Below are 72,089 nucleotides of genomic sequence, written 5' to 3'. Positions count from 1 at the left end.
GAGCAAAAGTAAAAGTTAACAGGTATTAGTGAAACAGGAATGCAAATGAAGGAACTTATGCCACACAGGTGAGAAACTCACTGCCAGTTCATAGGCTTATTAGTGAGAACCACCTGAAAAGGTCTAATTATTAGGATCCAGACATGCAGAGGAAAAGAAATGTCACTCATTTACAGCTAGCAGAAAATTTCTGACTTATTTTTCTACTCATTTGTCAGTTGATAAAATATTAATGCTTGGCTCCAGAAGAGCTGCTTTTCATTCTCCCGGAGTGGAGGATTTCAGTCCTTTGTAGTTTCATGCCTTTCTGTTTCCCTGGCTATGTTGAATAGGTGACCTGCTGGTGGTGTTTGTGAGATGAAGAGTTCCTTCTGCACATCTAGATTCTCAGCTGGGCAGCAGCCCCCAGCTATATGCTTATTTAGTCTCTTCAGCTGCCCTCAGCTGCCAGGGAACTTTAGGAAACCTCTCAACAGGGCTGAGCCCTGGCCATGTCTGCTCAGTCACCTGGTGTCACACTTGCTGTCTGGAGGGTATAGAGAGTTGGAGGGTATAGACAAGACAGACATGGGCTCCTCTGAGAGATGTGCTGTGAAAGGGCATGAGACACAGGACACATGCTGCAACAACAGAAATTATGAATATGAAAAAAACATTTATGCAGGAGGTCAGTCAAGCCCTGCAATAGGCTGCCCACATGGGCTATAGAATCCCCATCCTTTGAGAAGTTCAAAACTTGACGGAGCTGGTATACACTGACCCTACTTTAAATATGCTGTTGAATGAGATGGCTCCCAGAGGCGGCCCCCCAACCTAAAGAAACTCTAATACTCCAGAAACACAAATACAAGAATTGCCTTGGGGAAGACAATGGGAAAAAATATGTCTGATCTTAAAAATTGCTATATGGGATGCTGGGAAATCGTCTTCATGATCTCCTTCATAATTTTTTGAGTAGCAGCATTTTAGAATGATTAGACAGGCTGAGAGTGTTGACTACAGCCTGAAAAAAAAGTTATTTGGCCTTCTGCATTGTATTTACCTGATAAGAACAGTACATCTCCTCTTTACCATATAGAGAGGACTTACTTCCAGCCAAGGGAACACTTCATCTTCATTACCCTCTGCTGGATTTGCTTCACCCTGTCCACATCTTTCTTGTGCTGAGGACCTCATACCTAGATGCAATATTCTAGGTGGGGTCTCACAAGGATAGAGGAGAGCAGGAGAATATTCTCCCTCAAGGTGGTTGTCTCGATTTCTTGACACAGGATAAAACAAGGGCTGGGAATCTATGTAGATTCAAGAGAGACTGTATATAATTTACAAGTACAAATTCATAGATTATGACAACCTATGATCAATGTGGGGACTTAAGTTCTGTATATGCATTATCCTCTGAGTGTATGACTCTGGGCAGTGAATAGGAAGGGCTGTCAGTATGGCAACCTGGAGACCTTTTCTAGCACTACTCTCTAAAAGCAAAAATATAACAAAGAAGCCTATAAATTAATTGTATGTTTTGCAGGTATTGGTAAGTTCTTACAGGCAAACATTTTCAATCTGTTTTGTAAGGTGACAAATGATAAATAACAAATAAAAAGAAAAAAAAGAAAATGGAAAAATAAAGGGTTGTAGCTTATTCTTCCATTAATGGCAGAACCTGACCAAAACTTAGTCATTATCAGTTTTTGTATTCTAAAATTATTTTGGTCTGAATACACACAACACTGTAGGGGGTAACAAAGAAGCATCATAAGGATACAATTGTCTTAGTTTCAGGGTTCCATAGTGTAACAAGACACTGCAGCAAGACAGGAGCAAGCAATAAAGTGTGATTGAAAATTTATGTTTTATCCAGATTTTTCATTTAGGGAAAGAAGCATATGCCTTTCTATTCAGCAGCTGTACAATGGAAGAGTTTTTATTTTGCCTTTATCTGTGTGTAAATGTTTTAGAATTATTTTACTGTAATTTTTTCCTGTTTCTCTTTATCCTACTTCATGTATCAATATTGCAAAACTAGTAAGCACATGGCATCCTAGAGCTTCACTTTAAATATTTGAATGGACCCATTGATTTGACCATGTGTTTGAATGGTCTGATGTGCACTCTCCTGATGTCAATGAATGCTCAAGAGATGCTAATCCATTAACCTAAAGAAGAAGGAAGGCTGTCAGTGGGTAATTATTGGAGAGGTTATCTAAAAGTACCTTAGGAATGCCAAACCTCTGGAAAATCTCCTTTTGATGCCACAGCTCCTGTAATTCTAGCATCTCTGCTGTATCAAATTAGCTTTTCGCAAAATACACTGAAGCAACAGAAGCACTCAGGCAACTTGGATGGTTAACTTCTCATTAAAAAGTTGTAATTCAGATGTGCACTCTTACATGCACTGAGAAATCTGAGTTTTCTTTCTATGTGGTATCTTAATGACTGCAGCAAAAGCAATGCTCTATATTTAGTGGAGAAGCTTGCTGTTTTTCATCAAGGCAGGTACTGTCATGAAAATGTCCTACTGAGTTGTAGGTTACCCAGATCATAAAGCAAATTCAACACCCTGGATAGTGGAGATTTTTCAAGGCTCAGCTTATGTTATTAGACATAAATGCTTTAAAGAATTTTATTCAGAGAAATTAAAAACTTTGTTTATATAGATTATCTAGATTTCCTCTGTGTTTGTATTTATATGGAGGCTGTACAATTACATTTCAATATCGTTTTGTATACAAAGCTCTTATTCCAGAAACATTGTATGGCTTTAAGAGTCCCTTGCTTAACTCCTGGCAAACTTTCAGCATTGCTCCTGATTTGCTGTTGCAGTAAATGCAGATGCATCAATGCTTAAGGGTTCCCTCTGTTGAGAAAGGAGGAACAATGAAGACACACACAGAATCCCTCCCACACTTCCATGTACATCTGAGCTCTGCCTGGCCTCACCAAGTTCTACAAATCTTTCATTTTCTTTACACACCTTGTATCTTTTATTTATTCCTGCACTCTGTAAGCATTTTTCTGCCAACAGTTTAAATAACCAAAGTCAACAAATGCAACAGATCTCATATGCTCTTGGCAAGGCTTATGAAACTCTGCTAAGAACATAGCAATGCAGAATGTGGCCCAGCTCACTTCCTTCCACTTCCTGCTTTGGGCTCTGCTTGTCAAAGCTAACCATCCCTTAAGTACATCTAGTGATTTTCTTTGTCCAAAGGAAGAAGGAAAATTCCAGATGTAGGACATTTAAATATAACACAAAACTAAAAACTAAGTTTTGCTTAAACAAAGATATGAAGGACCTTGCAGGTTAAAAATTCTATTTAAACTCTAAATTTTGACCAACTGAATGTTTTCAATGCACTGATATAGCTTATATTATGCTATCTTAACAAAAGACTCCCATATTATTTGGAACATAAAAGAAAAAAGAATAAGACAAAACAAATTTGAGTATCACTATTCTTCCCTATCCCTATAGAACTGTAAGATGGATATAATTTTTAATGACTGGCTTTCATGTTTATTGGTTGCTGGGATACAGGGCAAAGAGGTTACACATAGATGCCATGATTAGGACAGGATTAACCTTGTCAGAGGGAGAATTTAAAGGAATCTAACTGCCCATGACGGATTGCAATTGAAAATTATTATTTCAGATTAAAGTTGTCTGTGCCTCTTCCCTCCACAAGTAACAAAGGGGACAGAAGATGGATTCAAACAAGTTTGCCCTGCACCACGCAGCAGCTGAAGTCTTGCTCGTACGCAAACATGATCAATTCAGCCCTCTCCAAGCATGACTGTGTATTGCCATGTGTATGCAATAATTTAGCTGAAGGCCCTCAAGAGCTTACTAAAGAACTTCTATAATTTCAGACTTGTGTGCCAGTTATGTCTATGCCACATTGAAAAGGGTAACAGTAAAGGCACATAACTTTCTCAGCATCCAGTACTGTGTGTGTAACACACACACACATAGGACTGGGAACCACACACATACGCACATGCAGCTGCAGTGCCCTGGCCTCTGCTTGACTTAAAAATATCAGCAAGAATCTTTTCTTGGAATAAAACTCTCAGTGTGGCAGACACATGTCAATTAAATTTTAGGTCTGGGCTAGGTAGGTTATTCTTAATGCAATAGGAAATTCCTACACATACAGTGGCCCTTTTCCAAAATAAAGTTATTTAGGCACATCTGTAAAGAGGCTGTTATTTCTGATAAATGCTCTAAAATGCTGCTATGGATGATTTTAATCACAGTAACGGGTGAAAAGTGATAACCTCTCCATTCTCTTAGAAATGATGTTTCTATTGTGTGTCTGTATATGGACAGAAAATGACACTGTCAAATGCCAATTGTGAAAACTAAATAACAAAATTAAGGATACAGGGAGATATTTGCAAAAGACCACAAGTTTGCATGAATGGATGGCAGGAATGAAAAATTTCAGGAAGTATCTAAGACCTTGGTCTTACACCAGTCTTCTGGTGACATATTATTAAAAAATCCAGGATATCTGAAAGTAGGATTACAAGCATTTGTGCCTGCAAAGACTTCTAGTAAAGGTGCAATTTGCTGGGAGAGAAAGAAGACCTTGCTAGCAGAGCTTGGTACAAGTTGTTTTAGCTGCTGACAAGCTCACTCTCCCTGCTGTAAATTGCATCCACATCTCACTGGTGCCTTACACTGGTCAAGAAGCTTAAACTATAAAAGAAATGCCAGCTCCACATTTCAAACTCTGTAGACAAGAACTGAAATGGAGATTGGTTTTTTTTCCCATTTAAATCATTCCCCAGAAGCCCCTGTCATTTTGTCACAAATGTGATCCTCTGTTGGCTGGGTTTGGGTTTTGTTCCCCTGGTTAAAGGAATGAATGTGCTTTAGCCAGGTTCTGTGCCAACTTCATCCTCCTCCAAATTCATGCAGGACCTGTCCAGCTGCAGGGAGGCAAAGGGGATGGGATGGAGCAGGAAGACAACTGGAGCTGTACAATACAGATAATTTCAGAATTCACTACCACACTCCCACCATGTGTTAAATGTTTTAAGAGTAACTAATTTTATCTCTAAACTTTATGAACCTTCAGGGCAGGAAATATGCAGTGGACACAAACACAAAACATTTTTTTGTTTGTTTATTTGTTGTGCTGTTTGTCCAGGCCTCTGAAAACTCCAAATTCTTCAGAAAAAAAATGGGTGCACAATGTGCACTCCGGCTGTGTAAGCTACACTCAGCATCAACTGATGTTGATATGCTGCAATCGGAATAAGACAGATTTCTAATAAAAAAGGATTTCTAGTACAGCAATTTCTAGTACAGCACAAGTATATCAATGGTGCTGTTGCTATTGTACATGCTAAGCCAGACAAAGGATTCTTGCCATGAAAAACATCATCTCCACTGAAAAAAGATCTGCCATAGTCTGTCCTGCTGCAGTGAAAAGAGGAACTCTTTTACAATATAATGTCTCTAAAGAATGAAAATACTACATTTCTCCTCTCCTTAAATCCTTTGTGTTCCTCCTTTTGAAATAATTTTACAGTCCTTCAGACAAACATGTACCAAATGAGGTGCATTTAGGATTTTGCTACAGTTGATACTTTTATTTCCCCAAGCGGGTAGCTCCATTTGAGATGCTTCAATTTAACAAATGAAAGAGGGCTGTTAGGAAGTGTAGTCTCTTTCAAGACTCTCCAGACAAATGCACTAGAAAAGTGCCTGCTCAGTAGCGCTCTGTGTTCTCTTAAGCTCCCTTGTCCAATACTGCTGGAATTGGCCCTGTTAAGAAACAGGATTCAAAAGATTATTTCAAGACCACTCTGTACAACTACTCTGAAGTGCTGGATTCTAGTTCCCTCAGTTCACTTATGAAATTGACTATCTTATGAGGCTAGCCTGTGAAGTAAGTGGGTAATTAAAGCAAAATATCAGGAGGCACCCTTTATTTTAAATTTAAGGTGGCACAACTTCACCTCTCTTTGAAGTCATCTCCACCGAAGAGGTCTCTGCACTGAGGTGTCACGTCCCATTCCCCTTCTCAGGGCGGGACAGCAGCGAGCATCCTGCGTGCAGGAGCAGGAAGGCTCCAGTAAAACCTTGGGTTCGTTCGCCTTTTTTTTTTTTTGCCTAACGAAGCCCACTTTCCTTCAAGACTCGGTGCTGATTTGAAATAATCTCCTGAACTTTCATGCTGAACACAGCATTACTGCGCTCCCGTTGCGCGGGGAGATACCGCGCTCCACGCCGGGCTGGCCGCGAGCGACAGCCGCCGCAGAAGCGCCGTGCCCGCCTGGCCATGCTGCAGCGCTCCCCCGGCACGGTCACCGGACCCTGCTCAGGCACTCCAGGCTCCCCCGGGGCCGCCGGCGGGACAGCGCGCCCGGGTCTCACCGCGGAGTTCCTCAGCCACGGCGGCACCGGGGCCAGCTCGCAGATCAGCGGCAGCCGCGGCAGGTGCCGGCGGCGCGGGCGATGGAGGCGGCGGCGGGCAGCGCCTCCCCGGGACCGCCGCCCGCCCGCTGGGGAACCGCGGCCCGCGCCCCCCGCGCCGCTCACCTGCCCGCCCGCTGCTCCCGCTCGCTCGCTCGCTGCCGCTGCCGGTGCCGATGTGCTGCCGCCGCTGCTGCCGCCGCCCCGCGGCAGCGCCCGCCGCCGCCGCGCCCCTCAGCGCGCCCCGCGCAGCACCATGCCGGGGCCGGGCCCGCGGCCGCGGCCGGGGCCGGGGCGGGCGGAGCGCGGCGCTGCCGCAGTGCCGCGCCGTGCCCGTGCCGTGCCGTGCCCGTGCCGTGCCGTGCGCTCCCGCCGCTGCCGGCTCCGGCGGGGAAAGTAGGTCAGGGCGGCACTGAGCATGCTCGGAGCCGGGCCGGGGGGCGGCCCCGGGGCCCGCGGGGGGCGCGGGGGGCGGCCGAACCCTCGGCCGCGGGGTTGACACGGGGACGGAGACGTGCGGTGGCCGCGGGCGAGGCGGGGAGGCCTGAAGCGAGCGGCGGCGGCGGGGCCGCTGTGGGGAAGGCTGGTAGTTCGGGGGGTGCGAGACCCCTCTGCCCGAGCGGAGCCGGCAGTCCGGAGCAGCTCCCGCCGGTCATCGCATCCCTTCTCAGAGACGCTTGCGGGAGCAAGTGCTGCAGGAAAGGGATAACACCCCAGCACGCCTAGAGAATCTTGAGAACCAAAATGCTGCGCTTCAGAGAAATGGCACACGTGCTTTCCCCCAAGGGCTTTATTCCTAATGGGATTGCAGCACCCAGCTCCAGTTTAAGCTCAATCTGAGGCGATCCTAGCTTGTGGGAAGCTGACACTGACTATAGATGTCTAATGATCTGTCAGCAGAGGGTAAAGTTGTGTTTTAGCTTAAGCAAAAGTACTTGAATTTGGTTGGTGCTATCTGTGCAGGCTGTGCAGCTGCTAAACAAGGGATTAGGATGTAGGTGGCCAGCTGCAGGCAGGAATCTGGCAGGGATCTGGTGTGAGCCGATGCTGTCCTCTGCCACTCTCCCGTGCTTCCTCACTGACCTTGTGGCATCAGAAGGAGGAGCGTGCAGAGCGACCTTCAGCTGAGCGGCAAGACCAGTGGGTTAAACCACGGAGGTCTGTATTTCCAGATGTTTGTAGTATTTTTTAGCCAGGCTTGGACCTTGATCTTACTATCCTCTTCTGATTGCTTCCAGGGAGCAGTAGCTGAAGCTCTTCTGCTCATGGAGGAGTAATCAGATGAGAGAGCATTTGCTGAAACTGGACTGAATTTCGTTGCAGGGGAAGGTGTATGTGAAGTACACTGTGGTATATATCAAAGCAGGTCTCTAGTCTGCCCAGGGGAAACTGAAGAGGAATAGCAACAAAGAATTCAGAAAGAGGGAGGCAGACCCACTCCAGGGAGCTGGGCTAGTTATGTCAAGGGCCTGGGCTCCTGGTCCCACCGCTTTGCATGTAGGAAGTGTGTGGGTTGAACATGGATGCATCCAGTGCTTGGGAGTGTTGCAGGCGCTGAGGTGAGATCAGGCTGTTGACAGCCAGGGCTTCTTGTGTTCAGTGTCTCCAGAATGGAGAAAATTGAAGACAATGGGGAAGATGTGTTTGGTGTTGTCAAACTCGGCAGCTGAGGGAGTCAATCAAGGAGTGTGCTTCTTACTAACTCTTCCAGCAAAGCATTTACTTGGTGCTGGAGCTGCTTATAGGTGCTTGTTGGCCACTGACTTGCCATTTGTTCTAGCTTGATCACACTATTATGAATTTGGTTTTCCTTCTTCTTATCTTGAAGTACTGGGTTTGAACACAATTGAGTGGAATTTATTTATCAGTTAATGATGGAGCAAGTTAGATAGTTGTGTGCCCAGTCTTAAAAACTCCTTTAACTCAGGTAACACTCTGCCACTGTCTGGATGCCTGTCACATACATATAGATGTATCACATCTATATGTGATACAAGGCTGAATTTTTGTATTTGGAAAAGTCACACATCTTTCCTTCTGAAAGGATCTATCCTTTCAGGCTCCTCAGGTTTCGGGAGAACATAAGCCTGTGTTGCTGGAGCCAGCCACCACATTACTTGCTCCATGCCCTTTCCTGGGAGATCACTATCACCTGCCAGGTGAGCATGTGGATTTAGTGAGGCATTTTTCCATCCCACCTTCCAATAGTGTTTGCACCAGCTGCATGCAGAGGACTGGCCCACAGGAACTATAAAAGGTCTTCTGGATGTGTACCCCAGCTCTGGTTAAGCTATAAAAAGCTCCCTAATTTACCTGGGATTAAATAATGATATAATATTTGAATATTAATACATGAAAATGCATGAATGATAAAATTGGCAATGTTGTTTTGGTTTTCTTTTATAATACCTGCTGTAGGTAAAGCCTGACTTTTCATAATTAGTGCTACAGTGACCAGATTCTATTCCTATAAAATTATAACATCATTTGATTAAAGGCACCCTTTAATCAACTCTTAGAGCAAACAGAACATTAGTATTGCTAATAGTTTTATCTGAACAGTGTGATCAGGGAAGCCTTGCAATCATGCAGGTAAAAATCTAAATTGTACATTTTGTGTAGTTATAGTTCCTCCATCCCCTAGGTGGAGTGGCATACTGGAATGGCTGAGACAAGCTTGTGTGCCACACAATGAAAGGTAACAGCAGAGAAACTAAAGAAAAAGGAAGTTTTTGAATAGTATTCAGCAAACCAGCTGTATTAATATGCCAGTCAACATAAATACATGAAGGGATATTCCATTTAGAAATTAGCTTGTTGTCTCATAAAGTAAAAAGGAAATTTTGATTATGAGAAATATCTTGTTTCAGTCCGGTGATGTTACTCTTTTGTTTCTTTTAAAAAAATTCTAACCCCAAATAAAATTAGATCTTGCATGAATACTGATGAGAAAAGAATAACTTTATTTATTGGGATACATACCTTCAGCATGCTACTTTACCTCATTTAAATTGTTTTCTGAAATACTAACAGCGTTTTAGTTATATCTGTTACCCAAGATTGGTACTTTAGTCACTATAATCTGTAATCACATTATTCCCATCTGAAAGACTGAAATTCCAAGCTAGACCAGCACTGCTTTCTTTGTTGAGTACCATCCAATTTTTTGGGAAAGATGTGGACAACTGAAAGGCTTACAAGTGATCTTGGGATGGAGATGGAGAAATCATATGGTCCTGGGAACTCCTGGCCTGCACCAAACATGCCAGAATGGTGTGGGAGGGGGTGTCACAGGAGGGGATAGGTATTCCTGCCTTGAACAAGACAGCTTGGGTGTTAGTTCAAAGCACTTGATTTATTAATTTATTTTAACCAGCATACATTTTGCAGCAAGGACACCCTTCTTTTGGTACCTAGCTTTGTGTTAGTCCTGTCAGAAATATCTTAGTCTGATGTGTCCCAGAGCACTGTGGCTTGTGTTCTGTTCTTGTTTCTCCTCCTTACCTTTTGAAACAACTCAAAATAAATTTAAAAATATTAGGCATGAAGCTCATGAACTTTTGGCGGTTTTTATTTGTACCTCATAGTAACATGTAGTGCTATTTCTCTTCTGCATTTCTGGATTTGTTATTTTTGTCGGGTGGTTCCTGTTTTTATCCTCTACAAGTGGACAGGAATGACCAATTACATTTTATTCCTCCTTATGCTTTATTTTTTAGGACATGGAGTTACAAAAGTAACTTGTTTTATACCTTTACTCTGACTCCCTTCTTTGCTCCTCCCAGAGGAGGAAAAATTCTCAACTTGTTTGAAGATGATATTTTCTGCAGTGATCCACTTTTGTCACTCATTTCTGGGGGAAGTTCTTTCCTGAAATGTGTCATAGACAGTCTGTAAATGAAACAAACCCACTGATTATATGGTCACTATAATGTTATCTTATGTAAATGCATACATGATTCCTTTTTGAGGTTCTCCTTTTGAGGCTTTGCAGTATATTCACTTGATGGAAAGGTCTCTCCCTGTTGTACAGCATGTGTGTAGACAGTTTCTTACAGAAGAAACTGTCAGCATGTAGTTTCTGCATGCGCTTGTAGCTGTGTTCAAAGTGTTGTTGCTCAGGCTTTTCAGTGATGTGTGCTGCAGAAAGTCTAGCTGTGCTGATGTGCTAGGGCAGATATGTCTGCATAAATTATTGGCAGCTGAGGAAAGGGTGAAATCCACACCTCTTGTGATCTGAAGGGAAAATTCCACAGTGGTGTTACAGAAAACTGGATTCAGAGGGTTTGGCACTACTGCTAAAAAGCTACCAAATTTTTAGGATGTGAAGAAATAAAAGTTCTCTGGTGAGAACCTCTCTATCCCCATCCCTCCCCCCTGCACAAAACTTTCCGTGTATAAGCTGAGGTTAACTGAGAACACTTCATACAGATAAAAGAGTTTTGGTTCCTTTCTGCGTCCACTTCCCTGCCTCATGATTTCCTGTACGTTTCCTTCTAGCTACTGAAAACTGGAGACAGAGTATTGCTTCAGAGAACACTGGTGAGATGAAGCTCAAGGCTGGAAATGAAGCCACTGAGCCAGACATAGAAGAATTTCAGTTCCCTGTCAAACCTGAGAGAGCTTTTGTCTTTAGACAGATCTATTGGTTGACAAATGGATTAGTGCGGATGCTGGATGAGCCAAAGGCCTAAGAATTGTTACGTTAATAATGTTAGATGCATCAGACTCTTTAATTCTTTTCTCTTCTTACCAAATAATCTTATTTAATTCAACTTTGTGTTGTATAAAACAAAGATCATTTCTCTAATCGCCTTTGCTGACCTTGCCTGGCCCATGGCTTTCCAGCTGAATAAACAGAGATAGGGCAATAAAAAACAAATCTTCACTAATTAGCTTTTGAAACATCAGTGTTTACCATTCACTGCATGAACTGACTATCAGGCATTACACCACCATGAAAACAATCTATAGCTGCATGCCATGAGTGTAAAATAATGCAATGCACAGGGTACAGTGCTGAATTGCAACTGAATGAAAAGATACTGGGCATGGTCCATGACCTTCAGCAAGATTCTATGTTTATGTCAGTGAGAAAGATGAGCCAAATTATTCATGAGGCTGAAAGGGGGAGAAAGGACATGTGATCTTGTAACAGTTAGAGTTATGTTATTCTTGAGGGGAAAGATCAAGATGATTATGTTAATATTACCATTTATGTTACATTCTCACCAGAGTTTCAGGAATGTGTCAAGCTCTGTGTGTTTTATCCAACTGCAAAAATACAATAGGATTATAGAGCATCAGTCAATACTCTTTTTATTTCTTTTTTGTTTGTATTTCTCATGAAGCAAATGCTTTCAGAAACAAGATGAATCAATAGGTGTGAATCATCAATAAGGTGGCTATAAGATGAAGCTTTTAAAGAATATAATATAATATAATATAATATAATATAATATAATATAATATAATCAGGCATTAATATGTGAAAGCAAAAAAAAAGGAAACAAAGAAAACAAAGGACTTTATAAAATAAAAACAAAACTCAAAACTGTTTTTAGTGATGTAGCTATGTTCTTTATAAATGCTATACACTTACCAGAGGCAGTTGAGTATTTTATTACAGGAAATAATAGGAAATGTGTCATTGAAGATACTGTTTATTAGGATTCTCATTAGGAATGAGAATTCTGCTTTTCAGCATGGTCTGCAGTTGAGTAGCACTGCACAGAGGCACTAGTGCAATAAATGCAGAATATGTCCTGACAGAGATGGTATGCCAGACTGGGCCTTTTTACTTTCAGAAACCATGTGTCATCAGCCCCTCCATTTTCTTATTACATATTCACAAAAGTAACTTCTTTTTATGAAGAGATAGAGTATTTCAACTAATCTTATAACTCCACAGTAGAATAGTGAAATTAAATACCTGAGTAATTTCAGTGAGTCAAGTCAAAACTGGCATACACCAAATGAGAAATAAAAGTATTGGGTGTCTGATGTCTGAATATTTTCTACCAAAGAAAATATATCAAAGGTAGGGTGGTATTTTTTCACTGCAGCCATTTCATTTTGCCTGCAGTGTACAGAGGTTTGACATTAGCAGTTGCCAAAAATCTTCTCAGACCAATGTTGTCACAAACAGAGTGACCACATTTATATCTATCTCAATCTCATGTAAATTATCTGTCCTTCAAGGAGGATAAAACCATACAACCTTGGGACACTTACAAGGGAAATCATTCACTATAGTCATTGTGTTCGAAATTCAGTGGGGCACTTCTTACAGCCCTGGCTGGAAAAGTAGGTTCAGATTCAGATAGATTCAGTATTTTAAGAAGCTGAAACTTCAACTATTTGCAGCCAGTCATCCTGGGCTGAGCTTTTTGGTTCCTGAAAAGTAAAAAATAATTTCTGAGATCTTTGGGGTGCATGAGGCTTTTCTCCTGGCTGTTTCTGAGGGGAATCCCAACCTGTGAAGCTGTTTTCTACCCTTCTGAGGTCATGATTTCTCAAACTGACAAAAGTAGTACTGAATTCCCTTAATGGGGTGCTCATTTTTGCACAGTCCCTAAGAAAAGTCAAACACTATACTGTCCATCTGAATTGTTTTTTGTCCTGAAAACCACTTTTGCTGATCATTTTCAGTAATATTTTCAAGGGCTTTTGGCTTTTCTCATGACTGTATTCTATGGCTGGTAACTTCAGTGGATTCTCACTTTAAATACTGTGGTTTGTGTCATGTCAGTCCTGCGGTATAAGAGGTTATCTCAATGAAGCTCATTTTTAACAAAGTTCATTTTTAATACTGTGTTGAGCTTTAAGCTCTCACTGCCTTAAAATATAACTTCTGCATTTCCAGCATCACATTCTATCAGTTAATCCAATGTTAACTGATATTAGATCAGATATTAGATCATTCTGCTAGTTAAATTTACTTACCCACCACTTGAAGCTTTATCCAGGAGCACTTTTAAATTCAGACTTTCAGCATTGTCACAACATAACCCTGCCATCTACTGGAAAGTATTTAGTAATGCTTTTTGTCGTTAAAACTGGGGAGGTTATGTCTACAAATTTTACATACAGAAAAGGCCACCTCTACTTTGAAACACAGGCTGATTCCCTGTTGTGCAGTGGAAACGTGCCTGAAATGCATGGATTTACATGGAAAGGGATCAAATATGTAGTAAACAAGTGCTTTTCACTCTCAGACAATCAACATTTTTGCCATCAAAAGTTATCAGATCACTGATCCTTCCCTCCCACTGCTTTTTGGGTGGTGTCCCAGAACTAAGGAAGTTGTCTGGGTAGTCCCCTGGCCTCACTGTTCTCTGCATGATCAGAAAGCTTGGGAGTGGGCAGTCAGGGGGTGCACAGCTTCTTTGATGGCTCAGGGATTTTGTGTGTCTGAGTCTGATTTCTAGTTGAGCGGGCAGCTGTACCCTCAGGATCACCAGGTTTTCACCTGGAGGGAGAAAAGAAGCAAGCATTTGGAGAGACCAAGTGTAGTAGACCAGCTGTGCTAGAGGATATATGCATGTGCCAGTGTTGCCACTGCTTGCAGGTTATGCTGTAGAATAGGCTCTGGAGCTGCTTGATCCTCTTTTGTCTTCTTCTCTGTAAGTTATTGGTAAACTGATGGCACCTGGAAATACTGGGGTTAGTAAAAGACAAAGGGTCTTCCTGGTTTGCAGAACTCCTGCTTTTCTTGCCTTGTGCATTTGTGTAGCTGAGAGGTGCTAAGAAGTTCATGTGGTTCTGGGAGCCTCTTGTCTCAAAGGCATCAGAGTTGAGATCTCTAACAATCTCTAATTATTACTCCATGTCATGCTCTTTCTGTACCCTTTCTTCCTATAGCCTTCCTATACCCTCTTTGTGGACGAGTTTTGCTTTAGTTTTTCAACAAGACATTATCTCCTCTGAAAGACAGGGAAAGAAAACCCAATGCAAAACAGGAAAGCAAAATTTGCTTCATGAAAGAGTTGAAGGAATTCAGTAAGTCATCTTGCATTGGTTTGCAAAGTCTGGAAGCTTTGTCCCTGTATTGATTCACAGCCAAAGCTGTCCATACAGGGGTCAGTACCCCTTAACACAGTACAGACAACTTCACCTGCTCAGGTACAGCCATATGTGTTGCATAACACATGTTAATACATGTTCAGTCCCATAAATCCAACAGCAACTTCAGCTGTGCTGAGCAGACACAGTGCATGGTCGCACTCATTCCCAGATATCTGGGGTTGTGTCAGTGGGTGTGAATCCCTGCAGAAGAAGATAGGTTAGGTGAGCCAGCAATACAGCTATGCCTAGTGACAGCTAGTGTAGCGACTGTGACAGCTCCCCCTTAGCAAGCAGAAGTTTCTCCAGAATGACTTTTCAATGGAGACAGCTTTGCAAATGAAGTATATTAAGTATCTGCATCAGTTTTCATTTTAAGAATGGATTAAAAAGCAAGATACAAGAGGTGAGTAATTTTAAAGATTATCGCATAATAGCAATAGTAGAGATGCAATCAAAGTCTCATTAATGCTTTCTTTCGTCCATGTACTAGTTTTCAAAAGAAATTATATTCATTGGTAGAAGACCTTTCTATTATGGAGGAAATTACGTAACTTTCTCTTTGATAGGAGAAAATACCAAAATTGTTATCTACTCCCCGTTAAAATTGCCATTTTACAGCTCACATCCCCACAGAAAGACCTTGAATAAGGTTCATATTACTTCCAGATATCAAGAGAAAAAAGTAATTGGTAACAGCACATTGTCTGGATGTTAATAATATTTCAGTTTTACCTTGTTGAAAAAATAATTTATTCCCACCATATATTAGAAGGGAGGAGATTTGGCACATTCATAGGCTTACTGTGATTATATGTAATACTTGCATTTAAGCTCAAAACCATTTTAGGTTATTTCTTTTTATGGAGAATTGTCCTACACTATAATAGATGGCAAGGTTTTAGAGCCCAGATACAGGGTTTCGCTTACCTAGACTGAAATAGGATGAGCTGCAGAAGGTACTGCACACAAATGGGACTGGTGGGGTCAGACCCTGGTCTTAGCAGAAGAATCCTTGCACTTGGCAAAAGTGAGGGAGAGAGCACAGGAAATGCTGGAGTTTTTCACAATCAGAAGACAAGAAAGAAGGATATTTTGGGCGACTGCCGATGAAATAAGTTCTAATTTTCTGCTCCAGCACTGAACTAGAACTGCTTGTCCTTAGGCTAGGAGATGGGTGGGACAGAGTGGGACAAGTTGCTCTGATGTTCCTCTACCCTCCTGTGAACACCATGCCGCTTTCTCACGGCTAACCTAATGGTGTGGGTTGGGTTATTTTTCCCCTCCAGCTACAATATATCTCTGCATATTAAATTGAAGTGTTTCTTGAACAAAAGAAGGGCAGCTTCAGTCATGGCTGAATCCTAAAGGGAACCGAAAATATTCTGGTTTAGCTTCTCCTGTCACATTATCATAGACTATGTGGCAGTAATAGGAAAAGACTCTTCCACCTACCCTGCATTTTATATCCTGAAAGAGCAGCTCCTGTCTACTCTATTCAGAACACATTAGGTTTTCACATACATACCTCCTTTTTTCTTCTGGTAGGTTTTAAGAGCTCATTAAAACTGCTTCTTCCTTTTCACAGGACTCGGATATTTAAGCATTATAAAACTTCCCTTTTGTCTATAACACAGGTTGATTTTACCGCCTATTTTCATTGTTCCCAAGACTGCATTAATGAGACACTCCAGGAGAAATCTTAACAGATAGATTGCTTAGAAGGGAGCAAATGGTATCATCTACTAGAATAAATAAACTTGTGAGAAATTCCAAGACTCATAGACTGCCAAAATATTAATTTTTGCAGAGTTAAATAGGATTATTCTTGTTTGCAGAAGGCTGTCTATCGTCTTTTCAGAATAGACAGACTTACTAAACATTTTTGAAAAACACGAAGAGCAAAGCAGAGTAAATGTCTGCCAAGTCTTCCAACAGTGACTCTTCCTGCTCCGAAGTGGGAATGGCTGTGAATACATTGAGCAAGGTCAGGAAAGGGTGACCACAGTAAATCCAGCTGGAAGAACAAACAGGGTGTGTTTGGTGTTTCTTATGTGTTCTGTAGAATTTTATTCTGTCTCTTACTTTCATTGGTGCCAAATACCCATCACCTTTAGCAGTTGCGCTGAGTAGCAATGAGTTGTCCCTCCACTCTGAACAGGGGGATGGTGTCAGTTCCTGCTTACTAGAGAGACACCTTGAAGGGGACAAATGCCATGGCAGGGGCAGTTCAACCTGAGATGCTCTTTCCCCAGTTCCTCATGCACTTAGAAGCCAGGAGTCATCTTAGGTAAACCCAGCTGGTGTGAGGCTTGTCCAGCTACCTCACGGGTCCAGTCAGGCAAATCTATTCAAGATATTCACATCGGGTATTTGGTGGGAAATGTAACTCTGCATTTAGGTTATTCAAGATAATTGAAACAGTAACAGGGACATGTGGCTTTCTCTTCACTGCACTTGATATGTGAGTAATTGGTTTTTCTTTGCATATATATATATATAGTTCATGTACTGATGACAAGTAGTTGTTCAAAATATTTGCAGCTCTGGAGAAATAAAGTGCTTCCACTGTGGGTGTTTATCGTCTGATGAAAAATATATCATTTTGTTTGAGGAGTTTATTTCTGGAGTCCAGAGAACAGCTTAATCACTTTAGAAGGCTAATTTATGAAACTGCTGAAAATATTATAGTCTATAGAGTAACTTAACATGTGTACAACATGGCTTATAAAAGAAAACAGTATTTAAGAATAAAAAGTGAGACAATTATTTGATAGACTATCTATTATTAAAAAAATATAGAGAGGAAATGAAGATGTATTAGAAACCAACAGTGTTCTTATTTTATTAGGAAAATATAAATTGGTGGTAAAATGAATTAGCTGTAAAAATCTATTGATGTTAAAGTCCACTGAGACTTTTAAAATATAGAAATGAAATGGTTATCACTCAAATGCTATTCATTCTCATAAAGGAAAATCAGTTTATCTGAATGGGTTTCCTATTATTTGTTTGATTTGTAAATAGTTTATGAAGACATTTTCAGAACAACATTTTCTTTTGAAGCATCTTCTAGTCTGTGAAAGAGATTTAGCTTTGACAATTCTTTATGGAATGTCAGGCTAATGTATCAGACTTGCTTAGGTCCTCTGTGGAGTTATGTAGAGATGCTGCTGGATGGTTTCAGGATGCTTTCAGATTTTACATGGAGAATATAAAATTCATCATTTTGAGTCTACTCTCAAAATTGCAGGATCTCATAATTATATATAAAAGATATGAAGCCATTGGTGTTATGCAGCCATGTTCTTCAGTGTGACAAACCTTATGGCTGACAAGGAAGTGACACTGCTGAGCAGCCAGTGTATCTTGGGCCTTTTGTTGATGAGCATAAACAAACTTATTTAAAACAGAAAAAAAATCATTGTACACTTTGGTCTCACAAAGAGCCAATAATAGTCTTAAGTTACATGTCCAAGGGGCTGGATGCTCTCAACTCATGGGTTCTCAGAGGGTATGATGTATCCCTCACCAAATTTCTTAAAGTCTTTGCTCTGAGATACAGCTTACACATCTGCAACAGGGGGGTTTGTATATTCATACAGGTTACAGGGTTATTTCAGGAGATCTTTGCTGGTTGTTCTGTTGTTTGCATGTACTGTGCAAAGTATTACTATCACGAGCCATTGTGCAATTCTTGATAGTTACTGAAGGTAAGACTGTTACTTCCCCCCCCCCCCCCCCCCGCCATGTAAAATTAGACACATAATTTCCATGCATCAGTAAAGGCAGGTTCAAAAAATGCCATTTCACAAGAGAATTTTGTTTTGATCACTTCATACAATTTCTCCCACAGTTTCTCATAGTGTCCTAAAATCCTGCTGTTGAAAATAAAGGAAAAAAACAGATGAAACAAGTGTCCTAAAAGAGTAGCTGGAGTTAACTTAATCTGATTACCAGCAACTAACACACTGACTACTGGAATACTGTGCTGGTAAGGAATTCAAGCTGGAATACTGTGCTGGTAAAGAACTTCAGTAAGCAGAGTCATTATGCATTTTAAAAGCATCAGGCAAACATTCCATCTTGCTCCCCTCCATGGTGTTCTGCTTGACTTTGGGCCTTCATTCTTTCAAGTCACAATTGACTTGACTCACTTGTTTAAGATGGCATATAGACTGATGTCTTAAGTTCAGAATGATTACTTTAATGCAGTAACTTGTCAGTGTCAGAAATAATTCTGCTCTGAAATGAAACAAATGGGAATGGGGGAGAAATGGGCAGCACTTGTACTTGCCTGGGACAGTCTCCCATGTCTGTAATCAGGAAACACAACAGTGTCTCTGAATGATGTCCAGTGAAATATACAAATCATATTTGAGTGAGAGGTAGTTTGCTCAGCTCTGGAGAAAAGCATATGGAAATGCTGAAGCACATCAGGAAAACTTCACTGATTAGTCATGTTGCATTTGCCCCCTTCTCTTGGGCAGATGCATGATTTTGCTCTGCACACTCTGAGCAAAGGAGCTTGGCACTTCAGACACCCAGTGCTTATTCTGTCCCACTCTTCTCAGCTGCACTGTATGCTTTGCACCAGAACAGCTCAGAGAACTTTGTAATTATAATCTGTATAGGTCAAAGTCTCCAGACATTGAAAATTATTAATTTACCAGTATGATAAAAATGAATTTGACTGCTTACAGATAATGAAAATAATGGTATGTTAGTCAGGGGTTAAAGATGTGTGGGTTTTTGTATGGGCCCATTAAGGAGAGAGAAATATAACCATGTGCTGTTATCTAGCTTTTTGGTACTCGAGCTGGTGTTGGTCAGTACAGACAAATCCCTTGTCTGCCTGAGATGACTGACTGTGGGAATGTCCATGGTCCATTGCTACCACAGCTGGGACTGCTGAGATCACCAGTGCCTTGCCTTGGCCACTACTGACCACTTTGGTTCTCACACCCTAACATTCCATGGACTTTCTGACAACAGGCTGAAGGCTGGTAAGCATTTTCAGAGTATTTCTTTGACAGTGGAAAGGAGGATATGTGTTCATGTGTTCCGTAACAGCTACCTGAGCAGTCTTGAAAACAATTCCTGGTCAGTAATGGAAAAAAAGTTAGGTGTAGCTTTGGTTATTGCATGGATGTCTCCTGCCAATACTCTAGTGAAGAAGGATATACTGCAGACCTAGAAAACTCCTCTAAAGTCCTTTCTGTTAATTGAAAAATGGTCCACAGTGACTGTAGGACTGGAAATGTGTTTTGTTCTGGAAAAATAAGTAAGCTGCTGTTATAAGAAAAATGAAAGATGGAAAAAAACCTAAGGCTATCATCAGAATACTTCCTAGCCTCTAGAACATATGCACTTTTCCTCCACTCTAAAGGGATTATCTTAGTTTTCTTTGGTTTTTTTTTTTTTTTTTGCCATAATGGTTGTAAATTATACAATGTGCACATTTATTCATAAAGAAAAAGTAATAAGTAAATAAATTTTTGGGGATTACAAAACCAACAAAATTACACCACTTAAAATTCTCCATGGTCTGGGTAAATACATTTCTCATACTTAGGTACAGGACAGGTTTCACTGGGGCTGAAAGAAACTGGTGGAAATACTGTTCTGGAGACAGCATTTTTGAATGTAAGAGTGTTGTTACTCAGATTTTACTGGTTCATGGTGTCCTGTTAATCATGCTTCTTCTAGAGTTTCACATATTTTAGTGTAGAAACTGTAAAACTGCTAAAAGTTCACACCCTAGTCTTGCTAATCTTGAAGGTGAAAGAGATTAATACAAAGATTCGCTCATCCTGGCATTTTATACATTCTGGGGAGACAAGCATTTCACTTTGCGGACATCTTCCATGTCCATCACATTTATTGGAATTTTATTATATTACATTCCCAAGGGAAATGACACGCGAATAATGGATCAGATCCAAACCATCATAGTAACCATGTGATTTCCCCTTCACAGCCCTTGAAATTTTATTGTCTTCTGAAAGAAAACGTCACTTGACTCATAGCATATTCAGAACACCAGAAATTCACAATATAGGTAAAACTACATGAAGAATAATTTTTTTCCCCAAGTGGACAGTTTTAACTCACCCTTGTCTCTGTGGCTTCTTTCATGATCAGGTGGGGTGTTTTGAATGTTTCCTTATTTGTAATCCTTGAAACCATTCCAATGGAAGGGCAGTTTTTCTCTGTCAAGCCTGGCAAAATAAAAGAAATAAAATCAATATTTTATTGATCCTGCAGGTCTCCAACACTGTCATACTGAAAGTAGCTTCAAGATGGGCAAGATATCATCTGCAATACCATGGGTGTATTACTACACAATTTTTTTACCCTATTGTTTTATAAGATGACCAAGCAATTCTCTTTTTCTGGACGCTGGGCTAGGTTTCCTTTTGTCAGTCCATGATGCTACAAATCAGTGATGTACACAGTTCAGTATAACTTAATCAATGTTTGTTTTAAAGTAAATGTTTAAAAATAACTGAAAAAGTATATTTATCCTCTATTACTACCAGATGTATACTGTCAGAAAATGCAGAGAAATGCAGCAGCAATGCTATTTCATTTGAAGTGGTATTAGTCATGCTGATTGGACCCTTTTCTCTGCAGTATGTGTGTGTGTGCTCGGGAGTGTGTGTAGACCGTCTGGACAAATACTCAGAGTCCAGCAGCTTGGTACTTGGCTCTTTCCATCACTGCATGACATGATCTGTGCCTGCTGCTAAGTCATTATATTTGCAGCAAATCATGGTACCACTTTGCTTTGTATTTCACTGTGGAAGCTGTAACCCTCTTGAATCCCCCATCCTTCCAGACATCCAGACAGCCTATTTGCAGCTGGCACTTTTCAGCAAGGGCCTGCTAACTTCATTTGCTATTGTCTGCTTTTACAGAGGTGGTGGACTGTAGGCTCATTGACAGATCAATTTTTTCATTATCAGCATATGCAGCTGTTTGAATACTTACTATTCCCTCATTCTTGTCCATTTTCTGCTTATTGTCAAAGAGGATAAAGTATTTAGTGGAAAGCCCAGCTTCCCAAGTTAATTTTGACTGGTAATTATTGTTTAAATAAAACAGATAGCATCACAAAAAACCTTCCTGGGAACATGCATGTCTTGTATAATCACCTCTGAATAAAATTATGCTGTGAACATAAATCTGAACTGCAGAGTTGTTTGATGCAGTTAGAAATCTTTCTAAATTGCTTTAATATTTATTGCAGTTCCTAACGAGGAAAGTACAGCATTTTTAGCAACAAATACCTTGCATAACTTTTTTACTCCACAGTTAGTGACCACCTCTACTGTTTATCAGGTGAAAAAATATTTCCCTGAAGGAAATAAATGCAGTTTAGTCTTTACTACTTATATGCAAGCTCATAGTCTGCAAGCCAGCTGGCTGTTTCCTTAGCTGTGCACTTGAGATACTGCTTATCACACAGAGCAACTCTGAGTGAAGCAGCTGTTGGCCTGGAGGCAGCAGGATAGGCACAAAACTTCTTCACTGCATGACCTGCTAGGGTTCTGAGTTACTGATGATTTTCTCTGTCAAAAGCCTTAATCTGGATTTGAAAAGAAAATAAAGGTCTAATTAGCTCATGTTTTATGCTTTATCTGAAAGCCATGACTTACCTACAGAGAGGTGAATGTAGCAGAGCACAGTCACTTTCCATCACCTGAGTGACCCCGCAGTTTGGTCCTTCAGTTGCTGCTCTCTCTGTGTGGCTCCTGCTGTTTGCAGTGTTTTACTTCCTCACTAAGCTAAGAGACAGCAGGACAATCCTTGGCAGAGTCGAGGGTGATTTGCCTTCAGATTCCCGTGACGTTCCTGCTGCAGATGAGTTGCCAGCCTTGTGAGCATTGCAGACTGATTTTACGTGCCTGCGTTTACCTGCCTGGCTCCTGCCTGCAGACTTGTCTGAGAGCTTCTGGTAAAACTGCAGGTATCACAATCTGTGACCACCTGGGTGACTGAGGCTCTCTGCTCTTTGCCTCTGACCAGCCCGTGTTTTCCTGTCAGGAGTTTACTGAAGATGCATGGCAGTGTCCCTTTCAGGATGGGCTCCCAGCTGAAATCTCCCTAACTGTCATGTTCAGAAAGGTGTGAAAATTTTCCTGGAGTTCATCTGTGTGTAGTCCTTCAGTAGTGTTCTTCTGGAGTGACCTTGTGCTCCAGGTGAAGAGGGGCTTCTCTGTCAGGCTGATTTCTGGTAGCCTGGTGAGGTGTTACTGTGAGTGTGACCCGTAAGTTTAAGTCCAGAGATTATCATGCTAATTTAAACCTTTTCAGTTTGGCACCATGTGTGTCTAAGTGTTCATATGCAAACTCTCATTTCCAAAGACAGGCGGAGGCTGCCTCACCTCTTTCCCTCATTTGATTATGTGGCTCACTGCTGCAGCTAACAGATTACATTTTCAGCTATTAGCAATTGCTCTTAGATATAATTTAGTCTTGTTAGATGTAGGAAGAAAATAAAACAAAATAGCTCAATTTGTCATCAGATCATAATAGTCTTGCCACATAAAACCTCTCTGATCATTACTTTTAAGTTAGTCAATAATGTCTTCTGAGGCTATAATGTAAATGGAAATGTGGCATCCAGAGTAATATGAGACAGTACATGTGCACAGCAGACATTGTCTCATGTCTAAAACATCAGTGTATCCCTACTGCAAGAAAAATAAGTTAATTTTCATAGAAATTCCAATAAAATTTCTGATTCTTGTCAAGCTCTGAGCATCTTAATGTGTTTGAAGTTTTCTTAGCACTGCTGCCTTAATAAAAGACTCAGTTTTCAGCAAGGTGACATATATGAAAGGCTGTTGCTCATGGCTGTATATTTGCTTCCAAATTAAGGCTCTGTAGCCTTCTGGAAGTAAATAGTTATGCATGAAATGAGAAGTTGTGTGTGTAAATTTATAAAGTCATGTAACAATTAACAGGGCCTGCTAAACTAAGCTGAGAGTTGGTGTCATTGAGTGTCATTGAGAAATGAGCTCTGAAATGGGAGCTGCATCACTGGTTAACATGGTGGATAAAGTAGACATAAAGCAAAGATGTAAAAGAAAAAAGGCAAAGCTTGGGTTCATTGCAGGTTACTGGGGAAACTTTTCAGAGTTCAGGCTAAAAGCTGACCCTAAAGCAGTTTTTAGCTTTGGCTGGGATGAAGGTGAGAAGCTACACTGAATAAAACCATGATTTATGCAAACCTACAAAGTAATCCAAACTTCACCACAAAACTACTTCTAATTTCTATCTGGCCTGGAAGAAAAATGGGTCAAAACCCTCTCTGGGGAAAAAATATGGGGAGAAAAGGCTGGAGCTCAAATTGGGGCTTGAATTCACAAAGCTGCAGGGCACAGGAGAGTGTCTACAAGGGAGACAGAGATGCTCTTCTGTCAGGTCAGTGGCAAACACGGGTATGTCACTGTGAGAGGGGGAAGGTTAGATTGGGATATATGTTCAGTCAATGCTAAGGCCATGACTTGTTTCAGATTGACTTTATAAATGATTCCACGTTTGGTTTCTGAGCCACCTTTTGCTCTGGGGCTTAACTGCAAGGCTTGGGAAAAGATCAGTCAGTATTGGGGTGCAAGCTGGGCTTTGCCACTGCCAGTGCCAGTAAATGCTGCTGACAAGCTGGTGGCACAGAGCTGGCCAGACTGTGATGGGTGTCAGTGCCAGTTTGTGTTCCTGTGATGTTTGTACACGTGGATCTGGATGGTCTCACTAATTTAGAGGGAAAACTAGGCTTGTACTTGAGAGTGAGTTTGCTAAACTAAGTGTGGAAAAACTCAGATGCCAGCCTGTTTTAACTTGTGTGGACTGTCTGTGCACAAATATATAAATAAAAGTTATAAATTATGGGTATTTTTCAGGAGGATGGAAAACTTCAAGTAAATTGCTCTTCAGATATAATTTTCTTTCTTGAATTTGCTTGAATCTTGGCAAATATAGCAGCAGCACAGATGCTCCAATGTGTACTGAGCACACTGACCTTTCAGCAACTTCCCTGTGTGTCAAGTATTGTATCTTTCTGGGCCCTGGGGAATCACAGGATGCTGGAAGCAAACCCAAGTAAAACTATAAAAAAAATCAATGCTCTTGATTTCAAAGAACAGCAAAACACATGAGTCAGTCACAGAGACATAATCCCTTACTACCCTCCTTGTCATGCCCAGCCATGATTTCATTGGAAATCAATTTTAAGTGCTATCCTAGATGGGGCTTCTTCTGACTCCGTTTTTCACAAGTCCTTTGATTTTTTTTTCATGAAAGCTTTAAAAAAAGAACAAAGTTGGTGGCTGACTAGTGGTAGCTGATGAGTTAATTGAATACCTGGCTTTGAGGGGAAGTAAAAAAAGTGTAGTTAACTATTACCTGGTCACTGGAGAAACTTTTCAGCCCGGTTGCAGTAGCTGTTTCTCACAGTGTTATCTAAATAAAATAAGTAAAATAAAGGGCAATGTAAAATTCTGTTGCACATTACATGTACTCTATAAGTGTACCTTATGGTAGACTTGAGTCTCATGGCTGAATCAGTGAATGGGAAGTCAGAAGGGCTAGGTTTTCATCTTTTTCGAAGGCTTCTGCAGGAGCTTTGGACAACTCATGTTTGTGTCTCAATGTTGCAAACTACAGAATAAAAATGTTTACACTTTGACATAAATATACAATTTTTTTAAGAGGATCTTAGAATAGAATGGTTTTTTCTGGGTTGCTAACATGTTGCATCCATCTGGGCTTGTGGGCTGTGGCATGGGATTGTTCACTTCTTACCTGAAGACAGATACTTTTCCCTACTTTTGCTCTGATGGTGTGCTTAGACATAAAGAAAATAATCTAAACCAATATGTATAATCTGCAGCCGTTTAATATCAGGCTATGATTTTGCCTTGTTAGAATCTGTTAGCTACATTCTACCACAGTTTTGGGAAGTTGATAAGTCACTGCACTTGTGATGAGTGGATCTTTGTGGGTTAAATTATTGTCTCCTATTTCATCATGTGCACTCTGCACATAATGTGAAGGAGCTCTGCCTTAATTTGCTTTATCATTAATCATTACAAGTAAAAGGTAAGGAAGAAGTTAAGAAGGAGTTTTCATGTGCATGGAGCGTAAGACTGAGAGGGGATGTCAGTTTAATGTTTGCCTTTGCTAAATAATATAAAGCGATCTTGGCAAGAACAAGCCCCAGAGACAGCACAAATCTAAGATTTGCTTTTTAAAAGTACAATCAGTAAAAGGCCATTCTGTGGTCACTCATAGGCAAATTGAGAAAGAGCCATGCTTGGTTCCCCAAGGACTTGTAGAGGAGAAGCACTGTGGAAATCAGCCACTGTACTTTGAAGCCCCACAAAGAGCACACTGCTCAGGAGCACAGTGCCAGGGAGAGAAGGCAGATGTTCTCAGACCTGTGTAATGAAGTATCGCTTCTCCACTGATCTCAACTGTGTAATTAGAGGCTTGTTTTGTACAGCACATGAGATTCCAGCTTTTATATAATTTTTCAACAAGACTATGGAAGACTTGAGGCTCTTTGCTCATTTGAATAGTACAGAAATCTTGAGCATATTCTGGAAGCTGATAGTACAAGAAAACATTTTTAACTTGTGCTTGTCCAGAAGAGATGATTTTGGAAAAAAAATTAATCACAACTTCTTTACCATTAATGTTCATGGAAAGAAAAGAGAGCTTTATTTATTCTTTTTAAAATTGCCCAGATGGCACAAAAATACCTTGGATAGGTTTTCTGGGATAGTGTTAGGAGACAGCATGTTTGATTTTGTATCTTTGTGGATGGTCAGTTGAAGAACTTCACTATGTTGAGCTAATTTTTGCAGGAACAGAGCTCCAGAGAAACTGAGTTTTAAGGGGATGAGCTGGTCAGAGGGCTGGAGCACCTCTCCTGTGAAGAAAGACTCAGTGTTGATGTTGTTCAGCCTGGAGAAGAGAAGCCAGGGAGACCTTTAAGCAGCCTTCCAGTACTTGCAGAGAGCCTGCAGGAGAGCTGGAAGGGGACATTTTACAAGGGTATAGAGTGACAGGACACAGGGGAAAGGCTTCAAACTGAGAGGGAATAGATTTAGAAATAAAATTAGCCAGGTTGGATGGGGCTCTGAACAACTTGGTCTAGTGGAAGACCAAGGTGGGGGTGGGGGCGGTTTGGAACTAGATGATTTTGAAGGTGTCTTCCAACCCAAAGCATTGAATGGTTCTATGATATATATAATTGAATACAGTTCATTCTTGATTTAGTGTAAGTGGGTTTTGTAAGTTCAGATTTGACCAGTGGTGAATGACAGCCCAGGTCATTCCCCTCTAACTACCAACATATATTTAAAGGAAAGGATTCTTTCAATATGTTTTACTATTTGCATGTTTTAACTGGGGCAGATGAAAATACATTTCTCATTTTGAAAGAAAAATTGCACGTGACAGGAATACTAAAAACCAGAAGCAAGTACTTACCTATTCCTACCGAGGAATACAATTTGGGTCACCCTCTGTCATAAGGAAATCAAAGTCGTGCAAGCAAAAAGGAAAATGTATTTATAAAGTCACTATATTCTACATTTTCTTCATTCCACCAAAGCATACTGACAGACAGTGTGTGACCTGTGACCGTGCAGCAAGAACAAGTGGAATTAAATTGTATTACTCCTGGAGCTGTTTTATTCCTTTCCCCATACAGACACTAGGGAAATTGAGGAATGGTTATGAGCCACATGAACTGGAGGGTTTTTAAACAATTTCACATGCACATCTTGCATTTTTCTCTCAATGTTATATTCTGATTATATTCTCCTGTAGGAGGGACAGAAAATAAACTGAAGTCTGGTCAAAGTTGCATTACGAAGTTGTCTTTGGCAAAAGGTGCCTTTCATTTACACAGACTGATTACTGTGAGTTTTCTGTGACTCAGCAAACTGTGGGGTTTGGCTGTCAGAATTAAATAGTCTCTTGTGGCACAATGCCAGAGTTCAGTGTGCTTTCACTTAGTCTTATCAGAAACTGAAAGTCAATAAAATTTATAGAAGCAAAATTTTCCAGCATGTCCATGACCTTGCTGGAGAAAGTTGTGCATTCAGCAGTGTCAGCTACTGTCTCTCAGAGGTTGTCTTCACCGTGGTTTGTGTCTAGAATTTTCTACAGGAGGGAAAAGATGAATTTTCATGACACTTTAATTCTAGTCTTATGATGTGGTACAATTTAAACTAGATTATGCTTTATAGACCCACCATGTGCTGGATTGGTCTCTCCATCTTCTTTAAGGGATAATTTTAATTTCTGCAACACTTATAGGGTGCAGAAATCTGGCTTATTTTTCAGACATCCTGTCCATTTCTTTCTAGCTAGAATAAGTTTCATTATGTTATTATGAGCCCAGTCCTTAAATTCATGAAGGCATTTGCTAAATTTTCTGAAAATATTCTGGAGAATTAAAACTGGAACTTAAATTTGTATTTATTGGTTTCACAGCCCAGAGAGTGCATATCTTTTCCCTTCAACAGTCTAATGAAATAGATTCCATATGGCCTCAATTCAGGCTTCACGACATGGGCTATGTCTCACTGATGGGGCTTCTAAAGCTTCCCATTGCCTGGATGCTCTGTGCTCTCACTGTTCTTTTCTTTCTCGATAGGATAATTCCTCTCTTGTTGACAGGGTGAGTGCTCCTTTGTTTTCAATAAACCTGATACATCACTCACAAATCAATTGGCAAAAAAACATCCTATCTGTTTCTGCTGTAGACATACTGCAGTGAATGTTGGTGTTCTGCTCCATGTTTTGGAACCTTTCCCATAAAGCATTTAATTATGTTTTCTCTTCCCATGATTACCTTCACTCTTATTGCAATCATTTTTCCTGGCTGCTTCACCTGTCTGTATAAACTAGATAGCAAAGTGATGGAATCCTTGGGCTGGAAACAGAGATATGTGCTGATAAAGGACTACTGATTTTGTAAATATTGTACCTGGGTCCTGAAATGCATGCTGGTTAAAACCCATATTGTTAGATATTAACAGATGATACTTATCAGAGCTAAGCATCAAAAAGCAGACAAAGACAAGAATTTAAAAAAAGGTGGCAACTGCTTGTAAATTCACTTAAAAAGCCCCTGGGATAAGGTAGGTCAGGGCATAATTTCAGTGAATGATAAAGGCAATAAATACACGTGTAAAACCACCTTCCTGAAGTCATAGTTGTTTCAGCAATTGACTTATTGCCACCTCAAACCAAAGCAATCCAGGCCTGGTTTGATACTATCTGGTGGAGAAAATAAAATCTTATTTGCTGATAATACTGAGTGGGTAAATAGGCCACAGAATACAATATCAATCCAAACACCTTTTCCTGAAAAACATGATCAGATGCATCTGTTCACCCAAGGCAGTTTATATTTACCAGCAGTATGCCATGTTTGTTTTTACTTTAACTTTTATGTTAGGGGGGATAGACTGTAAGAAAATAAAGATAGTGCAGAAGGTAGTCTCACACCTGAGGAGTTGCAGCTGTACTAATCACCAAAGATTAGGAACAGGCCTGCCCTTAATGGGCCACAGCTGTGTCCAGTAAGAAGAAGAGTGCTACAAAAGAGTGGGTTAGCTGGCTGTGAAGAGAGTTGGGGATTGTTGGTTGTGCCGTAAAGAGAGCTGTAATATGTTGGCTGTGCTGTGAAGAGGGTTGGAGTTGTTGGCTGTGAAGAAGGAGTCAGTGCTGTGAGGAGCTGCCCATGAGAAATCACTGAGAAGGTATGGGAGCTTTGCAATGGCAACACTTTTATATACCTGTGTTGGTTTTGGCAATGGAAAATTTAAATTTTATGTAGTAATACAAACACATCACCCTCCTACATGCTTCAGGAAGACTCTTTCCATGTATGAAAAGGTTGGAGTAATGGTACCCAAGCAACAAGCATCATTATAGCTGCTGAATTATTTGAATGTTTCTCAGTTGTCTACAGTTTGAGAAGCAGGCCATCAGTTCTGCAGGCTAAACTCTACCTAAATATTATCACCTGGAGACATGCTAAAATATTTCATTTTTCCACTTCTTCAATGGAGTGGTGAATGACACTCTAGTTTTAGACCACTCATTGCTTTCTAGCCCATTTTTCTTTTCATATGAACACACCAAGGTTCTACATATTCATGCTCTTCTAACACAGCCACGTGGACCATATTCTTTGTGTTGATAAGACTTAACATAAAAAGCTTTTCTCCTTTAAAACTTTTCTTTGCTAGCAAAATATTGTTTCTACATTTTCTGCTTTTGAAAGCACTGTAACCCTGCTGCTGTTTGATCTCATTCAAGAAAGTGAAGCTGGGATATGTGGAAAGGAAGGGCACATTAGTACTCATTTATGTGAAAAGCCAAAATGTTCTCAGAGATCTGCATTCATAGAACTGTGCTAATAATCAGAATGTTGGGATAAGCTAAAAGGCCCAATTTTATTTTTAATAAATCTCAGCTAAGTAGAAAAGTGAACTCTTTGGGCCTGCTGTAGAAAGGTACCCTCAGTATCAAAGATGATGAGTTGAGTGTATGAGCTTAACAGTGTGAATAGAGTGCAGCTGTACCATAAGAAGGCTATTACAGAGTGCTGGGAACCACAGCTGTCTGCACACTGTGGAGTTATTTCCTCATCACTATTCTGGAGCAGTGCTTTTCCAGGAGGAAAAATAGCAGATCTATCAGGCCCTTCCACTAACAGAAGTATTGGTGCTTAAGACATGAAGGGAAAAATAAAGTTTTAAATGAGTGAGTTGTACTAATTCTAAACCTACTATTATCTCCTGTCATTAATGAAGACAAAAAAAGCATGAATTTCTAAAAACTTCCACTAGGCTGCTACTAACACACATCTCCAGCAGGAGATCTAGCATGACAAGAAACAACAAGAATGTAAGGTCATGAAAAGAACTTTAAAAGATGAGCTTCTTCTCGCAGAGCTTTTGATAACTAAAATAAAATCCTCTCTACTGAAGTGAGTCACTTGCAACAGAAGGAAAAAAGAACTTTAGTAATGCAATTCATCTGATCCAATTTTAAACCTCAGCTAGAGAAAAGATTAATTGTATCAACCAATGTGAATAATTCAGATGAAGATATGCACATTGTACATTGTGGCCTTCATAAATTGACATTTTTGTAGATGAATTCCCAGAGCCACATCTAGTAAATAAGCCAATTTAAAAAGCTTTATAAATATTAATAACACCTCATAATTACTGTTATGAGGGGTACTATATTGATGGGTTTTCCCAAGTTCCTGCCCTATGCTTCAAATAGAATTGAAATAAAAACACAGGACCAGTTCTTGCAGTAGCTCCAGTGTGGGAGAAGTTTTTAGGAAGTGCTTAGGAAGGGATGAACATACGACAGGCACTGTGGTTCAGTGACAACTCTGATGCTCTGCCACAGTAAGACTTTAAGGCAAATGCCACTTCAAAGCATGACAAGCACTGTGGCAGGTTAGAAAGCATGTAGTATGCAGCTGCCTTATTCAGCACAGAACCACCTAAAGGCATGTCACAGTTTCTGTGCTCAGACCTGTGCAGCACAGGAGGCTGGGGCAGTATGGGAGCCTGGGTCAGCAGGTTCTCCTCCCAGGCCTCTGTCTCCTTGCTGGGGAGAGGTGGGGCCTTGAATGCAGCTAGAGTGACCCAGAGCAATGAAGCCTCCTGATCCAGATGTGCCTCTCTTCCCCACTGCCCTCAGAGTGACTGGAGAGATAACCCTCCTAGCATGGAAGTGCTACCAGGGCTACTAGTTTAGATTCTTAAAGACAGGATGTATACTCATATCTTTGCTCTCTTCCCCCCACCAAATACTAAGAAATTTAGGAAAGAATTTTTACCTCTTCGAATCACAAAAGATGGAATGGAAAATATTCCTCTTTGCAGCTGTGAAAAAGATAATGGCACATGAATTTGCATTTTTTGTCATGTTCTACTATGTAATTTGATGATGTAAGTACCTGGAAATGTCAATAGCATCATTGTATATCAAAGTCCTTTACAAAGGATGTTAGCTATCATTATTACCACGGGGATCCAGAGACTAAAGGGACTCATTTGGAGTTACTCAGAAAGGAGTAGGAAATTCAAGTAAAACCCTTTTACAGTTCTCTCCCCGTGTGGTGACACCATCAGGATTTTTTTTCTCTTTGGTACATAACCAGCATGTCGTTCCAATGCAGCTGATCAGTACATCTGTATTCAATTGCAGTTACAAGGGCAAATGAGATATTGTATACAGATTCTGCATGACAATGTGACCACTACCTTGAGCTGAGCATGACTGGAAAAAAGATGTGACCTTAAGAAAAGCTTGAACTTAGCAGTAAACTGACTCAGTGCCTATGCATGAATTGCAGATTGCTCTATAGCTTAGCCCTAGATTTTAATTCTCACTGTCACTCACTTCCTACTCAGTAATATGTCTTAGCTGGGCAGTCCTTGATAAATCAGAGACAAGCTAATTTAAACATCTATTTTGCTGTATTAGTTAAGACCAATATTCTTTTTTCCAGTGTAGTGTTTCTGTCAATGGCCAAAGCAAGAGCATAAAAAATGGGGAACTATTTAGTGATCACTTGATATCCTTTCCCATTCAGGCAATCATTTGGGCTAGGAAAACCTGGTATGGACCTCACAGATCCACACACTTTTGTGTTCAAAAGTCCTTTATGGTTCTGTTCCAAATCATTGTGTTTAATCCCTTTTTCAGATCCATTTATATATTTGGCCTGCCCAAAATCCCATGTAATGTTAAGGTGCAAGAGCAAGGCTTTGTTGTGAGTTTCAGTTTTTGGCAGGAGCCAAACATTTGTGTAGCTCATTTATCACAGCATATTGTATTTTCTGTGGTCTGTGAAGCTGCTACTGGAAGCAAGCTGTGACAGCTATTGAATGCCTAGTTTGGAGGCAAAGATGTTAGCAAAGCTATTAGAATTCTGTTACAGCCTGGGAAACAGAGTAAGCCAAATTTTCTATTAGGTTCTTTGAAGTGCCAGTAGTTACACAGTGACATATGGCTGTTTTAGCCTGGTGTTTATCATCCGTAATATACAATTTGATACTAATTTTAGACAAGTAAAACATTTTTGTCCCTTGACAAAGAAACCCATTTGACAATCAGAAAATGTGGTTAGAACCATGAATGAGAACTATCTCTAACAGAGCAAGTCTCAACAATTTGTGTCTGGCTCTGGGGAAGATTTCTACTTGTCTTTTGTCATTAGACTTTTTTAACATGCTTTGTCCTACTCTTCTTTTCTTCTCTGCTATTGAACTTTAGCACCAGTGTCATCGTTCTTACTTGTTCAGTTGTCCTGAACATCACCAATATTTTATTTTAAACAGTGAAAGAAAGACCAGTGCACACTATTAATCAGTTGGTAAATATATTTTCCACTCTGATTAGACCTCAGATGCAATGTGTGTGTGTATATGTAGTAACAGCATTTCAACATTTCATTCAGGAAACTTTCAAGAATGTGGCAAAGATTTTCTCTTGCCTTTACAGTTTTGAATCATGAAACTTTTTATATGGGATTTCTCAAAACAATGCAATGGTCTTAGGAATTTTAGTTCTGTTTTAAAAACTTTGTCATTCAAGAGTCTAATATAAAGAAAATCAGTAGGACTTCACCTCCCTAAATACTTTACCCACTTGGAAAACCAGTTTTACTTTTAGAAACAGTGAGGGGATTGTATGAACTTTTTACCCCATCCCACCTTCATGGATTTGGTACTACAGATAAGGAACTCCAAATTAGTTTCCTGAATGCTATTTTTGCAAAGTAGCCCAAGACCTAAATTGCCAGGATTCAAAACAAACCAGATCCAATGGCCTTTAAAAAAAACAAAAAATGCTCCTAACATCAGATGTCTATGTTGTTTATGATATTATGATAATCATAAAAGGCTAAAATTTGATTTCCTTATTTTTGACACCAGGCAGCAAAGAGTGATTTGCCAATAAAGAAACTACTTCCACTGATGTCTTTCCTATTCACTGTGTTATCTACTTTACAAAACCTTCCTGTTTTAAAGGGAAATATATTTACCCTGATTAGGGTAGATTTTGAGGAGATTTACAGAAATTCTTTTGAAAATTCATTAATTAGGAGTGCAGCTCCAAACTTTTGAAATATATCCTTTTTATCCCTTACTTTTGGCTTTAGGGAGATAGCTGAATTAATACGAGTGACATGACTAGAGAGAATGCCATGTAAATGAAGGGCTCTTTAATCCTACAGATTATGCTGGTGTGTCTTCCATCATTTCAAGTCTGAAAACCAAGATAGGATATCCTTCTCAGAGGTAATGAAAATGCATGGCCTTTCTTATAAAGCTGATGATGATTTCCTTTGGCTTTGAAACTTGCGAGTCCCTGGGATTCTAGTTCACAATAAACAGCACTTGCAAGCATGACTGATATCCACAGAGTTTGAACCATCTGTGCATGCTGCTTTCTAAAAGCCCTCTCTTCACATCTATTATGTGGGAACTAATCTAACCACTATGGTTTATCACAGACTTGCTAGGGTAATAAGCAAGAATAGCTAAATAAAAAGATACAAATGGGAAACATTATGCCAATTAGGAGGCAGAAAGAAATAACACATTTATTCATTTGGCATAACTGCTGTTACTTGAAGATACAGCCAATATTATATTCCAGATAGCTACCCTTCTGAGTTATATTCCCTAAAGTTAGTGCTGGTCTCCTAAAGTGATGCTGGCTGCTTTAAATGAAAAAGTGTTTGCGTCAGACTTGCCACTAGCCAGAGATTAGTTATTGATGGGATTGTGCATGATGTGACCTACAACAAAGGCAGAGAATAAGGTAATGGCATATTTGTAAAGGATAAGAAAAGATATGGTGGCAATTGTAAGAAAATAATTTGCTTTAATAACTGGCAAATTGTGTTGCTTGGGGCCCCTGTGGATTAGAAACATCCTTAAAAAGAGCTGAACAAAGAAATCCAGGAAAGAAAAAAAGCAGAGATGCAAAAGTGTTAATTCTGTAAAAATCAAGGCTGTTTTCTATTTGCTTGGGTGATAAAGTATCTTTTTTCTTAAATTAAAAAGCTTTTAGCTGTTTGCTTTCATGTTAGTGGGTTGCCTGAAATGTTTACAATTTACCTGGCTGGGCTTGTACTAAGACAGAAAGTCTTGCCAGTCTTCCTCATAGATGCAGAAACTAGCTTATTTTCTTATTAAGTAACATCTTCCAAGTTCTTGGAACTGTGTTGAAAATAAGAAGAATACTGAAGTGGTCTTTCCATTCCTCTGCTTTATTAGTAGTTTTTGTGGAAAGGCAGACACTCAGTTTATTAAATTATACATTCTATATAAGGTAAGAAAACAATTTGATATTGTCAGAAGAACTTTATCTACCTCTATTAAGGCTTGATTTATTGGATGAAACAGCAAGAAAGTATCTTAAGTTTATTATTACCTAAATGTAGAAAAGGGTCAAAGTCCTGTGTGCATCAAGAAACAGGAACACTTTGTTGTTAATTTCTTCCAGACCATATTACAGCATATCCACTTGTTATGTCAATCCAGATCTATTATAATTTGAAAATAAAAAGAAAATATAATTCTGAAGGTATTCTCCACAATCTATACATCTATAGGTAATCTTCTAGCTGTAGCCAGATTTATTAACATGTTTCTGGGATATTAATTCTTGAAAAGAATCAGCAAGACCCTTATTCTTCTCTCCTTGTAACTTCTGTGCTTTGCAGGATTGCACAATAGTTTCCATAATCATAAGGAGAAAAGTGAAGTACGGCATGGTATTCCTGGGAACAGTATTAGAAGAATGAAAATGCATGTTTCTTTGCATTTTTATTCAGAATAATTACAGTTCAAACACTGCAACTGTTCTATTCCCATATAATACTGTCTAGAGTGGGCTGCTCAAAACCTGCTATTGAACAATAAAGAAAACAAGACCCATTAGGACATGCACAGCTCAATGGAATTCTTTTACATATTTGCCTCAATGGGTCACAGTCCAGATTGCAAAGGCAGGACCAAAAGAGCTGCAGATCTGTAGGTCACAAGATTTTAAAATACAAGTAGAACTGAAATGCAAGTAGGTTCTTTAAAATGCAAATAGAATTTGCAAGTGTCCAGAGTTTGCCCAGAATTTCTAGGTGCTTTTCGTCTGCCAAAAGAGTAAAAATGCAGTGGAACCAGAGCGCAGGTACAAGAGAATGGGCAGCTAAATGCTCATTCAGAAGTAAGAGCCAGGCTGTGGGGGGCTGCCGTGCCAGGCAGCTCTCTCCAGCACTGCAGCTTCCTCCTCAACTCCCCCACCAGGGCAGCACTGGGGGCTGTGCTCCCCACACTGAGCTCTGCCCTTCCCTTCCTCTGTGTCCTGTCTTCCCCAGTGGTGGATTGTGCCACTTGCAGCAGATGGCTTATAAAACCCAGCTATGGATGAGAGAGGAAACCCAAAACTTGGATTTGCCATGTCATTTCTTCCTATGCAAACATGTTGCCCACCTTTTGTCTCAAGTAGCTTCCTCCATGAACATTTAATAACAGTGAAAGCTCTCTCCCAGGAGACCAGAAAATGTGCATTAAGAGGTTCATGGAAACAGCATGTGCATATAGGATTTCACTGCCATTGTTCAATTTGCATTGTTCAGGATATTAATTTCATTACAGATGCTTCACCACAGTTGGGAAAGAAAACAACCCTCTCTCTAAATTAAATTAGCTGATAGGAAAAGCAGGTAATGTGGCACAAATGGAATTGCATTTTGCTTACATTCAACCAAATTAACCTTTACCTCTCTGAAAATTAAGAGATGTTTTATTCAACACATCACCAATTTAAGGCTTACTTAATAATGGTATTTTGATTTTGTTTATCAAATTGAGGTTTAGATGAATGACAATATGACTAAAATATTTGACAATCATATTTACCTGAACTAAAATCAGTCTTAAATTTTGTTTACATTTATTCCTCATAAAAATATTATTTGAATTAAACAGACATATCAATTTGTTGTTGTATAAAATAATTTTTGTTGTATAAAACAATTTTTGCCATTGAGCCCAAGATAAAAATTGCCTGATGGCAACATTAGAGTTTTTCATCTTTTCTACACATGCTTATGAAAGGGAGTTGAGATGTGAATACTTGCTGTTGAGCAGCAATGCACAGGAGGCACTGCTAGTTTGGATCCCCCATTAGCACCATCAAACCATGTCAAATGGCACAAGTTTGTCTTCAAAGACAGTGTTGGCACCCTCAGAGCAGATTTGGGACGGCAGGCTCTCCCTACACTTTGTCACTCCATGGGTCCCAGCTGCCCCAGCCCAGCCTGACTGTGGAGGGGCCAGCCCCATCCACTGCACCACCTTGCCCACCTATGTCAGTTCCTCTCCAGTGGATTTTCCTAAAAGCTGCAGTAATCTGGGAATTGAGCAAAGGATTGATCTTAGATATGCTGCTCAAGATGGTGTGGATGTATGACTAAATTAAAAGGCTTGAGACTGACATGGAAAGTGATGCTGGGCTGAAGGCACTGGAATGATCCTGCCAATGAGGGATGCTGGGAAAGGCATGTATTGGTACTAGTTTATTGTGACACATGCTATTTGTAACTAGAGAGGAAAGAGGTAATGAAAATTATTGTAAGTATTACAATAATTTGTAATAATAATAATTTGTAGTAATAATTTCTGTTGTGAAACTTCTAGGTTGTGCCTGGCCCTTATTTGCTGGGGTTGCCTGGGCTGCTGAATGGCTAACTAGATCCTGAACAATGTTTTACTTTGAAATTCTGAATAGCTGCACATAAAGAAACAGCCATCTGATATTAATGGAAAATCACAGTGCTTTCATCCAAACAGTGAGTAAAACTGAAATCACTAATCCAAACGGGAGAATCAGTTCAGTTGAAACTTTGTGAAGGTTTTGTACCTGTTGCTGAGTATCAAATGTTTGGGATGACAGTAACCAAGGAATAAGAGACTGAAGCATTTCTTTTTTTCATTTTGTTTGCATCTGGCAGTGCCAGGGTAGTATCCATTCCATCATGTCCCCTGTTAAGTTACTTACACTCTCCATTCACAACCACATCTGACTGAATAATCAGGAGTAGTTCCTTTAGTACATCCACATGCCTTGGCAAACCAGAGATTTTTCTACCACAGGTACAGAGTAATTATTCACAGACTGAAGTAAAAAACAACAATCAGAATACCTTTTACAAATTAGAGAATACCCTTGCAAATTGCAAGGGATCTCAGTTGATTTGTGAACATAGCCTCATTTTGTTGGATCAGTTTTAATTTTTTTCAACATAGTTACATCAGCTTTGTCTGACAAAACTTCAGTAGAATTAAATACTAATCCTCAAATCGTTAAAACCAGATGCCATACAGAAGGACAAGAATGGAAGTGACCCATGAGACAATTCCAACATAAGATTTTGGAGGAATGTAGCAGTTGATATTAATAGTGAGAAGTAATAGCGGCTAAGACCACCTGAACTGCAACTTTCTAAGTAAATGATTTCTGTTTCCCAACTCAAATGCAAAACAAAAGTCAGAACAAAAATCAATTCAAATCTTACAAACCATGGAGCTTACAGGAAATAGAACATTTTGGTTTTGAGTATTTTTAAGTGTTTCTGAATTGGATACATTTAGTAATGCAATGTCCTGTCAAAAAAAAAAAAAAATTAGGCAAATTGTTTTTCACTTTCATTTTCAATTTTTTTTTTTAGCTGAAAAGATCTAAGGTAACATCTACTGTATTGTGCTTGCTCATAGTGTTCTGATGAAATCCAAATGTTAATAAATATTTTCTGGAGATGATTTTTACTACTGCAAGAGCTCACTTTAGCTTCTTCACAAAGATTCTTTTATAAGGTCAGCCAGTCTCTTGAAGGCCTGCAATAAAAAATATGGTTCACATTTATATTTCAGCATTACATGAATAGGGAACACGTCAAACCTGTAAACCTCCTAAAATTGCCCTAACTGTATAGAATCAATATTTTATAATGCAAAGTTCTGCTGATATTCTTTCTTTTCCTTTTATAAAATCATGTATGGGGTTTGACTGCACAAAGCTTCTGATTCTCTGATAGAAAATAAAAGGCAGAGGTTTCTGAAACAGAAAAATGCATATATTGATGTTCAAAGGTTATTTGGAGTTCAGATGTAACTTCTAACAAACTAGTGATCCCTGAAAGAGTATGTCTTTTAACTTAATATTACAGTCCAGAGACTCCAAAAGTGAAAAGTGAGTGGGGAAACCTATAAAAATACAGCTTGACTGTCAGTAGTATGGTTATGAATTACTTTAACAAAGAAAAAGCAAAAAATAGAAGAAATACAGAAGAACTAAACTGGCAATAGAAGCACTTGTGTGTTACAAGCCTTTGCAACTGCATGAAAGTACAACTACAAATCCTGAACTCTTTCAAGCACCCCAATCAAATCAGTATTAAATCTGCAGAAATAAATGTCTCCTATCTTTTCTCTCACTGATTTTATAGAGAGAGCCAAATAACATCAAAAATGCTCCTAAAACACATAAAAGATTAGTTCCTGATAATATCAGGAATATTAAAAAATAAAAATAAATATACAAAATAAAGAATAAATAATAAAATAAAGCATGTATGTAAATTGTATGGAAGGAAAACAATAGTCTTTCTTACAAAGAATTGCCAACACACACAAAAAAAAGAACACAGGTAATTCAATCTCAAAATCTTGGGAATCCAAAGTTTGAAAGATACATGATGCCTGCTCATGCTTAAGCAAATACTCTGGCTTCATTAAAGCATTTATAAATAATGTCTGGGAGGTTTAACTGTGAGACGCTGTATGTATGAGATACACAGATAAATTCTAAGTGGTCCTCAAAATTTGCAGATCATTTGGATGAGTATCTTTCTTAAGGAACAGCTGATAGTGCTGTGAAAGTACTGCTTAATCTTCTACAGACTAAAACCTGTAACATTCAAGAAAAAATATAAGGAGAAGGATGTAAAAAATAAAGGAGCGTTACTTTGTGAGAAACCATCTTGATATGAATGTAAAAAATAGAAAATCTCACCAGATCCATCTGGGCAGGAGAAGGCAGAGAGAAGGAGGCTCTGACATAAGAACTAGGCTCTGAACTATCAATATTGAATGCTCCTCCAGGAACCAATAATACCTATGAAAAAGTGATTAACCACACAGTTATTACCACTTCTACATTTTTAAAACACTGTTAAATAAAATTTGAGAAAGCTCAGTGCTTACGCACTTGTGTGAGTGGGGTGTAATATATTCTTTTTTTCAAAATGAGGAGACAAAAATATGCAACCTGTAACCAGACTTTTCATAATAAAACCAAGGGGTCTTTGGTTTTGGTTACCAGGTCTTGTTCATATCATCACAATGCTTAGAAGCGCCTGGGGTGTAGCTTACTCAGTGCTGGATCTTATAAATTGGAGAAATAAAACCAAACTTAATTTCTCTCATTAAAAAAATTTAGTCAACAGCCATCATACATATAGGTGTAAATATATATTAATATTATATATATGTCATATATAATGACATATATATAATATGTTATATTGGTTTCGATTTAAGTAAACTGATAAAATATCAACATCTGAATGCAGTCATGAAACTATTTTGTTAGTCTGTGCCACAGCGCCTGACTTGCCAACTTAATGATGGTGCACAGCAAGTCCCTCTGCTTTTTTTATGTGTGCACATGCAGATAGATACAGATATTTTATCCCACCCTTTTTTTAAGATCAAAAGTCATTAAATCACATGTCATACTTCTTTCTTCAAAGCCTTTTCCATTATCAGCTGCTGTGTATCAGAAATACCCTTAATTTTGATCCATAAGAACATGCCAGCAGCAGGAGGGTACCATTCTGCCAAGTCTGGAGAGAGAGAGAAAATGGAATCAAGGAAGAAACTTACGCCCATATCCATTTCTAATGGATACATCATAGATTCAGTGATGTTTTAGATTTGCTGATACAAACATTATTATCACAATTGCTATAGCGATTTTTTGTATCTTCTTTTAAATTAAGGTCACTATTTCAGAGATTTTTTTAAAGACAGAGATTTTAAACATTGAAAGGATAAGAGCATAATGAAGTGAAATACAGGCTCTTTGTAAAATTGCTTTAAATAGTAATGTGGTGAGCTTTTTTTCATCACCATCTATCTTCCTGTCCTACCAGAAAGCACAAAAATGCAGCAATAGACTATTTTTCCTAAGCTTAATATTTAATGCAATTGATTTGCTTATAGTGCTTATCTGTCACTTCAGTCAAGAGATGAGCTTAAGTGATTTTTCTTGAGCACCAAGATGATAAATAACTAGCAAAAAAATTTAAGTGATGATCTGTGTTGCACTCTGACCTTTTAACCACTTGTCAGCAGCAGTGAGCATTGCATCCCGCTGGATCCTGTAGAAGTCCACCACCCTGAAAGCAAATTATTAACTGAAAGTCATGAACTCATATCCTTTCAGAGTTTATTATTTGTTTCTGAAGGCAGAAACAAAGCTTTTCTACTTGAAACACTCAAGTGCGCATTTAATAGAAATATAAGCATATCCTAGGTAGGCACAACACAGTAAACTGTGTGTATAAAACTTTGTATATGTATCCAAGATCTCTTTACTGCTTCCCTGCATCTCCAACAGAGCACTGACCAATCAGACAGATGAAGCCCCTGTGTGGCTGTTTCTTCAGCTTTACACATATCATAGAAACCTTTTCCATATTACATCCAATCTGTCTATTATAGCAGTGGATAAAAGTCCTGTTAACAGTATTTACTGCACAAAGCACATGCACTGAAGAAAATTAAGGACTTCAACATATGCAAAAGCACAGACTTAATATTTGGGCATTGGGGTTGAATTTGTGTAACAGCGACACATGGAAATGACATTTGACAAGGTAAAAAGCAAATCATATGATAAACCTGTCACAACTATTTGACAATTTCCCCTTTTCTAAGCTTTTGAACCTATCTCCTTCATACTGTAAGAAAAACTTTCAAATAATTTAATCTCTTATTGGGAAAAATGACCCTAACCCAGGTTTCACCATGGACAGGTCACATGTAGTGGCTTTTGTCAACATAAAATGACACAGCTGTGCAACAGAAGGCACAAGAGAAATGCCTGATACTGAGTTCATGATTCAAATGCAAATGTGTTCCCGTGTCTTGAGAAAACATCCTTAGTAATTTGCATAATTTACATAATTTTACATTTGTATTTTTAAAAGTACTTTCTGAACCAATAGTTTTGATTTATGGATGTATTTTATTACATCTGATACACAAACACCAATACCTCCAGCGACTTAAACAGTTTTGGGGCTCAGTATATCTATTGCTACATGCTTTATGAGAGAGCAAATCTCCTTTGTGCAGCTTTTACCAAAATTGCAAATCCTGTTACCACTTTAATTACATGTTGAAAACATAGCAATTACTAAAATGAAACTTCCCCAAAAATGTAACTGCTCCAAAAAATACAATCTTCTACTCCAAAGCCTGATCTAACACCTCACCCTTGTACAAGTGAAATCAGCTGGAAGAGATTGCAGTCAGCTGTGGGGCCTCATCAGTAAGGTACTGATGAGGTACTGCAGCTGCCCCACTACAGCCCTATGTTCATTTGTTTAAGTAGAAGAACAGCCTTCAAGCTTGAAGGCTGCCTTTTGACCTACAAGAAGGAGGTAAGTGAAGAGCTTTTTTGGGAACTACTGAAAGTTGAACTAAAGTGTGGTCGAAGTTCCTCTGTGAGATTTCTCTTTATGATCCTAAATCTTTAAACAAAGCAATGCTAAGGCTGATGCATCTGATTTGGGTTTTTTTTTCCCAAATATTGCTGTTAACAGTATGAACATCAAGGGGACACAAGTGGCTGTTACAGTGAGATATAAAAACTTCTTGCATGTTTTGCTCATGTTGCTGCTACAGGCCTTTGCAGAGTGTAGCACACTCCTACTGAAGTGAGAAACTTGGGGCTCTAATGATTTCCAAGTAGAGCATATAAAATGAGGCACTGACTGTCAAGAGAAACTATGCTCCTCCTGCATAATAAATGAAAATTAAATGTGTGTCAGTCAGTATGCAAGAAATGTCTTGTGAGTTAGATGGTAGCCCAGTGCTCTCTCTCTAACAGTGAGAGGCGATGTTCAGGCAATGTTTAGTGTGTGTAGATGAACTTCACTGTTTTTCCATCAGTATCCACAATCAGGAGATCAAGGATGGCAAGAGTGTAAATTCCTGCTAACTTAGTGAACTCCCTTTATACACTGATTTTTTCTCAATAGATCCTGTGCTCAGAGATCTCAGCTTTTGCTGTAGACCCTAAAACTTTAGCAGGGATTAAAACTTTATTCACTGGTTTGAAGCTTCCAGGATCCTCTGAAGTTCCCTTCAGGAAGCTGCAAAATGTCTGTGCCAATGGACTGGCAGACTGTCTGCCTGGAGTGGTAGGTGACGTGCCCTGACCTGCCTGTCTGCAACTTCAAACCGTGTCTCTTCCGGGCTCTTGTGTGAACCCAACAGTCTTGGTGACCCATCTTAGCTACTTGGCCTAATACTGGTACACCTCCTCTGACTTGTTCACTACAAAGAATGTTTGCTGTAGGCAATAAGTAGCAGAATGACAGATGATGAAATTCAGCATAGGACATAACCCTACCTGTCTATATGCTCCAAGAAACCCTTTTGTCCCCATTGCTGAAGCAGCTGTGATATCATAATCTAAAGAAATAAAACACACCATCAGTACCATGTTTTAAACAAGACTGTTCCACAATCATCAAAATATCCATGGCAAGATGCACTATAGAACATTCCCCACACATGAAATTGCATGCGGTGTCTCTTGGAGCCCTTTATAAACAGAGGTGCCAAGGTTATTATAGTCCGTGTTACTGGTGTCTCTAAGGATCATGGCATTGGTATTTGGAAACTGGGGTGGGGGGAGGGAAAAATGGATGGAGAGGTAAATATGATAACTGGGGAGAAAGAGGAAGGCAATGTATATTGCCTTACCTTCCTGTCCACATCGGCCTCTCTGCTTTAACAGTGACGAACTAATGGAGCTGGAAGACGGAAGCCGTATTTAGATGTGTTCACTGTCTCCCTTCCTTATTACTAACCATGAAGGGGCTGTAGTTGTCAGCTTGCTTTGAAATGTCTTTGTGGGCTGCCAGTATTGTTTTAATTGAAAAGTAGAATAAAAAAAAATAAATGAGTGTTTCTTCCATACTGTGCTTTACATTAAGGTTTTTCAAAAGAACCTACCAGGAAGAGATAAAGTATTTTGAAACTTGATTTTTGTGATCTGAGGGTTAAGTGATATCAGCTGTACTATCCATGCAGTGAGACAACCCTCTAGCTCTCTTTCTGAGTTCTATGACGGTATCTTCCTTTGGCAGAACTGACAATGAATTTGCATCAACAAAACTGTGAAAGTGTGGAGCAATTATGAAAGTACAAAGCTTTTGCCTGTGGTTTCTTATAACTTGGGATATGTTGTCCTCTCTAAATACAATTCATTTGGTGGCTTGGTACTTGCCTGTGTGAAAGTGCTGGTATGCATTGTTGACACCTGAATGTGTAGAACAACTCTGTCAATGAGAGGCTTGGGACCCGTCAGAAAACCTATTCTTAAACTGGAAACCAAACAAACAAAAAGTTACTACAGAAATGCAATGGGCTAATACTTTGTCTGAGTTATATATGGGAAAACATGCCATGATTTTATTGATAGTGTAAGAATCTCTTATGCATTCAGGTTAATCTATATCTTAATACTGCCCTCAGGTTACACAATTTAGAAGCTGAGTATCAAAGTAATGAAATAAAAACATTAAAGAGTTTTTAATGCTTATAATAGCTTCTTAGTTATAAGGCTTCAGAACAAAATCTCTGTTTGGAGGCTATCCTTTGCAACCATAAAGCTAACATGAATCAAAGGGAAGGAAAGACAAGTTTTCCCATAATAAAAAAAATCATGAATGCTCAGGCTTTATGACAAACAAATAAGTGGCAAATGGCTTTACTCTTTCACTCCCTTTCAGTACTGCAGAAGGAATGGAATATTGATTGATAAACTAAATGGTTACACTTATGCTTCGATTCTTATTACCCATCTTTACAGACTGGCTGAAGTTTTTATTTGAAGAAAAATGGAACCCATAAACTCATATGTGTCTTTGGAAAAGATAATACTGTGTCAAGTCATTTTGTGGTGTGACTTCTGAAAATGCAATCACACTTAGAGTTATGTTGTCTCCTCAGTTTCTCTAGGATCAGTTATAATCCACTGGCTGCCAATGCAGACTTAACATTAATTTTTTATATCTTTTAGGTTAACAGACAAAAGCAAGCTAAAACTCAAATACATTGACTTGTGTGAAATGGAAAATAGCCAAGTTGCTTCTTTTTCTGGGGGGAAACAATCTGAAAGAACTGGAAGGCTAGACATCAGTACAACCCAATGAACAGTTTGTGAAGAATGATAGTTTCTTTTCTGTATTACAAGTTCTGTGAGCTTGCAGGAATACTAAGCTAAAGATAAAAAGGGAAATGGAAAAAAGAAGAGAGAAAAGCTCCTAAGAGTTCCAGGAACAGAGCTGGAATCCAGCATCTGTCTTTCTGCCTAGATGGTGCCTGCAAGAATGGGCTGCCTGGAGGGAGAAGCTTAGCTATCTGCATCAGAAGAGAAACAGAACCTGGAGTAAAATGACTTCCAAGAGATGGCATGAAAAGTGAGAAGACTGTGAAAAGCTGTTGATTGAGAAGTTAATTCCAGAAGTGGATAGTTAGTAAATGAGAAAACACTATGGCATGTCTCATCAGTTCATATGAAGTTTTGCATTTTAACTGAATAGGCAATGCTACGTGGTCTGCAGCTGGCCTTACCCAGATGAGAGAATTTTAGAGAAAGAGTCAGTCCTGATAACTCGGCCATCCACATCCATTGAGAGGAAAGTTGGAGCCCATGGCTTGGAATAAAAAATAAAAAATAAAATTCAAGGTGCTAGTAAGGATTATAATGGAATTATTTTCTTTATTAGAAGACACAATTAAGTTCTTAAATGTGTATTCCAAGGAAAACATTGCAGTAAATTGTTGACAAGTGATTGCTTAGCTTAGCTTTCTGAGATGTGATTACAATATTCTGTGAACATCTTCAAGAAACCAACTTTATTTTTGGATGATTGCTTAGCCCACTGTTCAGCACACAAGTTTAAGTACTGGTATGATGCCATAAGAAGGAGAGAGAAATAATGATTTTTCTGTCAAGATTTCTTGTGGAGTAAAGAGGCATTGCAATTTCTAAAATGGAGCCTTGTAGCATTTTGCTTTGCTATATTAAAAAGTGAAATCAGAAGATAGGAGCAAATTGTGAAGATCTGAGTCCAGCATACCTTTTCCTTATCAAGAATTCTGCTTTTCCACCTTCTTCCCTACATTTTCTTACAAAGCTTCACAATACTATTCAGTAAGTAAGTGAGGCAGTTTTATTGCCTCCTTCCATAAAAACATATTTCAAAAGAGAAAATGCTGACCTTTATCTTCTACCAATGTTTTAGTGCTTTGTAAGACCTACTCTGATTGCTGAAGTTAGGGGCTTTTAAAGACTAACTGTAGATTCATGTATGAAATTTCCAGAAAATTTACATGAAGGGAAGCTGCCTATCCAGTACCATTATATGTGGTACCTGGGAGAAATCCCAGATTCTCCAAAAGGCAAAGGGATAAAAATGGGGCATAGCAGGTGCAGAGTAGGCAGTCTTCTGCTGAATGAAAGAAGAGACAGGGAGAAAGGAACATTAAGAGGTTGCAAATTTCAAGTGCTGCTTCACTGACATACTTGCTTTTCTCTGAATGCAAAGGCTTTGTCATTTTCTGATTACTGAAAAATTCTATCCTGTATGAGGCTTGAGCAATTTGAACCACTAATTACCAGGATATAAAATACCACAAAGGGGAAAATTACTGAAAGGAGCACAGACTGTGAGGCCTTGGTAGGGCATGAAGAAGAGGCATGCAGGAAGGTATAGGGTTCAAACTTTAGTTCTCTTGTGAAACCTTGGTTTCTCCCAGAAAATAAGGTGTTACTAAGGATTATGAAAAATAAATTACCTTTTCAAATTGAAGAAAGTAGTAAGGATCATCTTCTATTATGAGGAAATTATATTTTCTTGCAAGCTAAATAAATTTGTAAAAAGTAACAAAAGGAATAAAAGTTAAAGACACTGCAAATTCAGTCAGGTGTTTTTTTTTTTTTTTTAACTAGCACCATCTTATGATTCTATTGATTGACCATTCATTATACAGAAGCCCCCATGAAGTGCCCAATTTAGACATCAAAAAATTGTAAGAGTAATCACGGTACCTATAGTACACAGACCCTTGTATGCAACTGAAGCTCTGTTCCATGTGGCATTCAAACTGAGCAGGCAACATGCAATAAGTCCAGTTAGAAGCCCATGGCAAAGGTACCAGCTGCCAGTGGGCTACCATTGAAAAACAATTTACCTGAGGCATAGTCTACCTCTGAAGAGCTGCTGTGAAAGAGATTCTGCTAGAAACAAGTTCTAAGAGGAATGTCAACTGGACCAATAACAGGCCCAAATACCAAACATGGGATACCTTCAACTGAAACAAGACTGACATTTATCTATTTCCACCTGCAAGGTTCACAAGACCACAGCTCCATACCTGGTAAATCTCCTTTTTGCGCTCTGTGGTCAGTGAGTTGCCAGTTGGGTTGCATCCATTTGGAATAGTGTACAGGAATTTGGGGAGGTGATTGCTACAATTTTTTACATCCTCTGGGCTCCAAGCAGACAGAATTTCTTTTAAAGCTTTTGGAATAATGCCATGTTGGTCACTAGGAATATTAATTATATTACAACCCAAGGGTCTCAGCTGTTGATAGAAGAAACAAAACTGTCATAATTATGTAATTCAAAGGCCTTCCTGTTGTCATTGTCACCGTGACATTTCATCAATACAAAGTCTTTCTTTTTGATTTTAGAGATATCTCAAGCTCCATTTGCTCATGAGTCAAATGAAAGTTTGCCTGAATTTGCCATAAGGGTTGTCAAACTTGCCACATTACTCTTCATTTGTTCTACTAAGCCAACTCAGAGGAAATGGGAAACTCCTGCGTTCAATTGTGGCTCTTTTCTAGGAAATCAGAGGGAGTTTGTGAATCTGAACTGTTTTCTCATGACTTCTCATGCTCTCAGCACAGACAGTTAAGGTCACAGCACCTTTGTTTCCTACTGACAATATACAGTCTACTTTGGTGGAAATGTCAGAGCTTTAAGCTACTCTTCCCTGACAAAGGGCAAAGAATCTGTTCTCTCAGTAGATATATTCAGCAATATAAAGGAGAATGAAATGATGCTACTGCAGTGACATGTTGACAGCAGCATGAAAAAAATATAGGTAAAATACCAATGAAAAAGCTTGCTGTCCCTCCTCTGTGGAATTTCAATTTGTACCATGTAGTGCTCTGCATTTTTAGGTATAACTGCAAACTGCTGCATTGTCAAAATACATTCCTAAAAAAGTACAGCTGATTAGCCTATATATTCAAATTTAGGACAGTAAGCAATAACAATTAATTTTGATGCAAGGGGGGACAACTGAATTTGCAGTATATTTATTCTAACCCTTCTTGTAACTCTTATGCATTTTGAGGTGGCATTTAATTTTATACTGATTAAACTATTTTCAGAAGTAAACTTTGCTGCTTATGTATAGTTCTCACTAATTCATATCTTTGTACTCATATATGGGTGCTTTAGGCCTATTCCAATATTATAGTATTTGTATCTATCGTATACTCTGATCACGAAATACTTCAGCTAAGCATGCTGACATGTAAACACACCCACTTGTTATAAATTTAATTCAACCAAACTAGGTCCTGATGGCTTTCTTTCCAGTCCCATATGTGATCTTAGCCCTTGAATGAACTAGTGTTTGGAAGAGGAATTTCAAATAGCTTTCTCAGAACTTTTAGTAGGAAACCTTCTATGAGTTAATATTTATGAACTTAACTGGTTGGACACTAAAATCTTGAATCTTATATATGTTTTTATGGCAAATACCGAGAGTGTTTATAAGACTGCAGATCAGGCATTAAACTGCTGTTTAGTTCAAATGTAACATTCACAATGTTTTGTAGCTAAGGAATACTTACAGCTGCCAGCGTCCCCGAGTATGTGGGTGCATCCAAAAGGATGTTGTCTCCAGGATTAATGAGCATTTCAAACACCTGTAAAAGAAAGTATTCTGTTTTAAAGATTGTTCAGTTTTTATACATGTGCTTTGTACTTTTGACTTCTTAGTGGGATTAAAAACCTTGATTAGATACTAGTAACTAACCATATCAATATCTTGTCAGTGAGAAAGGCAATGAATGGATGAAAAATCTGCTTTAGAGCCAAATTAAGATAAGTTACCAACTTGACGTGGAAAGACAGTGCTCTGAAGCACCCTTTCTACTGTATAAGTTATAGAAAGAAACAACTAAACAGCAGTGAGAGTGGACTGGAAAGGGTAATGATTTCAGGAAGTAAAAATGAAAAGAAACATATTTAAAATAGAATTATGGTAAAGCCTCTATGCACTTATTATTGCACTAGTTGAGTAAGAGGATATGTTACCTTATAGCATGTTTTCTACACAGGCTCTTTGGTTACCTGAACTTTCATGCAGTCCTGACAGTCTAGAATGCCACTCCAATTTTAATTAATTTCCCTTATCTTGTACACAAACCTAGAGTAATTCATATCCATGGAGAAAGATTATGTGAAACTGAACCCTGCATATAGTTATAGAGAGCACTTAATGCTGAATATAGCTGAAGTGATGGAAGAATAAGAATCTCTCTGAATGAAATGCTTCCAACAAATCAATCTTTTGGTCTTACTTTACACAAGCCTTCCTGGCTGCCAGTTGTGACACACACTTCCATCTGCCCTTGCTCAGGACTGTAATTGGCTGTGGGGGGATCATGCAAGTTCCGCTGGAAATCTTTTAGCCAAGACAACAGCTCTGGAATCCTGAAATGTGAATAAGAAGGCATCTCTAAGACCTTATATAGGCCAAAGCTAGCCTGTTCCTCTAAATCCCTGCCAAATCTAGCATGCAGTCCTGAGCTTGATTTCAGCCGTCACACAGATACACTTAAATGCAATTGCTATGACTGCTTTATCAAATTAAGAAAATGAGATGGGCACCTGTGGTCCATACACCAAATTATCATAGTGAAATGTGGGCAGAAATTATTTGCCAAGGATGAAACAGGGTGGAGGCTGAACAACACCCCCTCCTAGAAATGATCATACTGTACTCCAGTGTGGCAGTGTGACAAAGTTCTTAATGCTTGCTGCTTGTAACCTGCTGCAGATTACAAGGTTTTCTAAAACACATTTTCCAAAAAATGTCTTAAGATCTTGTAGGATGTTCACAAATGGCTGGTTATTTAAATATTAGGAAAAGTTTTAACTGATGCCCCACGTGTCTCTGTAGGTACCCAAGTATTTTTACAAACCTCTCCTCACCCAACTGAGTGCTGTCTGCTAAGAAGTTTACATGAGCACTAAAGAAATATGCAATTTTTGCACTAAAAATGACAGTTCTATAAATACCTGCACTCAACTACCACAAGTTCTACACACTGACTTTAGTATATAGTGCCAAATGAAAAGAAATACTCCAAAACATAGAAACGATGTGTTGTAATGCAGTATCTTTAAAATAAAATCTGATTTGGGTGTTTGCATTCTCAAATACAAATAGCCAGGAAATGCTCTGGCTTGAGAAATACTAGGATTAGGGTTTTAAGTGATTCAAGTGATTTTTTTTTCTCTTTTTACATAACTCATTGCAAAATTTTCCACTGGAACTCAAATGTAAATAGTGAGGCAAATTGAAAAAAAAAAAAAAAACAAACACAGTTTTTGGGAAGAACCTGTTTTTTTGGGGAAAAAAAAAAGGGCTTTATGAACAGGTTTTAAAAACACAGGTGACTTAATGCAATAATAAAGGATATTACTATCCTTAGCTTCTGGTATCTTGAAGTGCAAACAGCTGTGACAGATACCCTGCTGAGGCTGAGTACTGGAGAGCTCTCTTCATCAGATCTTCCCCAATCTCAATAGGTGTTCCATGTCCAATGTCAACAGTTGCCCTCTTAAATGGAAAAACATTAGGATTTGGTGCTCCTCCAGCCAGAGAGATAAGAGATGGAGGAGACTTCTGCATCAATTCAGCTAGAGTAAAAGGAAACCACTTTGGTTACAATTTGATTATTACAACGGTGATCATATCCTTTAATCAATATTTAATAACAGCCCAGAAAACTTGTACTATTTTTCAATTTAACTATCATGAATTCAAAAGGATAACTCTTCTTAAAGTCAGCTTTCTGCTTGGATTAAATAGGTGTTTGGGGGCCCCAGGAGGGACATACTGTTAGGACAGACTAAAACAAAAAATCATTTCAAGTAAAAAAAGTTATTTGTAATTTATTTTGAAACAATCTGGACAGCTCTGTTACAAAAATTGTCATGACTGGTATCTTTTCAGCTTCAAGAATTTAAAATCGAAATGATCTTCTGTTTAGACTGACTTGAAATGAACGGCTTTGTTTTTTGTTCTGTTTTTCATTCAGTTTCACTTCAGCTGATCTGGCAGCTATACTGACAGATGATTATAGCTTTTCTATAAGGGAATGGAAATGTTTCTAGCAGCCCAGTTTTAGTTGCAGAGACACTATGTAAGTAATTTTCCATGAAGAAAATCTTAATTCCGGCTTTTAAGTCACAGTTTCACAATCATTCAGATCCAATCTATGCAGTGCAGACCAGACCTTAATCCAGCAAGGGCACTTGAATGCATTCAATCTAAGAACTCACAATATGGCATTCATGCTGGCTTGACAGTTTTACATCAGATATGAGAGGACAGATGACACCAGATCTGGCTTAACAGTAGTCTATTACTGAGTTTTTTTCCAGTACCTGTTAGCAGACTTGAACATGGGGAGTTAATTCTTATCAGTTATTTCACCAATATGTGTTTTGCCTGTGACTTTTGGCCTGGTAAAGAGAGATTTACTTTGTAATTAAAACTTCAGGCTCAATATGTCTCTTGACAGGAACTGTGCTGCTTAATACTGTTGTTATGATGCATATTAACGCATCACTTGAAAAAGAGGCTGCCTAGAGTGAATTACATGACTTTGCTGCACCTGTATGAAGCATTTTAAGCAGAACAGCAAATGCCAGCCCCTTACCAAGAGGGGGAAATTGACCCCTGAAGGCTTAACTAGTGATGTATGTCTCGTGCTTTGATTCTGTCAGGTCTCTGTGGGTTTCAGCTCAGTAAACAAGTAGGCAGTTAAGCTCTTCCATCTGTCACATGGAAGACAATGTAATGTTGTAGCCTAAAGATAGATTAATATGGAAAAGGAAAGTGTGGTAATACTGAGTGGGGGGCGGTGCTGAGGCATTTATGGACATGAACAGGATACAGGAAAACAAAGCGGAAAGAAACTGAATTTCAGGGACTGAATTTCAAGTCACTAGCAGTTGTTTGTTCCTGGACACACAACATAAACTCAGTTGCAAACTGTGCCAAAAGCCTGAGTTCAGAGACAGTAGCAGAAACTTTTCAGACACCTGTTAAAGTGATAACTAATTCATCTGTCTGGATGGGTTTCTGAAATGGTTCAAGGCTATTCACTTTCTTTTTCTTTATACCTGCTTAGCATCTCTGCTTGACAGAAGTCAAGTTGCTTTGTCAGCTTACAGCATGGTTTTCTTTCAAACCTTTAAAAGTCTTAAGCCATGATACCCCAGCACAGGCCAGAACATAGAATGGTACTTTCAGAGAAACTGGGAGGAAGGGACATGTACTCACTCAGCAGTCTTATTGGAGATGCTTTTCTTGCTGCACTCACAGTGGTGATGAACCTAGAGTAATTCATATCTATGGAGAAAGAATAATTAGTTGGACATGAAGCTAGAAAAGGGAATAAGAACTGCAGTGTGCTTTTAGTATGTGCATCTCCCTCAAGTAATGCTTTTGATCTGGATAATATGTGGTATGCAGTGAGCAGGAAAAAGCCCCTTTCCCCTCTCTTTACGTCAGCTCTGGAGTTTCAACGGCAAATTACAAATCTGAACATTTGATGGATCTTAAACAACCATCAGCTCGTTTTTAGTTAATGAGAATCCAGCTTTATTTAGCTGTTTTAAGCACTGCATTTGAAGTGCTTTTAGGATTGCAAGCCATCATTATAAGTCACAACACTTGTCAAGTTAGAGGTGGGTTTTTTTTTGGAAAGGATAATTATGAACGTCTTTCAAATGCATCTGATGAGTGTTTTCCTCCTTTTCCCTGGTGCCCATAGAGCTCACTATCCAGCGGCTAGAGAACTACAGTCCGGCAGGAAGCTCGAAGGCCTGGAAAGGCCACAAGAAGGCATCTCCTTCAAAGGGACAGCAAGCAGAGAAATGAAATGGAAGGGCAAAGAGCAGCCACAGCAACACGCATGTGCTGCCAGTTACCAGAAACGATCTACGGAACAAGGCCGCTTTGAAAAAACAACCCTTAACTCCGCTGCGCCCGCAGCCCGGCACAGGCGCGGCGCTGCCTGTACACAAGGGCGGGCTGGGGCTGTGTTTGACGGGACAGCTGAGCGCCGCTTCGCCGCCCTCCCGAGGCGATCCCGAGACACCCCCCTGCTGCCCACCCACTCCCAGCTCCCCCGGAGGGGGCACGGATCCCCCAGGGCCATCCCGAGCTCACGACCGGCGCCGTTCCGCTGTGCGGAGGGTTCGGCGGCGGCCGCGGGCACCTACCGGCGGAGGGCGCGGAGCGGGCGGCCGGGCAGGGGGCGGGCCGGCCCCGGCGGTGGGCGTGTGCCGGCCCGGCTGTGGGCATGGGGCGGGCCGGCCCCGCTGCGGGGCCCTGAGCGGACACGGGGCCCTGGCCGGCGCTGCCGCCTGCGCGCTGCGGGCAGAGCGCGGCAGCGAGTGGCGGCGCGGGCCCGCAAGCGCTCGGTCCTGTGCGGGTCCGTGCGAAAGCCCTAAAACCAACGGCTTCCTCACGGCTCCGTCTGTGAAGTGCCAGCGAAGCGAGGGCTGGACCGCGATAGTGCGGGGAGAGGCGGGGGCAGCCGGGCAGGAGGCACCGCCGGGGGCTGGACAGGATCCGCCCGGCAGCGGCGAGGCAAAGCAGGGGCTGGCGGTGGGGGAAAACGGAGGAGAATCACAGAACGGTTTGGCTTGTAAGGGACCTTCAAGATGATCTAGTTCCAACCCCCCTGTTAAAAACTGGACCAGACTCCCGGTACTAAAAGTGATTTCAGCATTTATTATAAGAAAAAGAAAGGCCTACAGCAAGAGGGCTTGCGGCCCGAGCAGGAGCGTTCCCGGCGAGGATGCTGCAGCGCCGGCGCTGGGTCTTCTTCAGCAGCGAGGTCCCCGATGTTCCAGGTGGAGCGGCACAGCTTCCCTGGGTCGGCTGCCCCTTTTTATCCTGTTTTTTGTCCCTTTGGATTGGTTTCTTTTTGGATCCTTCATTTGCATGAAGGTTGATTGGCCCATTACAGTTCTGTGCAGGTTGGCTCGTTTTGCCTGGGGAGTGGTGCACTTCACTTAGGTGTAGGTTGAGTACCGTGTTTCTTATAACTTCCCTTTTACAATATAACAAACTATCAGTACATGCTTAACAATTAACTATTTTACAACAGTTCCTTTAACACCCCTGCCACGGTATGTATGTAAGTAAAATATACACCTTCCTCTAGGTTGCTCAGAGTTCCATCCAACTTGGCATTGAACACTTTGCAGGTGGAGCATCCACAACTTCTCTGGGAAAGCTGTGGTAGTGTTTCATCACCTTCGCAGTTAAGAATTTCTCCCTATTATCCAGTCTAAACCTACTCTTTCTCAATTTGAAGCCATTCCCACCATTGGGACACCACACCCAGCCACTGGCAGGTGTAAAAAGTCCCTCCCCAGCATTCCTGTAGCCCTATTTGAGTACTGGAAGGTGCTTGAAGGCGTCCCTGGAGTCTTCAGTTGAGCAACCCTAATTCTTTCAGACTGTGTTCATAGAAGGGGTACTCCAGCCTTCATGACCCTCCTGTGCCCTTGTTGTAACATATTTCCCATGCTGGGAGCACTCTGGATGGAAGGTCCCATAACAGTGAATAGAGGGGCAGGACCACCACCCTCGTAATGGTAATGGTCACACTTTGATCAACTTTATGGTGTTTCTACTGAAGGTTGTGCTCATAAAAGGAAGCAAAGTTTGATGTGTGACATCCGCACGTAATTTTTTTCCCCACAGGTGAGAAGAGTCGGTGAAAGGAAAAGGATGAGGGTGGTGTGATGTCCCTCCTTGCTGGGTGTCAGATGCTGTTGCTTGTGCAACACATGTAACTGGTGGTGTAGCTGCTGCTACTGCTTAGAAAGGTGCAGAGACACAGTGTCATTTTCTAGTCATGGCTTTGGACTCCAGCACTCTGGAGTCGCCATGGCTCTTGCTGCTGAGTGCAAAATGCTAGAAAGGGGTCTAGGTGTAAAGTAGACTGAAAGAAACCAGTGCAAGAACATGCAAAATCAGCTGGGCTTTGCAACATATAGGTCTCTGTAGTTAGCTTGGAGGCAGGAGAGTAAAAATACTGTGTGGGGTGAGCATTGGAGCATTTCTTGGCTTTAATTCAGGAAATCACCAGGCTTTATGGTGCCCAGTGCTCAAAGCATGTTTTAATTGGAGCCTTCCAAAACTTGCTGAGGGCAAAGCTGAGGAATGAGAGCAAAATGTCTCTACAAAAAAGATGAGGTGCATTAACAAGTTACCCTTTTCTTCTCCCCACTTCTTTAATTTGGTTGACTTTATGCAGTATTTGGATCTACTGAAAGGCTTCATAATTACATGGAGTAGGTTGAAATAGAAATGGAGTTCCTGTCAAGTTTGAGATGCAGTCAGGAAGAATTGTTTTCTTGGTTGGTGTGTGAATGCTCTTACACTGGAAATCAAATTTTATTAACAGCTTTAATGATCTGAAGAATTTATAATTTAGATAATTGCCTTCTAATTGTGTGATGTACAGACAAAAAGTAAAAGATGGATATATAAATGTGAAATAGCAAATGGAGAGATATTGAATTTCTGTGGGGTTCTGGCTGTGAAAGACTGATTGAATTTGAACTGCTTTCTGTGTAATTCTGTTTTTTCATTTCCTGGCTGTCAGTGTTGCAGTTTGTGACACAGACAAAAACCCAGAAAAGTCAAGGGAAGGTTTTCCATTTCCTATGGATTTTTGTGGGCTTTGTCTGGTCTCTTAGCCAATTATGGTGTCATCCTATTGAAACAAATTAAAAAAAGAATTAGTGTACAATTGTGTGGATATCTATCCCAGCTGGATTAATCTGGCAGTTCTCTGCATCACTGTTTATATTCCTTAGCAACCACAAGTTGAGTACTCTGTTTTACTACTGTGTAAGAAGTCCTGTCTTTGCTGTTTTTATTACGTGCACACTTGGAACAATAAGGATTTGATGCAAGTCTTGCATAATTCATGAAGCATCGGCAAGGTCTACGTATGGTTGTTTTTAGCGTCTCCTGTCATCTGAAACTGTACTTGCTACCTCTTTCTAAACTTGCTATGTGCTATGTCCACGTAGGTGTTAAAAAGCCCAAACAACAAGCAGAACAAAAAAGCCTAAAGCAATTTGATTTAAGAAGAACACGGAGATTAAGTAAATACTGTTTTCTTCTCCCCTAAGGACTTCGGAGTACTTAAGAGGAGGGCAGAGGATTGAGACAGTAAACATGAAATTTAACCGAGTCGCTGCTTTTGCAACTGTATCGACAAAGTGTAAGTCTCTCCAAGGCGCTGCACTCTAGCTTGGGATACTATCCATTTGTTAGTTCCTGGCCTGTATTCTGGGGTGCTCGAGTGCCCTATTTGAAGCGATCATTTCGCACGGTTACGCGTGGGCGTGCGGCAGAGCCCGCAGCGGCCCGAGCGGGGCGCGGAGCCGCTGCCGAGGCGCTCGGGGCCGGCGATCCGAGCGCGATCCCTGGCGGGGCCGGGCCCGCACCGGCGCTCGTTCGCCGCACGGGGGCGCGGCCGCACCGCGTGTGCGGGCAGCGCGCCCGGCGCGGGAGCGGGAACTCCGGCTGAAATCCTATTGGCATCCTTCGTTTGGCTGTAATTTGTACCTGTGATTAGGAGTCCCGCCTGGACAGCCTGGCTACCCGCGCTTCAGTGAATGGGTTGAATTTCTGCCGGCAGTGCTTCTTGCGTATTGGGGACGACAGAACTGGCGAGCGGCGCTGTCAAAGTAGCCTTATGATATGAAGGTGGGAATTTTATCCTGACAAATTGGAATGGCTGCTCATGAGAAAATCGCATAAGACCGGAAAATGGAGAAGTGTGAGATCAGCCATTTTAAACATTAGAAGCAAATTGTTTTTGCCAAGGGCTGCCTGCCCCAGGAAAAGCGCTGACTTTGGCAGCACCTTTATGTTTGCAGAACACCCTGTGTGCAGCAAGCCTTCGCTGGTGTGCAGTGGCCAATGAGATCAGGAAGATCTCAGCAGTACAGAACAGTTTGATTCTAGGATGTGAACATCCACTGACACAATTACTGCAGAGATCAGATCTCGTTTGCCTGTAGGAAGCTAAAACTGCTAGGAGTGTGTTGGCTCTGGCTCTGGAGACAATTAGTGGAAGAGATGTGAAGTTAATAGTTCTTTCGCTTGCAGATTACTTGAGTGATTCCCTGACTTCCCTCTGTCTTTACTGTAAGCTCTTGGGAAAGCAACATTTCTATTCTTCCTTTATGTTGAGCCTTTTTCAGTGGGACCCTGATCTTGCTGGACCTAATCAGAGCTCCCACAAAATTAGAATGCTGTCATTTGTTCCTCTCCCACTCTAAGGCAACTGCATAGTAAAACATGTTTATAGTATCTTTTATTCCCCCAGGGTTTTAAAACTTGATACATTCCTAAAATGGGAGAGGGCTTAGGGAAGAGTGAAGATTGATTCTCAAAGTTACAAATCCTGCTGCCTTTCCAAATAAAACTAAACAGCACCCTAGTCTCACCTGTATGCTTGCTGACCATCTCGGCATTAGGAGGACATCCTAATGTGCTTTCTGCTGCTGTTTACGTTATTGCACACACACATACACTTTTCTTTTTTTTAAATTTTTTTTAATAATTTTTTTGGTAATAGCTAGCTCCTTATGCTTCAGAGACTGTCAGATGAAAATAACAGGACATACATGATATTCATAATATTTGTAGCAGCTGTCAAATGATACTGTCTTAGAGTGGAAGATGTGTGGCTCTGCAGAGTGACAGCTGTGGCTTGTATGTGTTTGAAGCAGCCCTCTCTGCCTGAAGGGTGGTGGCACCCAGACATATAGCAGTCTTACTCTGATTGACAACCTTTTTTATTCTCCTTTCTTCTTTTTTTTTTTTTTTTTTTTTGAGTGTATGAAGACTATCATCATTGCTTCATCATTGCTTTTTTATCCAATTAAGCAAAGGGGACAGTACAGTATCTTGAACAACAGTTTTCTAGATATTCTAAGAAGAAATATAGGAAAACTTACTTTCACACTAATGTATTCCTCAAAAGCAGTTGCTTGTTCCAGAATGTGTTCCTTGGATAAGATGTCTAATGCAGTGAGATGTTTGCCTTAGATATTCATCAGACATTCCTGTGCTTCAAAAAAAAAAAAGTGATATTTTTTGGACCACTTTGTCCATGCTATAGAAGCTGAAATTGGATGGAGCAAAGATCAATAATGTATCCAGTTAATACACTAACTAAATGAAATGAATCATAAGAAATGAAATGACTTCTCCTGACAATCTTGAGATAAATGCTGTTCCATAATACCTCAGTCTTGTCAATTTGAATTTATATTACTGGCAAACAGTTGCTGATGTGTGGACTCTATTGTGTAAATCTCCCAGGAAGCAGGTACTCACTATTATTTGTGACATATGTTATTCCTGGGGCTCAACCTTTGTTATCCATTTTCATTTAGTGGAGGCAAAAGTGTTTTTCTCCCCTGGCCTTGCATATTCCTCTGTTCCTGGCAAGGTCACATGTTAGTCTGGTGCAAGCGTGGCATGGAAAAAGGAATGATCCTAAAGGCAAAATGAGATAATGAAAAAGTGGAGTTTTTGCTTCATTCTTTTCATTGCCTGGAGGAAATATGCTTCTCAGGCATGGTGACAACTAGTACTGGAGATATGCTGTTTCTTTCTGTATTTTGAAGTTTGTCTATTCAACATGAAATAATTTGCTAGTTTTGTATCTAGTTGCCTTCAAACTGAGGAAGATACATTTTTGTTGTTAATTCTTGATTAAAATTTGGCTTTTTTTTGTCATGAGGGTAAGTTGGGAATTTATCTATTAAATTTTAATTTCTGGGCCTTGCTTTATAAACATAAAACGTAATTCAGACTATTCTTCTGTATCCTACTGTGAGCCATATTTTACATTCAGCAGTGGCAATAGAATTATGCTTCTGCTCCATTAAGTTTTGTTCTTAAGAGCTATGTTTCTTCATGTTCAGATCAAATCTGTAGTAAAAAGAAAATTATCACTTCTGAGAACAGACGTCTACATGTGTTAACAGAGGAGGTGTGGATAAGCAAGACCCTCATATCAATCAGTCTTGCAGTACTTATCTGCCTTCAGTCATTACATGGCTCCAGAGATGATACAGAATTCCTAAAGCAGCCTGAGGGTGTTTCTGTCACTCTGGATAGACAGGGAGTCTGGGGAGATTGCCTGATGTAGCCTTTGGCTTTGAAGAATGAAAATTTTCTCCTGTGTTACGTGTCCTATTATATGCAGACTTAGCTTGATATGCTTCACAATTGTTGCATGTAACTAAAGCTCTAAAAATTTTGCAAAACTTGCTGAAAAAGCGTATTTTGGTTTTGTATTAAATGGGCCAACTCCATCTCCTACCTAAGTTCCTTAGAGGCTTTCCCATAGTACTGGAATGTTTGTTTTGACATGCTGTGTTAGTGTGTTGGGGATATCATACTTCCCTCATTGCTGGCCAATGCTTTTGAGATTCAAACCTTAGTTAGATCAGAAGCTCCAGAAACTGCAGTCTGTCCTTTAATGTAAAGAGTCACTGTAATGTTGACAGGAAATTAATCTCTAGAAAAGGTTAAATGTTCTTCACTGTACTTAAAGAAAGAAAAATCCCTGACTAGGCTAGAATGGGGAGAACTGAGAGGGTGAGTGTTGTTCATTTATGGGGTACTCCAGGGGAACTTTTTCCTCATCATCTCTCTCTTTTTTTTCCTTTTCTCTCAAGTGAGAATATTCTCAGAACATGCTTAAAACCTGAGTTTCTCTTCTTGACAATCTCTACTTATGGCTCCTCTTTCCTAATGAAATTTCTAAATTTGGTCTTGTTCTGATAATGTTCATTTGTTAATTCAGGCTGAAGTAAAGTCTGTTTTAATTATGGCACCTTTTTGTACTCTGTAATCCTTATTCAAACAAATGGTGAGCCCTGCAATTCCAAGAGTGAAAAATATGCATTGTTGTGCAGATTCTTGGGCTTCTTTCCATGCAGGTGGTCAAGGTGATCCTTCCTCATGAAGTATATTCGTATCTGCCTGAATGCTGAGGAGCTGCGGGATCTTTGGGCATCATCTCAATTTTTACTTCTTTTTCTTCTTTATTCCTCAGACCCTTGTTTCTCTGTCATGCTTTCCTCTTGTACCTACAGCTCTGTCATTGATTCCTTGAAATTGTCTCATTTTGGTTTCTTTTGTGTAATCTTCTTTCATATTATGTGGAACAGCTTCTTAGTTAAAGTAAACCAGATTTCTCCTCTCTTTTCAGAGGAGATCCTTAACCAAGATATTTGGGTCATAACCAGCGTACAATTTATTGTCTACATGAGGCTTTGTGCAAAATGTCATGGGTTTTTGTTTTTATTTTTTTTAACTAAACTCTTCCTTAGGCAGTGACAAAGTGGTTTGCTGCTGCTGTTTCTAATGCTGTATAACTTTCATAGGACAATCAGAATGATGTACTATCTGTTGGAATAACAAGACAGATAAAAGCAAAATCTACAGTTCTACAGATCTGGTAATCTTGGAAAGTCATCCTTTAAAGATGACAGATTATGATTGAATAAGGTTATATTAATTTATCATCAAATAATAAAAGTTCTAGGAGAGATATTTTTATATTTCTTTTGAATAGTACATCCAGTTTCTTCTGATGTTGAACTCCTCACTTTCACTTTGTAAAATAACTTTATTCCTGTGTCATGTGAGTCTTGATTGTGCCATTGTTTAATGTATTTTGTACTTCAGTGTTTGTGTCCCGGACAAGTTCCTGATGCCTTTTCCTTGTGGCTTATCTGGGCTTATTCAAAATCAGAGAGACAGCCTCAGCCAAGTTCATTTTTATGATCTCAATTTGTAAATCACACTTGTTTTCTGCGTTTTTTCATACACTCCTAATTATAAAAATGATAAATAGTTCTGCAAGCACCAACAATCTGCAGACTTGTACCTCTCTGTCAGCACATTCAGCAGAGGCAGTTGCATTCACAGAAAGAATGATAAAATTGACTGTATCATATAGATTATGAACAGCATTTTAAAGGCCTTTTAGCATTCACCAAAAGCTCTTAGCTCTGCAGTTGCTTTTGTTTTGTCCCTTGTTTATATTGCATTCATGCTATAAATCACTGTTTTTAAAATGGGTTTAGAAAGTGCTTTTTTTCTAAAGCTGTCAGCAATTAAACTGCAGAAGTTAACTTCTCAGGAATTATATGAATTAGTCTGATTAATTACTAAAACTGAGGCAGAAATTGGTACAAGTAAGATGAACTGTGGAATGATGGAATTAAATCTAGAAAACAACAACATTTATAAAGCAAATTCAATAGATGACATAATAAAACAGTTAATCTTCATCTGTAGAAAAAGTCTGAATTTCCTTATTCCACTGAGGCATTGAGGTAACTGTTTATGCAACCAGGCTATATTTTTAGAGTAATTCTGGCTAATGCTATGTCTTCATCATGGAACTGGGGAGAAAGACAGAGGGGATAGTCTGTTGTCAATGCTTATAGAAAGATCTTGTAGAGCAATATTGCCTGTGAATGAGGAGCTGTGACTGTGAGAGTATCCTTGGGATTCTACAAACTGTGAATCAAAATTCTAATTTTTCATATGAATTTAGGTGTAGGTACACAGTTTGTGGTCATTGGGAGTGGGGCTGTGGCCCAATGGGCTCCAGCTGTGAGGAGCAGGTGAGCAGCAGTGCCAGCAATGAGCCATGGAGTGCCCAGGGGCACTGACCAACCACCACAGGGAGCAGAGGGCACACAGGTGCAATGCATCAACGTGAGGGGATAAAAGGCTGGGCTGAAGAGCAAGGGCAGATGATTGCAGCCTTCTGAAGTGGAAGGGTGTAACTCGGTGTGGGCAGATGCCAGAAGCCTCCTGAAGTGGTATGGTGTTACTCTGTATGGGTTAAAACTTTCTGAAATTTTATGGTGATACTCAGTATATTTTGGTCATCTCAACTGTGGCATATGCTGTGACATTTAGGGAAATTCTTTGTTTCTCTAGTGTGCAGGAATTTTTGGGAGTGATTATCATGTAGGTGAGACAAGTAGGTGTTTGGGAAGTTTGATGCATGTTCTGTGCTTCCCTGAAGTAGCTGGAATTAGGATCTAAATGAAAGTACTTTTGCTTTCAGGAAAGGCAGATATTTCCCATGCAGGTACCCTAGGCTGAAATTTGCAGTAATTCTTTAGAAAACTGGGCTTATGTTAGGCACAAGACAAACATGCTAACTTCAAAAGATACCAGCTCTGCTCTGGCTACACCTACCACAGACAGAAAGCCAGGGATAATACGCATATATAAAAGTACTATGTAGAAAACAAATCACCTTGCTGAGTCATCTTGAGATTTGGCCCATGTGTTCTTGACATCTATAATGTTCCACAGTATAGTGTATTATCCATGGGTCTCAGGGATTTATGGTTGTTTTTCAAGTCACTAGAAAACTAAATTACCAGACTGAAGGAGCTTTGAAGTTTTCTCTACTTCATGCTGCAAACCCCCAGTGATTCTAAGGAGAAAGCATGTGTCTGATTCCTGCATTTTTTTGGAAGACTGTTGAGGTACTGTGCTGGATATCTGCTGTTGGACCTTAGACTTGTCAAGCTTGGTAAAATATCAGGATTTTTAATCTCTGTTGTTTTGATGGACAGTGTTGCAGCTCCTGAGGCTTCCAGGGCTGTCGTGTGTTGCACACTCTTTGAGGATTTCCTATGGCATGGCTTGAGCCTTGCCCAGCTGTTCATTCCCTTGGCAGTTCTGAATTCTGTGATGTGAGTGTCTTGGCACTACAGCATCTAGAGGTGGTAAAATACTCTTGAGGAAGTTTGGTAGCTGAGCTTTACTCTGTTGGGGGTGGAGGGGGGATGATGCTGCATATATCAGGCTGTGAGCCTATAAAAATGGAAGGGAGAGTTATAGGTGAGGAACTGTAAACATTTCTGTTTAGACATCTGGATTGTGGAGAAAATATGGGGGTGCTGGAGCTGTGAGGGATATGAGGTGTGAGATACTTTTACATTTGTTTATTAAATGAGTTCCATTGTCAAATGATTTCCAATATTTTTCCTCACTCAAAATGAAAATTAACAACAGCTTCAAAATATAAATGATACCATGCATTGATCTTTTTGTGATAATACCTCCTCTACCCTGACTTCATACTTATTTAGGTGTTGCTGGAGTTTTCTGAAAGTTTTGTGAATCACCTACTTGAGACATAATTTTCATAATCTTCCTCTTAATCTATTGGTATTGTGTTAAATGAAGTCCTTGATTTGGATAAAGTTGCATCAAAATTATGAACTTAGATTAATGTGAAATGTGTAATTTTAACATCCCCCATTCCACCCTCCCAAATGTCCCTTCTTGTTTTGGTGGCTGTTTATTTCATTTAGTATTAGATAGTGACAGATTCTGATCTATTTTGTGTTTGCCCTTAGTAGATAAAGGGAGATACTTGGTTACATAGTATTTCAGTATGCTTCACCATGAAATTTACAGATATGGCTGAATATCACTGTGACAAACTGAAAGCCTGACCAGTTCTCCTAATTATTTTTGCCTCTTGCAGGAGCAGTGAGCATACTTTATAATTCTAGGACTGGAAATTAAGTGAATCTTGCAGAAAGGTCTTGAAGTCCATGGGGTATTAAAGTTGGTGGGGGCTTAATGAGGGATTTTAAAACCTGAAAGTGTGCTGTGAAGTGCTGGATGGTTCAGAGGGAAGCTGTCCAGCTGAATGCTCCTGCTTACTTAGCAAAAGCTGTTGTATTGAAGCAGAAGTGGGAAAAGCCTTAATTTCACAGGCATGTTTTTCAGATCCCTGTGCATCTTTGATCATTTCCCTATTTACAGAATATCTGGAAGAATGCAGCATTCCATAATAGCCTGTCATTTAAAAAGTTTTTTTACATAAGTGGTCACTTCAGAAATTTTTTTTCAGCTTCAAAGGATACCTTTTGAAGCTCTGAAAAGCATAAGCCAACTAATAGGATTTGCACCCCTGCTTTAAGGAGCTGATAGGACTAGCCTTGGTGGAAGCAGTTTTTAGACACAATTGCCCTTCCTTCAGGGAATTTTCTTACTGTTTAAGGCAGAAGCTTCTTTCCCCAACCTGCAAATAATAGTTTCAAAGCAAAGAATGTTATGGTGCTAAATATTTGGAGATTTGAGGTCTAATCTAGTAATTTTCTCCCTGTAATTTGTATCCACAGCATTTCATCCCATGAGAAGAAATTGCAGAAAGTGTAAAGTCTCTTGCCTATCTATATTTTCCATATGAGTGCATAGCAGGAAAAGGGTGCTGAGATTGCACTGGAAACTAAATTTCAAGTAAAAATATCAATTGTTATTGGAAGAAGCTGCTTTAAAACGTTGATCTTGATGGCTCATGAGGGTTTTTGGTTGTTAAATAGTATGCATACAGATTGTGGAATAGCATATTTTTCGCAGTTTGAGAATTACTTGTAAACTGATTATGGATCACTTGTGCCAGGCAGAATTAATTTAGAAGCTGATTGTATTTTGAACATTTTAAACAAGATTTTCACAACAGTACAGAAAGTGCTTTTCTGCTATTGCTCTGTCAGTTTATTTTATTTCTCTCTTTTTCAGTACCCCTAGAAGATGAGCCAGATATGGTTCTATATATACTATCAGCCATGTTAGTCTCTGCTTTCTATAGAGAAGGTCTCCTTTGTCTGATTGCCAATTGATTTCTCTGTCTAGGTATAATCATGGTTTTATGAGTTGCTGCAAAACTAGTAGTAAGGTTTCAATAAATAAACCTGCTAAAATGCTGGCTTACTTAATGTCTGTTCCTGCATGGAGAATCCAGTATTATATGAAAGACTCTGATATTTGAGTGAGGTATAAAAGTATTTTGAAAATTTCCAAAATAAAAGAGGATAAATGCCATCATCTTCATAGAGTTATTGTTTATAAACACTTTTGCAAATTTTTCTCCTTTCACTCTGAAGGTGTTTTATACTTTTCTCCTCAAAAATATGCCATTGGCTTATTTTGCTACTTACCTGTGTTGCATTTGTCTGTCTTATGTGTGGATTTCATAGTAATGTCTTGGGTTAGGAAAAGTCACCTAAAACCACTTCTGTTCTGGTGAAGTCTTGGAATTCTCTGTAGGGTTTTCCCTCCATTTAAGCTGATTGAAATTTATCTGGTAGTTTAAATGTACAACAGCTTTGAGTAACATTTCTTTTCATACCTCTGAATTGTTCTATATTGCTTTCTTTCACCAGACAACTGTTGCCGTTAGCATGGTCAACTCCCAGCCTAGATTGAACTGGAAGTGATGAGTTGTCAGGTTTGAAGTGCTCTCACTGTTTGATAAAATGTAGCACATTCAAGAATAACTTTTAAAGATCTTTCAGTCCTTTCCTATGTCTCAGTAACTTGTGAAAGATGGGAAATGGTGGCCTTATGTCGCTTCTCTGCCTAGGGGAGAACGGTGTCTGCAGTGGCTAGAACAACAGGGTACACAGCACCAAATATTGGTTGGCATGCATACATTGCCTTCTTGTTTTACATTTGTTGTGGTATCTGAACTACCAAGCAGTAATTACTGTTGATGGCAGTGTACCAGAGGCTGGATGGCAGTCCTTATGTCCAAGGTATGCTTTGTCAATTTCTGTCTAAATTCTTGAGGCCTCCTCCTGCATTTGAGAGCTTTTGTGTAAGACACAACTAATAATCCTATAAGAATAATTAAAATATGCCTAAACCACAAAGGCTGAGTTTCACAGTTGTTTGTACTCCAGTGTTTTTCTTCCAATTATAAAACATAAAATGAGAAGGCTCAGTTTTTAGACTCATGAGATCAGAATAATTTAACACTGAGCTCTCTTATCCCCAACTTCAGGGAAGCAGTGTGCTTTGGTGAACAGAAAAGAACTTATTTTTTTAGACAATCTTTAAACCTGGTTCACATAGGCTCTAGATGCACGTAAAGTAGCTTTGTCCCTAGCACGTTATTTTCTTTTGGTAAGACTTTTTGTAAAATTTCTGAAGTAGAACTTGCAGAGAAATGGTAAGTGTACAATATAAGACTGTTTTACCCTCTTTTGCATCCAGATCATGCTTTTCTTTGTGTCATCTGAAGATGCAGCTGTTCTTTTGCATAGTTGATTCATGTCATCCACAATTAAAATGTCCTTGCTATTTAAAAAAATGCTTCTCAGCATGTCTATAAAAGGTTGTCAAAACAATGGCTTGTTCTCAGTGAGAGAAAAGCTCTTGATGTTTTACAGGCGATTAATGCGATGACTTGACTAGAAAAATCTGGTTTTATCTGATTTGAGATGAAGTCATATTTTCTTGTATCTTGATGGTTAGTTTAAAGCCAGATCTTCCTGATTTGGAGCCAGAAATGGAAAGATGCACCTTATTTGTGATTCTTGGGTGATAGAACTTATTTACAGGTACATCCATACCAATCTTATTCAACATTGCTATTTCTGTCAAACACTGTGTTTTCCGACCCCCACAACCAAATGCATAACTTTACTTGTTATAGGTACTGTAGGATAAGAAGTCCAAACATTCTAAGCTCCAGACATTTGATTATTGATAAAGAAAGTGGTATCTTTTCTGCTTTTACTGAGTCCTTTGAGGAAAAAAATACCATTAGGCTTGTTCTTGGCTACTTGGTAATATTTGGGCATTTCTAAAATATTGGGAAAAAAAGAAGAAAAATGTAATTCAACCTGATGAGAAGATTGAATCATCACAATCCTTATCATAGTAAAGTTTTAGTAAGATAATTTTAAACTTCTTGCTTCCTTCTGGAATTCACTATCTCAAACTGGACACACAGGCATCCTGTATAATGTGTGGGGAGGTTCTGCTTATGAGTATGGGGTCCTGGTGTGCAAACTTCTGACTACATGGCTAGCATCTTTATTTCTGTCCTTGGTACTCATTACGATGCTTTCCTTGTAGGGTTGCTTACTCCCTCCAGGTTGTGGCAGGGTGTTTTTTCTGTAGTTCAGAACCCATGCTTCTCTCTGTGAAGCTGCCTGGCAAGCAGTGGTTAGACTACTTTCTGGAATATGGGAGGACAGAATCTCATTCCCTCTGTCAGTGAAAGTTCCTAATGGTCAAGTTACAGATGGTTTGGGGTGCTTTTGGGGTTTTTTTTTCAGTTTGAAACTGCTCCTCTCTAAATAGTCTAATTTGTTGTGCACAGACTGGATGTCTGTTACTGTTTGTGAATGGAGGGTTATACAGATCCTTCTAAGTGAAACACAAGGATGCGCTGAAGCAGGAACTGGAATCCAGCTTGTTGGCCTTATCAGTGGGTCTGGGGTATGTATTTCTGGGTTTAGTCTTGTAGAACCAACTATTTCCTTCTAAACTGAAACTGCTTCAACTGAAGAATTTTGCATTTTGTTATGATTGGTGGGTAAGAAAGATCCCCTAAGCTGTACTTGTGTAGCAGTTGAGTAGCTAGACCACCTGCCAGCTGTACTGCAAATGAAGAGAGTTGCATGAATTTTTTTTGTTTGTTTGAACTGTTTCAAAGCATTATTCACAATTAAAGATTGCTAAATAATAGTGGCCTCTCCCATTTCAAATTCACAATGTGAAAGTAAGATGTCTGAATTGCACTCCCAAGTGGCTTTAGGGTAAAGGCATCTATTTTGCTTTTTCAAAGGTCTGGTCTGTGTGAGAAGATTTGCTAATCCTCTCTATATATTTGTAATTGCCACCTGTGTTATTAAGAGACAAACAGAAAGCCCCCTCAGGGCTCATGTAATATGTTGTAGTTTCAAGATACTTAAAAATTGAGCACCACAGTTGAAAGCATTTCTATGTGCTGGCCCTTGAAAAGACCAAAGTACCTAAATTCAATTAATATTTGATCTGGTGCACCTGTGCCTCTTAAGCCTGAAGAATTTTTTCTGCTTGTGAGGGCAAAACCATTCATCCCTCTCCCATTATCTGTTCTGTGCACAGATGTGCTCAGTGTGATTGTCATTGTATTCCTTGGGGATGGCTGCAAGTCAGTGTGGCAAAGGGTTTATGGCATTGATGTAAGTTTTACATAAGGACTTTGAACAGTTGAGTGCTCTTGCTGCTTTTTGAATCCCAGTGACTCTACCATTTTCATGTTGCATGTGGATGGAAGTTTATTGCTATAAACTCCCCTATACTGGCACTATTTCTTTCCCCTTTCCTTTTCAATTGTCTGCTTGTTAATAAATACATGATGTACATACTGACAATTTTTTGAGGCAGGCATCATAGTCATAAAATACCTATGCAAATAAAATTGGTAGGAACTGGCTTAAGATGACACATTTAACCCAGAATATGTTCTGAATAATATCTGTTATATCTTTGGCAGAATATGCATCTTATGTAGGAGCATCTATTTTGTCACCTTATTTGAAGGCAAGATGCTCACAGTCTCATTGTGTTGGATATCTGAATTGGTCACTTGTCTGTGATAAGCTACACTAATTTTTTAATGTGCAATACCAAAAAAAATCCATCTCTGCTCATGCATGAGGCACAGTGCAGCTGGCTGCAGTCAAAAAGAATTTGTGCTTTTGAGTTATAAATGTAGCATTCTCAAGAAAACAGTGGAGATGTTTCTCTTTCTTCATGAGAGTGCTTTCTATAGCAAATGAAATAAACCAGCCTGAATTTATATTCTAGGTGGCCCCATATTCTAGGTTGACAATTTCCTGTGCTTCATGTCTGTCACAAGATTAGGGAAGAAATGAAGAATCACAGAAGAAACTTAAAATCGATGTCTACTAGGACAATTAGCAATCTATTCAGAGCTCATCACTGTACAAATTAAGATCGATTGCATTTTGCTACTGTCTTTAATTTAATGAGGGTAGCAGCTGCTCAGCTACTTACAGGAGTCTCAATATTTCAACACTCTGCAGAGGGGCTTTGTTCATTTTTATCAGCACAGAAGGTAGTAAATTCAGCAAGTAGTAGATCAGGGGAAAAACCTGCCTCTACTAAGTGACTCTTCAATTACTCCTGTAGCTCCATATGACTTCCTCCCTTATGTCTTCACTAGTCTTGATTATTCAAAAACTCAATGTACCCATTATAGGAAAATATTTTTCCACAGATAATGGCCTTAAAGAGAAGACAGGGCCGAGTCAATAAACCATTATGAGAATCACAAACATAATAGTTTCACAAAAATGATATCTGGCCTGCTCAAAACCAGAACTCAGGTGTGTTGTTTTTTGAGAGGACAATAATGACAACAGTTATCCCATTTGTGGTTTCAGAGGATAATATTGTAACATTTCTAGTTGATTTTTAAGTCCTTCAAAAGAGGTTCACTTTGGTCAAGTTGTGTCTAAAGTATCTAGGCTTGGTTAATTCTAAATTGCTAGTTTCTTCTGATAATGAGTTAATTTTGTTTTGAATTGGCTCCCATGGAAGGACACTCCATATGCAGAAGCATGTGAGAATTTGTAAATTTTCCACAAGAGTGTTTTGAAACTTTAAATGTCACAGGCTCATGTAGCTTGTTCTGAAATCCCTGACTTTGGCACAAAGAATATCTGTGTTACCAGGGGACTAACACTAGCATAGTATAACTGGGTGAATAATTGAGTTTTATGGTTCTGATAAGGTCAGAAAATTTTCTCCACAGCTCGAATAAGTCAGAATGGAAACAAATTACAGAGTGAAATTGACCTGTTTAATGAACACCAAGTTGAAGGATTTAATTTTGATGCCAGATACTTGTCAATGTATTATATATATTAAAATCTCTATATATTAATATTATATATATTAAAATCTTCTACGCACACATATATTTATGTATAGCTTAAAGGTTAAGGAAGCATGCCACTTTCAAAATGCGAGTGTCCTTATAAAGGTTTTCATAGTATGAAAAAAATCAGTGTAACTGACAAATCTGCAAAGCATTTTATATTCCCATATATGTTTTTCTAAAACCATGGGGACCTTTTATTTCCATTGTCTAATGTAAAGTCCTAGTCTTTAGTGCATAAATATTGCCTAACATTGCTATATTTCTGTACTGTGAAGGAAAGGCCTGAACCCTCTCTGTTGCAAGTATTGTTTCTGCTTGGGAAGGATTATAGTGTGCTATTTGTGTTTACTCTCATGAGTTGTTTCTATCTCAAAGGAAGCTGTGGGGATGGGCTGAAGCAGAGGGCTTGGGGTCTAGGGTATGTTTTTCATGGTCCAGAGAAGCCCAAATGCAGTCTGTCTTGGGCAGATGGTTTGAGGCTGAGAGTTTTGTTGCTTTCCCCTCTTTTGTGTACTCCTGTTGAAATAAAAACCCACAAAAGAAAGCAAGTTATCAATTCAGTTTGGGGTTGTTAAAGACAGAGCTTCCTCTGAGGCTTAGGCTCTGTTTCTGCACAGACCATAGGCAAAGTCCAACTTGGAGAGGTGGGTTTGTTGGCTAATATGCTTTTCAGCCCTGGTTCCCCATGTCTCTTACTTTGGGGAGGTGGCTGATTAGTGCTTTGCCTCTCATCTGTGTGCTCGCTTTTCTTTTCTGCAAAAGACTGAGGGCAGGAGCTGTGTGTAAGGCAGAGTCTGGGTGCAGAGAAACACTCCAAGGTGCTAATTGTTGATTGTAGTCAGAACGAAGTGAGCAGTGGGTTGCAAGATCCCTATGTGTCTGAAATTTTTTATTCCATATATAGGAGCTCTATCATTGTGGATGAGAACTGTGCTTTGGATGAAAACAAGGTAGCTAATTTAACCTAGAGGTAATATACCCTGGTGTTTATGATCAGGGAAAGAAATTTCTTCAGTATTAAGTGACAAAATGCATACCTAAGTAGAACACAATGGGAGCAAACTTGAAATTCAAGTGTTGAATACAATTCCACTGCTCTTCAAGCAGGCAGCTGGTTTGATAATTTGTTTTAACTGTAGCTTTTTAAGCCAAAGATGGAAATTAATGCAGATTGTCTGACCTCTGAGGTAGTTTCAGTCTCCTCTTGAAAATATGGCTGTTCTGTTCTATACCATTTTCTTAAACATAATAGCACTTGTATGCAGATCATACTTTGTAGTTAATCATGCTATCGAGTCTTCTGCTCTTCTGTCCCTGAAATTAAAATGTCAGCATACTCTAAACTCTTTTCTCCTACTTGAATTACAGGCGTTTGATTCTTGAACATGTCCTTTCTCTTTGGAAGTATTTTGATTTTAAAATATGGCTTTGAGTTGTGGGACTGCACCTCCTGAAAATTAGCATCAGAACTGAGGCTATCCTGATGTATCTCAGCAAGTAGTTTACAAAATATAGAGCAGAGCAACCTTGTCTTTGAAATGGGGGAAAAAAACGGTATAATAATTTTTGCATGGGTATAATTTTATTTGCCTGATAATATATTCAGTTCTGTTTATGTGCTTCATATTATGATCGTACCTACTTGGACAGGAAAGGACTTGATGCATAGGTTTTGTAAATCCTACATGTTCCATCTGATGTTTTTTTAATTCTCAAAAAATAGCAATGTCATGTATAAAATGTATTTGATGTGATCCAAATAATAATCTTATGCATGGTTTCCCCTTAAATATTTTTGATGATATGCAGCGATCTGCATGTTATCCCTGGTTAGTTTTGATTGTGAGAGAAATAAATCATTAAAACCAGTGTGCTTTGCACTACACTGCTGAAGTTAATTGGAGGTTTGTAGTTTAGAGTCAAGGACTTGTAGGATCAGTAGTCACATGATCCTGCACATACTTTTAGCCATACTCTTTTAAACAAAATCATAATTTCAAATAGAAGCATATTGACTATAAGTAGAAACCTTGAACTCTGCTAGAGT

The 72,089-nt window shown here is 39.5% G+C and overlaps 1 protein-coding gene across 2 annotated transcripts; it reads right to left on the bottom strand.

Annotated features, from left to right (window-relative positions):
• Positions 1-34,844: 34,844 nt before the first annotated feature.
• On the bottom strand, positions 34,845-53,565 carry AADAT (aminoadipate aminotransferase). 2 transcript variants are annotated; one of them, XM_084205256.1, is made up of 14 exons: positions 53,472-53,565; positions 52,528-52,596; positions 50,708-50,876; positions 49,532-49,664; positions 48,800-48,874; positions 47,305-47,514; positions 46,726-46,791; positions 45,499-45,581; positions 44,150-44,246; positions 43,268-43,329; positions 40,960-41,024; positions 40,363-40,469; positions 39,638-39,739; positions 34,845-38,460 (listed from the first exon to the last, which is right to left on the bottom strand). In XM_084205256.1, the coding sequence occupies exons 1-14, from the start codon at positions 53,551-53,553 to the stop codon at positions 38,419-38,421; spliced, it is 1,362 nt and encodes a 453-aa protein (XP_084061382.1). In that variant the 5' UTR covers positions 53,554-53,565; the 3' UTR covers positions 34,845-38,418. The 2 variants fall into 2 exon arrangements, with proteins under 2 accessions (XP_084061382.1, XP_084061383.1); XM_084205257.1 differs by lacking the exon at positions 53,472-53,565 and adding an exon at positions 53,367-53,403.
• Positions 53,566-72,089: the final 18,524 nt, after the last annotated feature.

The sequence above is a fragment of the Fringilla coelebs genome (genome assembly GCF_963513975.1).
Source record: "Fringilla coelebs genome assembly, chromosome: 4".
Taxonomy (NCBI): domain Eukaryota; kingdom Metazoa; phylum Chordata; class Aves; order Passeriformes; family Fringillidae; genus Fringilla; species Fringilla coelebs.
This window is presented reverse-complemented; position numbering and strand designations above follow the sequence as displayed.

Coding starts and splice junctions, on each gene's coding strand:
- AADAT (XM_084205256.1), bottom strand. CDS start 53,553: ATGCCCACAGCCGGGCCGGCACACGCCCACCGCCGGGGCCGGCCCGCC. Junction 45,582..46,725: donor ACTTTCTTCAATTTGAAAAG/GTAATTTATTTT, acceptor TTTTATTCCAAG/CCATGGGCTCCAACTTTCCT. Junction 44,247..45,498: donor TCTAAAATTCTCTCATCTGG/GTAAGGCCAGCT, acceptor TTTGGTTTCCAG/TTTAAGAATAGGTTTTCTGA.